The sequence below is a fragment of the Bradysia coprophila genome (assembly GCF_014529535.1).
Source record: "Bradysia coprophila strain Holo2 chromosome IV unlocalized genomic scaffold, BU_Bcop_v1 contig_106, whole genome shotgun sequence".
In the NCBI taxonomy this organism is placed as follows: Eukaryota; Metazoa; Arthropoda; class Insecta; order Diptera; family Sciaridae; genus Bradysia; species Bradysia coprophila.
In genome coordinates, this window is record NW_023503372.1 from 4,609,624 (window position 1) to 4,660,509 (window position 50,886).

The 50,886-nt window shown below is 35.9% G+C and overlaps 3 protein-coding genes and 1 long non-coding RNA gene across 5 annotated transcripts; 2 read left to right on the top strand and 2 right to left on the bottom strand.

The window, feature by feature from the left end:
- The first annotated feature begins 2,259 nt into the window (after positions 1-2,259).
- Positions 2,260-25,493, top strand: LOC119071101. The gene is made up of 3 exons (XR_005086593.1): positions 2,260-2,271; positions 4,121-4,129; positions 25,364-25,493. It is a non-coding gene; the product is annotated as an uncharacterized LOC119071101 (long non-coding RNA).
- A 5,146-nt stretch (positions 25,494-30,639) lies between these two features.
- Positions 30,640-32,247, top strand: LOC119071075 (POC1 centriolar protein homolog A). Its single transcript, XM_037175713.1, has 4 exons — positions 30,640-30,942; positions 31,000-31,290; positions 31,368-31,901; positions 31,974-32,247. Exons 1-4 carry the CDS (start codon positions 30,898-30,900, stop codon positions 32,157-32,159), a joined length of 1,056 nt encoding a protein of 351 aa, XP_037031608.1. The 5' UTR covers positions 30,640-30,897; the 3' UTR covers positions 32,160-32,247.
- Positions 32,248-34,094: 1,847 nt separating this feature from the next.
- On the bottom strand, positions 34,095-38,036 carry LOC119071098 (copper transport protein ATOX1). 2 transcript variants are annotated; one of them, XM_037175744.1, is made up of 4 exons: positions 37,920-38,036; positions 37,760-37,835; positions 34,453-34,649; positions 34,095-34,376 (listed from the first exon to the last, which is right to left on the bottom strand). In XM_037175744.1, exons 1-3 carry the CDS (start codon positions 37,926-37,928, stop codon positions 34,516-34,518), a joined length of 219 nt encoding a protein of 72 aa, XP_037031639.1. In that variant the 5' UTR covers positions 37,929-38,036; the 3' UTR covers positions 34,095-34,376; positions 34,453-34,515. The 2 variants fall into 2 exon arrangements, with proteins under 2 accessions (XP_037031639.1, XP_037031638.1); XM_037175743.1 differs by having other exon boundaries at positions 34,463-34,649; positions 37,920-38,035.
- A 2,699-nt stretch (positions 38,037-40,735) lies between these two features.
- Positions 40,736-48,763, bottom strand: LOC119071055 (cyclin-dependent kinase 12). Its single transcript, XM_037175675.1, has 6 exons — positions 48,373-48,763; positions 44,554-45,623; positions 43,174-44,489; positions 42,721-43,109; positions 42,171-42,644; positions 40,736-41,073 (listed from the first exon to the last, which is right to left on the bottom strand). Exons 2-6 carry the CDS (start codon positions 45,545-45,547, stop codon positions 40,941-40,943), a joined length of 3,306 nt encoding a protein of 1,101 aa, XP_037031570.1. The 5' UTR covers positions 45,548-45,623; positions 48,373-48,763; the 3' UTR covers positions 40,736-40,940.
- Between the last annotated feature and the right edge of the window lie 2,123 nt (positions 48,764-50,886).

Genomic DNA, 50,886 nt, shown 5'->3' on the forward strand with positions numbered 1-50,886 from the left:
AGTTGTTAGTCAACTATCAAATTTGATAGTCAACTATCAAGTTGTTAGTCAACTATCAAATTTGATAGTCAACTATCAAATTTGATAGTCAACTATCAAATTGTTACTCAACTATCAAGTTGTTAGTCAACTATCAAATTTGATAGTCAACATCAGATTTGTTAGCAGTTCACTAACAAGAGATGTTTACCGGTTAGAGGCTGGGCATGTACTGACGAAATTTTTCTTTTTACTTGTTTCATGCACATTATCGAAAACATACTTATACGATTTACACACACTACGCAACCAAATCAAATTTCATCAAAGTAATCTTTTTCGATAGAGGCTATAATCAACAGTGTAAAATCCTGTTTTTCCTGGATAGCTTCCAGATCCTTCGTCCCACATTGCCCATCTTCGAACTTAGCCTCGAGATTTTAATTCCACATATTTAAAAAAAAGATTCATCCAAATAGCTTGAGAATTACTCAAGTTATCGTGCCTTCAACGATTTTTTGTCACCCACATTTAACGTTTTTCATACCATTTCATACATTTTCAATCATAGTGAACTTTTTTGTCACCCACATATTTCGGTATTTTCTGGTGTAAGACCCTGACTTTCAGTCAAGGGAATAACGCCACTTCGCTTCTTCTTTAGATTGATGTTTACATCTTGGTGGTCCGTTTTTACTAGATAAATGGTTTTCAACCGAAGTTTTTTTGTGCAAGAAATTTAAAAATTTAACTTTTTTGATTGCTAGCTCTGCAACACGAGCGTCTGACGGTATCTATAACTAGTAATACTTGAAATAGAATTTGATGTTCCAAGAAAGGAATTTTTAAATCCAGGGAAGTGATTAAAAAAAGTGTTGTTTGTGCAGTCCGATATCCTTTCATTTTGTTTAAAGACTTTCCAGGAATGACTTAGCCTAATATATTCAGAGAGTTTTCAGACCGTTCCCTTTTAACAAGCGGAACTGACAACGGAATCATGATTGTAAAATTCAAGGCAAATGTGGGCATATTGGGATTTTGGAAGCATCTACTATGAAATCTAAGTGCTCAATGATGATTCCAAACCCCCATAATACTTTATTTGCCCCAAAGTACATGTAATTACCTTTCTTATGACAAACCACATAATCCTATACGATTCGTATATTTGGAGACATTTTTATAAGAAAAGTACATGTTTTCGGTCTTTGATCACCTCACAGTAGTTACACAAGCATCGAAGAATTTTTTGAGAGTAGTTTTGCTACTAGGGACTTATACCTTTCTAGGCACATATAAAAAATTCCACTGGAAAATACATACAATTTCGAGCTGTCTCTGAAAAGAATCTCTTCATAGCACTGAACCAAGCACAAGAACAGATTTTTTTAACTGATAGCCTCTCCAATATGATCTGCCACAACATAAACAACATTTTTTGAAACACCACAAGTATAAATTTAATCAGAGCCTCTAATGTGGCAAAAATTGTTAATTTTACTATTTTTTAAATGTAGACAAGAAGATCATTTCAAACAGATTTATAGAAATACGCATAAATAATTGTCAAATATTATTCGTTAATGAACATTTTCCAATAAACAATCAGATGAAACATTTAATTATTTATCGAAACCAAAATACTGTCAACCACTGGAGCATGTGTCTCAAAAATATAGTAAACCGGCACCTCCCATCTTTTATAATGACACTCTTGGAAAATATGTTCTATTGCTTGCTTGCAGATGCTATGATCTCTCTCTATCTCTATCTCAATATTCTCAACTAAGATTAATTGGACAACAGATGACAGTAAACATTTTTGTAAAGTAGTAGAATGATCAGTTTGAGATGAGTTTCGTACCAGATGCATAGGTTCATTATTCACAGTTTTGTTGGTTAGCTGCAGCAGATAATATTGTCAATTATCTACTGATGTTATGAGTAAGCTATCAGTGGTAACAAGCTTATCAGCTTCCAGTCAGTAGGCGATCGGTCAATATTATCCACGGCAGATATGCCCGGTACGACCATTATTATGATACAGGTAACCTACTATTATCGTCTCTTATGAGCAAAGATTCAGTTTATAATCGCAATAGGGTTTGAAACGTTTTGTACTGAATCACTCAGTGACAGCGCGCTAGACTTGTGACCTAAAGGTATTCAGCGAGCGCAACATGTTCTTAAAAATTAGACTCATTATCAGTCACCGATAATGTTACACATTACCTGTCACAGCTAATTTTCAAAAACGAACATTACCTGTGTCCGCTGTTTATTTTTCAGTCAGTGCTGTGTCGCTGTATTGTGTGACTGGAATATTGTACACACTGGTAATCATCTGTTAACGACTACCACGACAAAAATACGCGATTACCTATGGTTAATGTAGTCTTATATCGCAAATGTTAAAACTCACGAAGTAATAGATTTTGCTTCAATCAGTAGATGGTTCAATTATTGAGAAGTAACAGACTCAATGGACTTGTAGCTCGATACTTTTGACATTTTTATAAGCAGTTATTGCTCTATGTTTTCATTATTTGAGAAAAATTCTTTTCTCCACCACTTCGAATGGTAGAGGCTACTTCATCTTTTGTGTGATCCAAAATTCTGCAAAATATTTATTTTGTGTTCAATTTTCTGCCTTTGATATGGTTTCCAACGTCCAACATTTAAAAAAAGGCAAACAACAATAAATGTTAACATGATTTATGAACAAATCTCATCTCGTTTTATTAAAATACCACAAGGGCAATTATTAAGAGAGTTGGGGTTGTTTGCGCTGTACACTAATAAAAAATGACAAATGATGGGCGAATATTACAGAGGAAATCCCGAATAACGCGCCATTCGATATCAAATTTGGTCATGAAAATGTATTCGCCTAACAATGTGTGTAAAATAACACATGTATTAACGGGCTTATGGGTTCCATTCCCCGCATAATATTTTCGATGTTATTTCGTTTGTTATGTTGTGTTGTTTTTTCTTTTCATTTTTTTTAAAATGGTAAATAAATATTTCGTGTACGATACAATGGTTGGAATGCTGTAAACACGAACCGATTTCTTTTGGTGAAACGAACAGTAAAAACAGTTTTTATTTGACGAGAATATTTATTTTATTTTTGTTATAAATTAAAACGGGCTATCAAGCGCACCATCCATTACTATTTTATTGGAATTGCCGTACTGGAATTCTGTATATCTTTTCCTACAAAAGCGGCTGTGATTAATTAAACACTTTAGACTGTAACATAAAATTTGTTTGTCTAAAAATAAGCCGTTTCCCATATAGAAGATTTTCGTTGGACAGGTGGACGCACATTGTGTGTATATCTTATAAAACACTATTTTGCCTTTGTTACTCAATCGAATACTCGTTATAAGTGGCTGTTTCAAGGAAGTTAAATTGTAAACAATTGCTTTGTATATATACGTTCACATTGGTTTAGATAACTTTTTCAGTTTAAAGGAGATATTATAAACTGATGGTTAATTGTTGTGTGGTAGATATTATAGCGAAGTGTTTCTTTGTCATACTTACGATATGTAAACAACAAGTCAAATGAATAGTAAAAACAAACAGATTTTAATCTTCATATCCGATGAAAGTGCTGAACTTTGTGTGACCGTAAACATACGGTAAACATACTCACAAATAAAATTATCGAATCTACTACTTCTGTCCATCTAAATATTTTCAACATATTGACTTTTTAGTCTTTTACTTCATTTGTTTTAACGTACATTTTGCTATAAAACATTCCACATTAGTCAAAAATCATTTTGTTTGCTTTTTGTCGATATTGATAACAGATGTTTCCAAGAGTAAGCTGATATCACATATATTTGAGATCAACTGGACGTCCGCACTGACTACCCATGGCCAGCCATCGGTAAAATATGGTAAACTTTTAAATAGTGTTGAACGTGTGCAACATTATTGTTCTGGTTGGCAGACTGCAGGGTATGATAGCTGATCTCAACCACTATGACACACCAAAATTCCACAGCACTTTTATGTTTACGCAATTGCGGACCATTTGAAAAAAAAAATGTCATTTTCCGCTGGAGTAAATTTCAATTCAATTCATTTTTTTAACCAAAGAACAAGAAGGAAATGAAGGAATAAGGAATGAAGGGTGACCACACATTAACGACAATACACAGGAAGATAATTAGAAAATAAACACGATACTTGGCATAGTTAAAATTAAAATTATTCGTTACTATAGCGGTTCGGGAAAGACAAAACAAAAATGGCAAAAAGGGTAATGGTAATCATCAAAATAAGGACAAGTACACTTCTCGATTGATCAAACAGAGGGGCTCAAAGGACACAATCAAAACTTACGTGCATTTACGAACGAAAGGAATTACTAAAAAATATAGAAATACATTAAACTCTGTACTTGTAGGAATCTCTTCCCCTTGTAGGAATCTCGGTATTATCCGGAATATTACATTAGAAGTAACTCAGTAATTACAAAAGAGATAATTTAATGAAACTGCTTTTCGCCAATGCACAATTTAAACTAAACGTTTTCATTGTTAAACTACTGCGATCAATACATCAATTTGATTGCTACGATTATAAACCTTATAATCCAACACTCCTCCTCAATCAAATTGATTTGAATGCCTACGTTTACCAAATACAGATATCTCCTCCTCATTCAAATTATTTCAGGTTCCTTCAATTCCTTTGATTCTTCGTTGTTTTTATCTTTCTTTAGCTCTGCTCGATTTCTCACTTCCTGAGGTGCTCCAATTCTGCTACGGATCTTCAGTTCAAATTCTGTAACCAAACTGTTTCGTCTATCCTCCTGAATTTTACAACTTCTTTTTTTTTTAAACTCTCCTCCGTCTTTCTTTTAACTCTTCTTCGTCTTTATGTTAATTCACTTGTAGCTTTCTTTCCATTTGTGTAAATGCATCTATACTACTCCTCCTCATTTACACATATCGTAGTTCAGCTCATCTTATCCTTTTTTGTATTCTTCCTCCTTTTACATCATCTTCTCTTATTCACTTCTTCTCTTTTTCTTCTTGTGCCCAAATTCTGATGCCCTCCGCTCAAATTCTTATCTTATCTTACTGATCAAATTATCTTCTCAAATCTCATACACTGGTCAAATTCTGTTGCTCCTCGTCAGTATTCGAGCTCAAACTCTGTTCCAGAGACTTTCTTCATCATTCTTCCTGATATTCGTTCTTAATTTCCTTTCATCGCGAATCCAATCCTGAAAACCGACTTTGCTTAGTTTAGTCCAATACATTCAAAAAAGAAATTACTCGTGTCATTTTTCACAGCCATAACATTAGGTCTGGGATTCAAATCCAAAATCCATTTTCCTACTCGTAATTTCCATTTCAAAAAATAATATCCCGACGTTCCTGGGCCCATAACCTGTAGGAATCTCGGTATTCTCCGGGATATTACATTAGAAGTAACTCAGTAATTACAAAAGAGATAATAAGGGATGTGACACCCCTCTAACTAAAGGTGTTATCGTAAAGCTCCTCAATAGTGTATACTTTCGAACTAATTTATTTCACCGGAAACGTACACACATTTAAACTGAAGCGTTTCCGCTAAAACGTAATTTTTAAGATTACCGCCGACATTTTATTTCTACTGGGTCATCCCTTTTGAACCTCACATCACACCAAACGACAATATTGTTTTTTGTTTACATGATTGGTCACCATAAATTTTTCATAAATTCGTTTGCTTTGATGAATATTTAAAGTAAACCGTTGATTGTAATGTTAAAAAAACACAAAAAGCACATTTCCGCACAAAATCTGATTTAAATCACATCGAAATCACCGAAATTATTACATTTTTCACAACCGACACTAAATTTTTGCTTTGGTGATTTGACGTTTCAAAAACAGTACTCATGTTACGATTAACGACTTTAACGATGATTCTCTTCGTTAAACCATATTCGACTAAGTTCAAGGTGGATGTGATTTGGGTGTGAAATTGAGTGGGAAGTGCTATTTTCATCGATTTTCTTTTTGTAAAATCTTTTAAATATGACAATATTATGAGAATGCCCGATGTACGACTTTCTTATTTTTCGTATTTCTGCTGATATTTGACAAAAAATCGCGAAAAGAATCGATTAGTCCCTCCCTTATTTGATGAAACTGCTTTTCGCCAATGCACAATTTCAACTAAACGTTTTCATTGTTAAACTACTGCTATCAATACATCAATTTGATTGCTACGATTATAAACCTTATAATCCAACACCCCTCAGTCCGCAAGTCTACAAATGCATGCTAAGATAGTCGAGACAAGCTTTTCCAAATCCCGCAGCCGAGTTAATTCTCCTCACACTGACAAGCAACGAATTGTAATCAGAAACTGTTCTGACGAAAAACGAGCGATTATACTGTACGGTGTACCAAGGCACCTGGTACCAAAAAAAAAACATTACTACGCGACGAGCTTCCGCGAGTCAGCTTATCAAATAAATACGTCGGATTTTCTGATTTGACAATGCTATGTAACGCAGAGCAGCGCCGGTGTCTGTTGTAAGTCATCGGAGAGCAGCCAAAAATTTGAACCGAATTCTCTTCTAAAAATATTTTTTTCTTGATTATATAATCGTAAAGTGTATGTAGTCACATCACCGCTCCTAGCATGAACACTGAATTGACAAGTGCCAAATTTCGAACTTTAGTGATACGATCTACAGCCTAGCATTGTTTGTATTCTATATTTTAACTCATACGTCGAAAACAAGTCATCCATGTTTACAAAAGAAACACAGTGCCGCAGTGATTTCATCAGCCTCCGAATATTTTTCATGTTCATGCTAGAAGCTGTGCTGGAATACATTTCTGGTTCATAACCGATGGGATCTTCATGCATTTTTTTCTTAGTGTGGAAGCCATTTTGAGCTCATGGCTCCAGCGATTCAGCGGTGTTTTGTCGATTTTGCGATTTTTTTCGGCAAATCAATGCGGAAGGGTAATTAAAAGAAAAGGTCTGAAAACCTTATAAAGTTGAAGGAAATCCTGAAGGGTCGAGAAAGAAAATCCTCTAGCATTTACCGAAAAGTCAGGATTATGTCAGCGTGTTGTGAGGATTGTTACTTAACTTTTTTTTTGAAATACAGGTACGTAAAGCGAAAAATCACTTTCGCTGTGTTATTGTAGCCAAATAGTATTCAACTTTTAAACCAACAAAACATTTTTTACACAATCGACAAGTGTTCGTCAGACAAACACAAAAGACACAAGTTTCAATTTTATGAATAAATTGTCACTCTGCTGTCCATTTTCCAATTTAATCCATTCAATTCTCTATTCGAACATGGAGCAAAGTATTTGTAATATATATCGCAAAACGTTAGATAAATCACTGAATGATATTCGTCGATTCGTTCTCTTCAATTTACAACGATACATGTTACACTGATACACTGATATGCGTATGACGCATATAACGACACATATAATGATTGATTTTATCAATTTGACTGTATTTTCCATCAACCTCAATTTTTTAATTGATAAATTGAATCATTCAAATTGATACTCGAATATTTCTCTCCGCTGTGACACTATGTTTTCTCTTCTATATTCCGTTTTATCGCTGAGGGATCGGAGATGTATTTCAATCCGGAGTGGCAGAAAATATACCATTTTTTTCCCGAAGCAAATTCAATTCATATATTTACGACATTGTCATATTTTATGGGATTTATTTTTCTATGTGCATATTCAAATGTATATCCACCTTCAAATTAAATTTAGGGAAGCTCGGTTCGTTCACCCCCTTATACGTATATATTGTGATGTAAGTGTTTTTCCCTTGTAAATTCCTTTTTTTTCTATCATGTGATCCATGTGATTCAGGAAGAAACAAGGCCAAAAACAACAAATAAAAATGTTAAGGAGACAAGTATCAATTCACACTCGATTTACAAATGTTCCTGTTTTTCTTGGCGAAGATAATAAAACCGATCAATTTGTTTTTATTGTCGAGTTTTCTGTATTTTCGGTGACTGTTAAAACCCATTTTATAAATAGCAAACGATACACGACAATTTGTCTGTAATTTGAGGAAAAAAGTTTATTTTTTTCACCCATAATTTTTCGGGATACAAATTGCACGTTTCAAAAATTGTGTAGTTTGTAAGACGAGCAACATTAGTAAAAAAATATAATTTTCTCTGACGGAAATGTGAAAAAATTCGCTTCAACAACTTCAATCCATTTGCACTTGAGAGATGCATTTTAGATTCACATCAGACCAACAAAAAAAAACGTTTAAAAACTTCCACTGGCAAAATTTCATATTTACACCGAATCGTATTATATATACTATCGCACGTCGGCTCATTCCATCATATAAATGCAATTTTATTTTCTCAATCATATAAAACTCACGATAGTGTGAAATAACTTCTGAAATATTTGTGGCACTCGAAAAGAGGCTGCCTTGAGGGGATACAATGTTTGTACTTACATAACGTTTTCGTAATGTGATTGGTAATGATTTTGCTGGGTTTATGTGCTGCTATGAGCGTTGTGTGCTCACAATAAAGATTGGGAAAAAAATGAAAATTCCCGAAGAAATATGTTGGTGGAAATCTTTCAAGTGCTCTTCAAAAACTCTCACAGACAAATGAGTTCTACTTTGTTATACGAATTTTTTTTATTGCAATAACCGACATGTTTTGAGGTTATTCGGGTAATTTGGATTTTTTTTATCCGAATTTTATATTGAAAATTGCAATGGTTTTACACTTTGTGAAATTTTGTAATGATTTTCTTCGAGTTTGCCAACCATGTCGTCGTTGAACATTTTATTATTGGCCACAAAATATACTAAATATCCAAAGTATTTATAGGTGGGATTTATTTCATTACTAAAAAGGTCAATGGTATTACGGAATTCGTTTGAAAATGCAATCGAGTGTTAAAAAAGGTAAAATGAGTATGTGAACGATGCTGGGGTACGAAAACGCATTATTTATATGAAAGTTTTAAACGGTAAGATGCTTTCTAGTTACTTATGAAACAAGAATAGTATGAAAGTATTTTATCGCCGATAGATGTCGATTGTCAACAGAGGCGAAGCCGAAAATCTGTCTATTTCGGGTATGTTTTTGTGGGCCGTGTTAGATTCGAGAAAAACGAAAAAAAAAATGTTTCACTCTAGCTAATACGCTGATCTCTACGCATAGATTTCATATAGTGATATGACAGTCTTAGCACAATCATCAGATGAAATATTTGATGTGAGGCGCAGTGTGAGGCGCCTGACGTACTTTAGGTGTTATATTTTGAGAAATGTAGATGCCAGGTGTTGTTTTTGCTGGGTGATTTTGAGACAAAAAAACTCGAAAACAGAAATCTTCTGTAGGATGAAGCAGGAAAGAAATGGTGCTAGGAACGTCACATATCATTTTGGAAAAAATGTTGATCTCCCTACGAGTTACACACGGTTTTCAAAGTCTTATCGCTAGGCAGAGTCGATCTCTTAAACTTTTATTTTTTTAGACCCGTACGAAGTACTGGGGTCTTATAGGTTTACGTATACGTTTGTAACACGTCGAATTGGACTCCCTGAGTAAGGGGAAACCTATTGTGGTTGTCTAGAGATGCCAAATCCGCGAAAAAAAATGTCCGTCTGTCCGTCTGTCTGTCTGCACGATAACTTGAGTAAAACGCATCCGATTTTGAAAATTCTTTTTTTTCCCGTTTGGTAATGTCAAAAGACAGGCTAAGTTCGAAGATGAGTGATTTTGGATCGACCCCTCCCGAGCTGTGGCCCAATAAGTGCTTTACGGTTTTTCGAAGATATCTCCGGACATTTAAACGTTAAACTTGTAAGTGATACGTCAAATAAAAGGTATTTACAATACCGATCGACAAAAAAAAAGTTTATGGAAATCGGATGACCGACTCGTGAGTTAGACCCCTTGGTGTGGAACAGGCACAGGGCGGCAAGCAGTTTTTGCTTGTAGGTCGGCCACATTTGAACATATTTCGTTCGTTTTAGCTTTATTAGATAGGTATTGACCGTACCAATCAGGGAATTTTTTTTTGTTAAAATTATGTTCTCCGGAGCGTGAGCTAGGTCTCTTGGAGTGAGCTCTTATCTGGCTACTCGGAAGTACAGTGAACGTGGTGTATTTTGACAATATCTCGAGTAAATTTTGACCGAATTTCATGATTTTTTTTTGTTTGAAAGGTATTAACGAATGTAAAGCGTCGGTACTATTTCCGGTCTCCTAACAAAATGGCTGCCGGCGGCCATATTGGATTTTAGTAAAATAGAAAGATCTTGGGAAAAATGATACTTAGAGAGTTTCTGTTAACATGGAAATAATTTGTTATGTGTGTGGGGTTTCAGGGATTCCATATACGGACATCTATATATACCTATATACAGCTATATACAGGCATATAGAGCTATATAATAGCATATATTTATCTGTGAAATGTTTATTTATAGTGAAATATAGTTAAATATAGCGGTAAATAGCTGTTTAAATAGGAATTTATGAAATTTGTCTTCGTACGGGGCTGTCTATATTGCCTCCGGCAATTTAGTTGTATATGATAACAAGGCAAAGAGTGGATAATGTAAGTGATTTTAAAGGGAGAATAGTTTTTCAGCAGAGAAGAAAATGAAGTAAGAGAAATGAAGAGTTTCACATTAAAGGCTTTTGATACGAATAGGTGTTTCGTACGGGTCGGCGTTAGCTATGTTTTATATTTTAATCTTGAAATTAAGAAATTAACTTTGGTTGGAATAGGAATACTCTTGTTTTGAATTTCTATAGATCTAATTGGAAACTAATATTGGTTAGTTTTTTGTAACCGACCACATTTTTTAGGTCCAAAATTTTCTCAGATTAGTCCCTGGAAAAACATTGGTTAAAGAACGAAATAAAAGGCTCGCTCCGGTTTCGAAAAAATGGGTTAGATGAAGAAAACTTCTCATTCAGAACCCACTTCTCAACGTTGACTTTAAAGATTTTTCGCTCGCTCCGCTCACAAAATTTTGACTACTACATCAATTTGAACAGTTTCTAGTGGCCATACAAGCCAAGGTATATTTGGGCATTGATCAATAGGATTCATCGTACGGTAAAAACAATTTTTGATAGCCTGAAAACGAACGAGAGCATCTACAGAGCCAAAACATCAATGCTTTTTACGAACAATTTGTCAACAAATTTATGGATGACGCGTTGACAGCTCCAATAACCTTGGAACTGACTTATGCTATAACCATTTAATAAAGAATCTAACACTCATTACTTTGTGAATCACAGTGAAGATAGGAAAAGGAGTAGGAAAAGATAGTTCAATCTAATTAAGTTTGTGCCGTATTCTTCTAGTCGCGAAAAAAAAACAATTTCTTTCCATTTTTTTTAAAGTGATAATTGAAGAAATTTTGATACTTTGGCGCATTTTTCGAAGTGCCCGTGGCGCCCGAAAGGCAAAAAGCGGCACTGCAGATTATCGAATGCAACGTTTTTCACAAGGGTATCCGAATAGAGCTGTTTTCGTACATTATGCTTCCGAGATTTGACAAAGTTCAATTTGAACAATAAACCAACGCACTTCAAGCAAGAGTGCTTTTAATGACAGCTGCCAAATAAAGTACTATTTTGTATGAAAATTTGTTCCAAATTTTTTTACAGTGTCAAAAATTGTTCGATACACTGCACTGTGCACTGTCCAGTTTTAGTACTTTATTTGTAGTACCCCTCATGCGTTAAATAAATTTATTTTTAGTAATTAAAAATGGAAGCCTAAACTAACTAAATTAAAGGAAAATCTTGTAAAAATGAATTTTCAGATTGAATTGATGAAAAGCGTATAGGTTTCAATACATTTCCGTAACAGTCATGTTCATAACAAACAAAGAATTTAACCCCTCACCCTCGTATCTTATGTTCACACTGGAAAAAAATCTATAAAAAATTTGATTGCCACTTCAATTTTTATATACTACTAACATAAATATTCATTTCTTTTGTAAAAACTGTCACTTATTTGACATTTATGTCAAATACTTTCCCTATTTTATGTCGGATTTAGAATCCTGCGAATTATATGCCCATATTTTGAATATTTTTACTCATTTTTTCGTTCTGTTGTTACCATGTAAAGCATAATATTGCCGATATGAGTTTTACTGTCTGAATGAACGAACGTTGATATTATTATGCCTTGTTGTTGCAGTTTCAATTCCCTTTTTTTATGGTAAAACATTTATTTAAATATCAAATAATTTTTGCATAAAAAGTATATGGGATAACTGATTGACGAGCTTTCTCTTGTATCCAGGAAAATCTTTTATACAAAATTATGAAAGTCAACATTTCGCTGTAAATTCGTAAAGAATTATGAAGAATTCATATTGATGCACGGTGAGTTAATACATGTGGACAGGCCTAATAAAAGATTTCTCACAGTTCTTTGATATCAAATTGAAAAGGTTTGAGTGCTAGGCCTACCACAAAAAATTATTTCGTTTCATTCTCTTTAGTAAAAGTCTTTGAGCGAAAATATTGTGAAGAACTAAAAATCAGTTAATATGGAATGAAGACTAACATTTCAGAAAATCTCTGATAGAGATAACAATCGTATCAATAGCATATAAAAACGAATCTATTACTTAATTTGATCGAAGTATTTTCAACATGATCTATTACTTCGTATGTTGAAGCGTACACTTTTCTATATATTGCTACATACATTAGTCAGAAATTAAATTCTTTGAAATTTGACGTCTGTCATACCTAACTAATGCTAGGAGCAATGCTATGCACGGGTCCTTTTTTTGTGTTCCGAGTAGTAGTTGAGAGGATCGATTTTTACATCCAATGTCAGTAATATTGTCTTGGTCCAGTAAAACTTTCTTTGTGACCTTTTACTTTTACGTTTTGCAAGACAGCATAAAAATCACTAATTTTGTTTTTTAGCGAATGGAAGGCACGAACCTTAGGCTGAAGCTATTTTCTCTCTATCAAGAGTTGAAACGTATACGTTTGGGCGTTTTTTAAATACTTTATTTCAGATTATAGGGAAATACTGTTTGGAGACTAAAGAACAAATGTAATAGATTTTTGTATAATTTTTGTGTTTGGCCATAAAATGACTAATGTTTTTTTGGACCAACTTAAGATAATCTATCTCACTTGGAGCAACCTTTGCACATTATGTAAACTTATGTAATTTGCACAGGTTTCTCCAAGTGGGTTAAGTCAAGACTCACAAACCAATTTTTCCTTCCAAAGAAACTCATTTCTCCGTGCTTTAATGGTTTTAATTTTTCAAAAAAAAAAGATTTTGGTTCAGAGAAATCATTAAAAAACAAATATTTTTCATCCTAAATGTTGGCTACAAATTTGAAAAGAGTCTATTGCTCTTAACTGCATTTCATGGATATTTTATATAAAATTTAACAGTTTAGGCAAAAGCAAACTGTTGACTTTTCTCAGCGCTAGTTTTTCTTTTTTATTGACAGCAAACACACATTTGGGGTGGCTATTCCGGTTTTACATTTTTCGAAAATCGATCCATGCCTCTTAATGATCCCTAAGATTTATAGTTTTTATGTGAACCTTGGAGTAGCCTACTTCAGATACCTGACCCTCGACCTTACCTTACATGTTTATTGTTTAAAAACTTTTCGTCCGAAAGACTCATAACATATGTTCAGACTTTTTATATCGGTAGCAGGCGCAGTTATCCCCTGAAAGAAGGATTTCTAAAATATAAAGAAAATCTCATGCCAATATTTTCGTAATTTAGTCCTTGCACCACTTTGCTTTTATCTCCGATGATTTTTTTTTTCTTCTCGTATATGTGCAAAAAAAAACAAAACAAAATCGTCTTTATTACACTGCATATTATCGTGTTATTATTGCACTAGAACATAAACTTTTCGCACAAATCCCCCGAAAACAAAGTTAAAAAGAAAAGAAAAATATAAAAACAAAAAGTGTGTAGGGTGGTCATAACAATTTTAACATTCATAAAAGAAAAGTTCAGCACAAGATTAAAGGATTTCTTTATGATTGAACGGACATTGTAAGTCATAATGTGTGTACATATATATAGATGCTGGATATACATTGAGACATGTGTGTTATGCTTTGTTATCCCTATATGACTATCCTTTGGACAGTAAAAATGTTAAACACGTTTTTTTCCCGTAAGCAATGTTTTCGGTATGTTCGGTCGATTGTGCGGGATTTAGACGAGAGTATTGTGTGTATGGAATATCCGAATTTATATCGGATCATTGAGCATAAAACTGAAAACATTTGGCGTACTTCATTTTTCAATATTTTTTACGTCGTTGCTATTTTGAAAAGATCAAATAACTCATTGCTGTAAATTCTTTGAGAAAATATTTTCTCAAACTTTCTTAAGTTACTCCCCACGTTTTACCTAAAAGCTTTGAAATATTTTTGAAATCTCAAAAAATTACAGCAAATTCTCCATATTTTTGTAAAATGGTTTCGGCAACTTGAAGTAAGGTGAACGTGACAGGTATTTTATTTGTATGCTGTGCGCTCCTCTTTCATTAAAAAGAATAAGTACTACTCAAAGACTATTCTCAATTCGAAGCTATATTTGATTGTCCTACAGTGGCAGAATTTCAATTTTGTGCATTGTTTCGATACATCTGATCAACATAACCTCTTACAGACGGCAAGCATATGACCAGTATTATTATCGGATATATTAGATCAAAGTATTTTTAATCTGTTGATTTCAAATCTTGTACTTCAATTATTTAAACATGCATTTCACTACACTAGCTCCCACCTGTTGGGTGGGTCAGATCCCTTGACTGTCTGAACCTGAACTTCTTAATAGATTTTTTATTGGTAATAATGATTTATTGGTTGATTAAGAAGAACTGCTAGACGGGATAAATTTCTCATTAATAATTTAATTATGTTTAGTTTTACTGAAAATCTTCGTAATGTCTTGAAACGTTACAAAACGATATTAATTTTTGATTCACAACTTTATTTTCTGTTACTGGTCTGGTTTTATGCTCATATTAGACCATTATTGTCTATAAAGTGATGAATGTATCCAATAAAAATTAAACTCGTGTGAACTTCACACTCGTTAATTTTTTGTGGTTTAATCGCTTTTGTTAACAAGACAAAATAAAATAACAAGAAACAATTATTGAAAATTCGTTTAGCAACAGAAGCTCGAGCAGATAAGGCTTTTTCTGAGAACTCCTTCCAGATGGTTGAACCGATACCATCTATTTTCGAAGTTAACCTGAGGATTTCAATGCTTCATCGAATAAAAAAAAGTTTTTGAAAATCGGTTGAACTTTGCTCCAGTTATCGTGTTAAGAAAGAGCAGAAAAGGCGTCTTCTGAGATCTACTACCAGATGGTTGAACCGATACCCCCCATTTTCGAACTGGACCTGAGGATTTCAATGCTTTATCGAATAAAAAAAAGTTTTTGAAAATCGGTTGAACTTTGCTCCAGTTATCGTGTTAAGAAAGAGCAGAAAAGGCGTCTTCTGAGATCTACTACCAGATGGTTGAACCGATACCCTCCATTTTCGAACTGGACCTGAGGATTTCAATGCTTTATCGAATAAAAAAAAGTTTTTGAAAATCGGTTGAACTTTGCTCCAGTTATCGTGTTAAGAAAGAGCAGAAAAGGCGTCTTCTGAGATCTACTACCAGATGGTTGAACCGATACCCTCCATTTTCGAACTGGACCTGAGGATTTCAATGCTTTATCGAATAAAAAAAAGTTTTTGAAAATCGGTTGAACTTTGCTCCAGTTATCGTGTTAACAAAGAGCAGAAAGGCTTCTGTTGAGAACTACTGCTAGATGGTTGAACCGATACCACCCATTTTCGAACTTGACCTGAGAATACTTTGTCGAATAAAAAAAAAGTTTTTGAAAATCGGTTGAGATTTACTCAAGTTATCGTGTTAACAAAGGGCACAAAATTTTAACATTTATCGTTTTTTCATCACATTTCCATACATTTTTAATCATAGTGAACGTGTTACGTACGGTGTATTTTCTTTTGTATAACCCATGACGTCAAGGGATTAATCAGGAGTAGTCACGGTGTCACTTAACAAAAATAAAGTTTTTTGAAGGTGACTCAAAAAATTACTAATGATCCGAGTGAAGGATCTATACTTTCCCATAGTCGACTTGTCACAAAAGCGACATTTTCCATACATTTTCAAGATTCTTCAGAAAATGATGAAACAGAACTGTTGCCAACCGGCGTTTTTCTACGGCATGTCACATTGTTTGTTTAAGTGTTCAAACAGCTAATCGAAACATTGCATAAAATTGAAATTCGCCCAATGTATGTAGACTTTCAATAACTGAATTAAAACAATCTACGCACGTTCCCTTTTGCACTAAATGCGTCACGCTAGAACTAACTTTCAGATATTTTCGTGAGACTTACCTTAGCGGTGTAACTTTGTATTTAAAATTTCGTCATATCTTCGATGCAGCTTCGCTCCAAGCTCTACCCATTTCCACATTTCCTGACGAGGTATTTCCACAAAAATCTCAACAACACTTTTGGATGAGATTTTAGGATATTTAGGGTTGAAAATTTCCTTACAGTTTATCCTATTTCCTATAGCTCATCGAGACCTTTCAAAAAAAAACTATTTGCTGAAATGGAACCACTTTTAAATGGAAAACTTCCTATACTTCCCACCTATGTCAATGGTCTAAATTGTGGTTTTCTCGGCCAATGCCCGCAGTTCCCTGCCAGCACAATGCGAGCGGTAAAGATCCACTTATGGAATGAATTATATCCCATGTTAAAATCCGAAGACCATATACTAATTCAAGAAACCAAAAACCGTTTCTGCCGAGAAGCACCCATGACACGCTTAAATCTAACATGATATAATATCGCATTTTTGGAAACAAGTCGATTTTCTGTTTTCATAAAAAAGAATTACATTGCATTAAATTATCAACTTGTAATGCTCATAACGAAGTCACATATTGCAAAACACACAATCATTAGTATACTATAACCGACATCTAATCCGCAATAATCTCATAAATCTTGTAGTGAAAATAAAATCCTAAACATTTTCTGTATTGTGTATGCTTCGCATGGTGGAAACGGTGTGCTTACAGTGTATATATTCGCGTTCATATAGGTATACATAAACTTCCAGCATAAAATGTATATGTGACTGACAAGTAGCATAGGGAAATGTTGTTGGGAAAACTGTAATCTGATATGAAACTGTGAACATAATGTTAAGCCTCAAACACCTGAGTCTGTACTGAAGTAATACCGTAATCTATATGTGGGTCTTGGAGGGGAGGAGTTTCTCATTACGATGCAAATATATAAACATTTAATTCAATACGAAATTTATTAAAATATGAAAAAATTGTGCAGGAATTAGCTTTGATACGAAAATTGGGGTTTAATCACATAGGGGTCACACATAATGAAAAGCATCGCAAAGTGTATGTACTAGATTAATAGTCATAAACGTCTAATTTAAGGACAATTTGATAATTTTGGATGTGAAAAATTTTGTCGAATAGGTCACACATCACATCTAATCGAAAACTTCAGTATGTACAAGAAATCTGATTCAAATTAGTGTAACAGAATGCAATCCTACCGAGTAAAACCTAATTATACACTACTCATGTACGACAGGTTCCCTTTTGTGTCAACTATCTGTTATCGAAAACAAGTGGAGTAACAGATTTTACTGAACATAGATCTGAAGAAGTACTAGACTTCATAATTATACTGGTATACTAATAGGGAAATGCTGTTTGGAAACTAACTCAAACTCAAATGTAATAGATTTTCGTATAATTCTGGTAGATTTTGTCATAAATTTTCTGACGTCAGCTCTTTATTTTTTGTGCACCAACGTTACTGTTACGACATTTCATGGAAATTTTACCGGAGATATAGGAGAATGATGCTTAGAAACTAAGAATAAAATTAATAGAGTTTTCCCATATATTAGTACATTCTGTCATAAAATTACTGCTGTCACTGCGCTTATTTTCATGTGAACCAACTTCATATGGTGACATTTGTTCTGCAATGACAAATGTGAAGTTGGTTCACATGAAAATAAGCCGCAGAGAATAAAGTAGCATGAAAAAAGAGTGGCGCCTCTACAGGCCAACATACTTGTCCCATTATACCACCCGAAAATAGAGTGCAAAGAATGAAGTACTGAAAAAAGTTGTGGCGCCTTAACAAGCCAACCAAGGTTTCCTATAATGCATTGCAGTCTATCTATGCGGTGTGATGACTCTTGCAATTTTGATAGTAAGTTAGTCAATCGCTAACAACAGCGACAATAAGCGCTAGTCGTCCTTGATATAGGTTTGTTCTATGGCCACACAAAAATTACTGTCAAATTTCATCCATATAGAAAAACCTCATCCATATTTATATGATAACCGACCGCTATGAATAAAATCATGTTCGTTCGGGTTTCCCTAAAAAGTGTGTAGGCCTCCAAAAACAAAGATTTAGTCGAAAGAGTTGCCAAAATAGAAATTTTAACTGAAAAGTGAGAGGCGCAAACTTGTCTGCCAGATTTCCCCATATGATTTCACTTCTATTGTTAGCCGCAACTCCTACTGATACAAACTCTTTTACTTCAATAGTTTAAGTATATAAGAAAACAAGAATTCCACGCCTGAACAACAAAAAATTCATTTGAAGATAAACTTTTTTATGGTGAAAACAGGATATCGTTGGTGTCCTGTTGAGATTTGACCAGTGTGACAATGATATTGGCATGGGACTTCGTTTACTATCACACAAAGTCTTAGAGTGAGTGGTATACATTTTGGTACCATCTCCTACTTCAATGGTGGTATATTTATTGATCCAGTTATTTTCGGCATTTTAAACAAAATCCAAGACACATTTTCCTCAAATAATAGGATTATGATAACAATCCCATTCTAACTAAATCCTCACCAGCAAAAAAATCGAATCTCGCTCTTTATCGTCCCCAAAACTCAATAACTTACCATTTTAAATTTTAAAGAATATTGCAAATCTTAAATTACACATAATTCATCGCGTTCGCCCTTCGCTTTTTTCCGATTTTTAAGAGAAAAAAAAACCAACCTCTAATACTTACTTTGCACATAAACGACTGATAAACGATATGCAAAGTTAAAAGCAATATGTTTCCCGATTACAATTTTGTTTTATAACTTCAACACACATGATGATAGCCTTACACGAAGGGTTTTCTTTTCCAAACTACAAGACTTGGTGATTTGTACACAAATCGAGTGTATGTTACATACACAACCTTTTCGCAATATATATATTTAGCATGGTATGTTACACATGTGATGAGCCCAGCGTATGTTTCAACCACATTATAGAGAGGTTTTTTGTTCGTTTATTCTGATATATATACGTAATGCGATGAGTGTATGTCAGAAGAGCAGGAGAAGACGAAAAAAAAACCAGCAGAAGACTTCAATGCAAATTCTTTTGTATATGCAAATATGTGATAATGTCATATTGAGGATTTTTATGTAAACTTGCAATTTTCATTTGAAAAGTTTCTGCAGAAGAAAAAGGGGTTCGCTTCATTCTTTGATCCATCCATTGGAAACATTTTGATTTTAAATTTTTATTGCATTCACATACGCTGAGAGATTGCTTATCGGGTTTTCTTCTCTTTATTTTAACGTAAAAAAATCAGCATCATGTACATATCCATTCGCATAAAATATGATTGGATGCGTTAGCATCAAATTATGATTACGAAAATGAATTTATGAGTTCATGGAATTTATATATTGAATGAGCATTTAATTTCATATTTTGTGGATTTGCCCCAATAAAATCGGTAACTGCCAACGTTTATGCAATTTGATTTTATTTTAATGAAACAATTTTTCGACTTTTCGGGAGAACGATCCCCAAAAAAATACCAGAAATCCATTTGTATGCATTCCATATCAATGGTTCAACATCAAGTATACTACCACTCTGCATAATGAATTATTAAAGACTTGTTGGAAGTTTACTCGGTGCATCTCAGCCCTTCGAGCCACAAAAGTGTGCATTTTTATATACCTCATTTTCCTGATTTCCTGTGTTTGTGGTCCACACACGATTCGTAAAAGAATGATAATACCAGCAATAAAACAAAGCGTCACAAGGAATGTCACCTGTTATCAACAAAAATGAGTGATATTCTCTCACTAGCAATATCTTATATAGAAAACGTTTGTCAAAACTATTGAAGTAGAAGATTTTGTTAAAATTTCTTGAATTTTTTTAGATGAAATGAAGTAATAAATTCGATGATGATACTGTGTAGCTGTCATTTGGTAAATAGTTAAGGTTACCTCCTAAGTCTCTTCCGCCGGAAAGAGCGGTCAAATAACGTTTGAGAAATAGAAATTGACCTTGCCACTGGGTAGCCGAATAACATGCGATGACTGAACTTCTACAGTCGAGATTTACATAAGAAGTTATTATAAAGGGACTTAGAGTTTATGTGTATAAGAGGTCTTCGTCCTTCTAGAGTTTTTTTTTACGTTATTATAACGAGGAGTTGAATGGCAAAAGGAATATTTTGCTTGTTTATCATTAAGTAAAGCTCGATTTTCGAACTTGTACGAATTTTCCTCAGAGGTCAGGTCTGGTAATCTTAGAAAATAAACTTGAACTGATCCTGGTTTCCTCCAAATCTGTCAGGTTGGATTTCATGTAACATGAAATTTTCATACAAATTTCCTGGCGAATCTGTCAAGTCAGGGTCAGGTTAATTCTGAATCATTACATTCAGAGGTTTCAGGTAAATTCAGGTCAGGTCATAATTGATTAAATTAGGTTATGGTCAACACAGATTCAGTTCAGATCAGTTTCAGGTAAACCTGACCTTTTCCGAGCTTTAACATTCACAGTAAAAGGTTGATAGAGACACGTGGTCTGTCAGTTTCGAACAATGGGCAGGACATAAGTAATATTTATAAAACATTGGCGGAAACTAAATTTTGAATTCATCCTTTATCCTGAATACTAAAATGGACTCGGTTTTTAGTAGTTGTTGAACCAAGAATTTTGTATCTTAGCTGAGTGAAGGTGTTATGAATAATGTTCAACAACTGCTACAGCCAAAATTTTCGCCCGCCCTTTCGCCAACCTTGGCATAAAAAGGTACTCGGAGAAAGTGTTTTATTGGTATGCCCTGTTATCTCTGGACTTGGTTTCAAATTTAGTAAAATACAGAAGATTTATGAAATTCAATCAAGATCCACCTTGTTAGAGAAATGATAAACTTAGCTTCGCATTTTTAGCACTCCATCTGGATAACTAATTTCCTATGTAAATATTTTAAAGATCGAACGAAAAGCACAAATACAAAACGTGAATTATCGGTTTGAAGAAAAAAAGAAGAGAAGAGAAGCAGCAGAAGTTATTTCGTATTAGGTCGTCCAACCAACGATGATATGCCCATAAAAGGAACCGCATACCAATAGCTTATAAACTTAATGGTATAACCGAGCACATTCGTAACAAAAAAAAAGCCAACCAACCAAGCAAAATGAAATTGTTATCGTGAAATATATTTCATTCCATGTTTCCACTTTTCAAATGTTTTCGAATTTTTTGCGACAAATGAAGACATCAAGCCGAAGACTAATGAAATGACAAAATCAATTGACAAAAAATAAATGTTTTTAATAGTTTAAGAGTTGACTGAAATCGAGCGGGATATTTTGTGTTAAATTTATGCGTTTTGTACACACAATCGTTCGTGCTTTGTGTTATCAATTCGGTGTTTGAGTTATAATGTTGATTGCGAGAGTATAGCTATGGATATATGTCAGCAATATCGGTAGCGTTGGTGTTTTTTTGCTCGATTTACACATCGCGTCAACAGAATTGGAAAATTGTTAATTTAATTGGTAAATATTATGGAATGTGTTCGGACTCCATATTTAACTCAACACTTGAGGTGAAAATTATTTCGCGCTGTGAAATATTTTGAATTGCAAATCATGGAGAAACAGTCCAATCGTACGAATCCACACCAAACAATACTTGATTTTCACAACACTGTCCATATTTGTCAAACATATAACCAAACATTGCATATTTTTGCATATCCTCAGCCACTATTAAAACGCAAGTACCCAGTCCGGAGTTGTTGAAACGAAATCTGTTATGTGCATAATTCCACATTTTATTTTATTTTTTCGTAATTTTTTGTTTTTATTGCAATTTTGCACAGCTGCACTGTTTGTTCTATTCAATGCAAATTCGTAAATATATATTTTCGGAAAGGTTGCTTGTACACTCTACACCGTAATATGTGTATCCATCCGCGTAATATATTTCTTGTTTGCATTTTGATCCAACATTGAAATTAACGCGCGCAAGTAAGTAAAAGAGATTTGCGATGTCGCTAACTTTAAGTTCCTCGATATGTTTCCTTTCATATGCAAATCAGTGCGAAACATAAAACACAAATTTGCATTGCTTTTCGATAGTTACGTTGGCAATAAAACAAACATTTTTCGGTGGGAAGCAAAAAGCAATTTAATTCATATACTCATGTTAGGACAAATATTCAGGTGATATTGTGTGTACATTACTATACTTCTATATCGTGCAGTCAGGGCCTACTTTTTAGAAACTTTTAGAGAAAATCGAGAAAATCAAGAAACTTTGAGAAATTCAAGAAACTTCGAGAAATTCAAGAAATTTCGAGAAATATTTCTTGAATTTCTCAAAGTTTCTTGAATTTCTCGAATTCGAGAAATTTCAAGAAATTCCAGAAAATTCAAGAAATTCGGGAAACTTCGAGAAATTCAAGAAATTTCAAGAAACTAATTTCTCGAGTTTCTTGAAGTTTCTCGAATTTCTCGAATTCGAGAAATTTTAAGAAATTCGAGAAATTTCAAGAAATTCAAGAAATTAGTTTCCAAAAAAGTAGGCCCTGGTGCAGATTCATAGTGCAATTTTATTAAGTAAAGTAAAGGAAATGCACCAGTGCACTGTTTATCATCTAAATATTTATGAAATCTCTTACTTCTTTTGATCTAAGAATCTAAATACACAGCCAAACAAAATCTATGACTTCAAAAGTTTTAACTTTCATTTTCTTATACATACAACATTAGCCAGAGTCAACCGTTAATTTTTTCGTCGGTATCGATAACAGATGAGATGTAACTATAGTGTACTATAGTGTTACAAGTCTTTAGATTTAACTATATCCCTAATACAATTCAATGGAAATATTACATCGTTCCATCCGTGTCTTATGTATGCATTGGATTGGATTCAAAATAGAGAGAAATACAATCGCTAAACCGAACTAGTGTGCATACGTTATTTTGCACCAGCTGGTCACATACAATTCCAAATGGGACCAGCTGGTGCAAAATAACGTATGCACACCAGTTCGGTTTAGCGATTGTAGTTATTTACCTCCTATCGAGGGGTAAATCACTTTTTTTTAAGATGATTATATGGGATTATATGGGACTATATGTGATTATATGGGATTATTTGGAAGTGATTACCCCCTCGCCTCCTATGGGCTGCGAAAATTCTTTTTTCGCAGGGGGCCCGAAAAAGAAAAATTCACTTTCACCGCACTTAAGAGGTAAAATAAACTACATAATTGTGCGGAAATCGTTGTTTTGACTTGTGTGGTTGTATACTTCGCCTTCGGCTCAGCATACAACTACACACTCTTAAAAACAATGGTTTTCTGCACAAGTATGTAATCTTCTATTATATGCTGCCTCCTAGGGACGAAAGTTGAAAATTGTAAGTCCAAGGGCCGAAAGTGACAGAAAAATGTAAGCCAAAAGGGCAAAAGAGAAGCTTTCGCCGTGTGGGCTTACATATCTGCCACTTTCGGACCGTGGGTTTACATTTTTTTTCTTTCGTTCCGCAGTAGGAAGCATATAATAGTTATTTACGTATCGATTGAGTAGGCCGAAAGAGTTACGTATTAAGTTTTGTATGCTTGCTAAGAGGACCGAAAGTAAAGAAATGTCAATTCAAGGGGAGAAAGCGAAAGCTTTCGCCCTGCGAATTGACAGCTTTACTTTCGGTCCTCTTAGAAAGCATACAAATTAATTTGGTCTCCGAAAATTTGATGTAGCGAAAGTATTGTTAAGTGACTACCTGCACAATGTGTCAATAACCTGTTCCACGCTATTCGTATATTGTAATAACTTTTTAAATGACAGACCCTACTCCGCAAGGGAGCATCGGTAGATCGTTATTTCTACTAATTTCGCTAATTTTTTGATAGATGATGCTTTGATACCGAACGAAATTAGTAGGAGACGAATACCGGCGGCTCCCAACATTGTCTTGACCGGTAAGCCGTGTGACAGCTGTAACACATCTACAACAGATTTTTTGATCAAATTCAATCAGCTGTGTTTGGTATACACCTCTGACAATCGTTTTTTTTCTGTTACGGTTGACTTTTGATACCCCGCCCTGGCAATTCAATTCAATCGTGTAGTGGAAAGCAAAAGATTTAACCATTACGCTATTGAGTTGCAAAATCTTTTATAAGGGCACAGCACTGCTCCTAGCATGAACACTGAATTGACAAGTGTCGGAGGCTTTAGTGATAAGAGATACCGCTTACGATTGTTTGTATTGTATGTTTAAACTCACACATCGAAGTCATAAATCTATCTTTACAAAAGAAACGCAGTGCCTACTATTTCATCAGCCTATTTTTATGATCATGCTAATAGCAGGGCTGTGATAAGGCATAAAAACACACGGAAGTGAGACTTTCTATTTTGATCCCAAGTTATCCAAGGGATTTTTTACACGCAGGCGAGAAAATCGTCATTTTTTCACCGATGTTGAAACTTCGGAAAGTCTTTGTTGTGAAAAGCCTGTTTGATCTGCGAAATATTTGGTTAATAAAGAAACTTAACTGAAAGACGGAGCTACATCGACTTTTCTTATTAGAAAGTAACAGAAAACCGTTTCTGTTTTGAAAATATTAATTTTTTTGTCACCATTTCGGTCATGTCATGTCGTCGTTTGAGTTGTGCACTGTCATTTTGATGTGTAAAAATGTAATAAACTTTGAAACTTGTATTTTTTGTGATGTCTCTATTGCTTTTAAAAATTGGCTCGTCACGGCAACTCTATCACTAAAACTTTCTGTCAGGGCCGTAGCTAGACAAGATTTTCAGGGCGGGCTCAAGCCCTTAAAACGATTGTCGTAATTTATTATACTATTTTTGTTTGTGTTTACTAAAACTAGATTGTGTAAAGTACTAGTGAGTTGTAACTACGCGAGCGGAGCGAGCGAAACTTTATCAGTAATAATGATAGAGACAACTTCAATTTTTATTTGATTTATTTTGAACATAACATAGGTAGTCAGGATGGCCATTTGATGCCGACTTCACTATTGCAACAACGCCCTTTCATTTTTGAAAACTTAAAGAAATGGCCATTCCCTCAAGAAAGACTCAAAGAATTGACTACAAAAAAAATTAGATTTCGAAAACGTACTGCCATTTTAAAATCCATGCTTGTATGTTAAATATAGTTCAAAATTATAAATAAGAAGAGTGATGTCGTTTAGTATAACTTCTGAAGTCACTACTTCATAAAAAAAATTTACTTCCAGCCAAAAATTGTACTCTTCTTTGAACTTTGTTAAGGATTGAAGAAACTAAGGAAACACAAAATTCTCTCAATAGCTTCGATTTGTTCCAAACAAGAAACTACAGGCTGATCTAAAATTTTTACTTTTTGTCAGTGATCTTGAAGTCAGAAAGCTGAGGAAATATTTTAAATAAAAAACATGGAATTTTTGAGAAAAAACTTCTTAAAATTTTCTAGCGGTGCCACAGCCGTCTCAACTCGTCTATGAAAACCGCTGCCATGAACCGATATCTTTAGAAGCTTACTGTCAGGTTTTAGTAGTTCAAGAACGAATGCTTTTTTTGTGAGAAAGCAAATCGTACAGAAAAGCTGTTCAATGTCATTAACAATGTCATGTAGCTACACTAGAAGTTACTTGTTGACGACCACTTAAAATTCAAAATACGAAAAATGTAGCTACTGAGCCAAGTGAACGCTTAACATATTTTATAACCTTCAGCTTTCAGCGTAGATCCGACCTAAAGCATTCATTTTTTACCTGAATTTACCCGATTCCGAGCCCTCAAACCTTGATCAGGATTTAGATGAACATAAGTACTTGATGACTCAAAAAGGAAAAATTTCAAAAATTTCGTGTTTAAGCAACTAAACAAGTTTTTGTCTCAACACGTCCATCAAAGGTAATTCGGGATTAGGATAGCCAAAGGTTGAAGGAAAAAACGCTTTGAACATCTTGAATGTTTTTCATACAACGTCCTGCATTAAAACTCAAAATTGTTTTAAGTCTCTTTCATGTAAATAGCCGCGCAGCGAGACTTTTTTTATGAACTTAGAAGATATACAAAGCAAATGAACAAACAGAATTAGGTTGATAAATACATAAGGGATATGATAGACATCAACTTCAATCGATATGTCTTTAAGTTAACAGAATTTCCAGAATTTTCAGCCCGCCTAAGCCCATTAGTAGCTACGGCCCTGCTTTCTGTGTCATACTTGTCAAAATAAGGTGGTATTTTGACTGCGTCAAAACGGAGTTTGTTTGCTAGAGAGACTATTGGTGGAAGTAAAAAAAAACAGAAAATCACATGAACATCGATAAGTATTTTGAGGTGACTGTAGATGTTTTTCATTTCGACGACTTCACATATTTGACGGTCGACATCAATGTACGATGCGATGAAGCACATAAATTATTGAAAACAACTCAAAATCTGGAATAAGATTGTGTGAAACGATCCAGCTAATTCTAAATCTAAATTTTACTGACTCAACAATAAAAATTTGGAAAGCGGAAAACATGTATAGCAATCCGACAATCCAATTCTTCCATTCTAATTTCCATAAATAATGCAGTGGAAAAGTATATTTGAAACGGAAAACAAAGTTACTTTATTAGAACCAACAAAAACATTCAATTCTAACCGCAACAAATGCGGTCACACTGATCGACATCTAAGGGACCCATAAACGTTTTCAAACTTTTAACAGAGAACCAAAATAAAAGTTATGACATCCGCTTCCCATCCAGTTCGTATTCGTACTACAATGAATATACATCGTAAAACAAATGTTGCACTCAAATTTTCGAGTGTCTCACATTGAAAATTATTATATTCATTCATTCCATTCGATTCATTTTCGGTTCATTGCGTGCGCATGTTCAGTCAATGTTGTGGGCATGTATAATTTTTAATAAAAAAAAAGAATTTCGATTTTTACATATATGTAAGTTATATAACAACGCCCATCCGATATATTGGAAGTGTAGTATACATAACTACATTTTGGAGTGAGTTCTTTATTGTCAAACGAAGAAATAGATTATTAGCATAATTTTCATAAAGGTATACGAGTATATACAGCACTATTATGTACTTCGTACACCTATAGCACAAGAACTGTTCGGATATGCTTTGTTCTATCTATATATGAATCGCTGAATATTCGCCCGTTACAGTATATATTCGTTGATACAGAGAGCGAAGAATCTTTCTCAAAATGAAACGTTAAATACTGAAAGGCAATGGTTAAACTTGTGTCAAGGAGAGTTTTAATTAACATTGTTCGATACACTTGATAAGTCTGAAGAAACTATTGGACCAATTATTGACAACCGTTCATACACGACCAGTATAATTACGGAATCAGTTTCTTCTTTTTGTCAAAAATTACGTTGTGGTGATTCCACACACAATATACATTCATCAAAGCGTATTGTGTTGCAACCTTTCAAAATCTATTACTTCAGAAATCGTAAACCGTATCGGAATGAAATTAAATTTGAAAAGAAAAATATGGTTCATGGGTGGGGACCCACAATCTTCAACTTACCGGGCTGATGCTCTAACCATTGAGCTACCGTGGACATTTTCTTTTCAAACCTAATTTTGAACCGTTCTTGCAAAGTTGAACGGCAAGTTGGAGATTGTGGGTTCGGTCCCCACCCGTGAACCAAATTTTTCTTTTCAAATTTAATTTCATTCCGATATGGTTTATGATTTCTGATAAGTATTATATCAGTTCTAGTTACTTTTACTAACCATTAGTCAAAATCAATTACTTCATTGAATTCAACATAAATTTTGTTATAAGAAGCCTCATTAGCTGGAGTTCATTGTTTATTTCTGCCACTTTTGTCGATAACAGATGATACACAAAGATAGCATTAAATATAACTGAGAAGACGTTTTGACGCTCTATGAGCTCGTTGAGAAATTGGTAACAAATAATTACTTATACAGCTGTCGTTGTGGTCGTTCTAAAACAAACGAATTTTTGATTATAAGTTGTTCTCTTCATCCCAAAAATTATGGTCCAGGATAATAAATAGAACATTCGATATTTTTAACGTTGCGAATCGGCAACGGTCTATTAGAATATCATACGAGTAAGTGTTACATAGAAAGCGAATGGAGGAAAAATCATCTTGCCCAGCCGCGGATTTGAACACGGGACCTCTCGATTATGAGTCGAGAACTCTAGCGCCTTTGTACATGTCAATTTTGCTTAACCTGAGTCGAAAAGCTCAGTGACGCAAATTGCAAGATTCGAATTCCCGCTTACAGAAACCAAAACAGGACTCCTTTTCTCATTGATTGAACTTCAAAGAAACATCCTTCGGAACGACAAACAGATATATGGCTCTTCCCTTACCCGCAGATCCATTTACAATGCTCTGCACAACAACAAATTTCACAAAAATGATAATAATACCGTCCAGATATTTTCATCAAGGACAAAATTATCGTCCCAAAATCAATATTATTGTTTTTGAACGATAATATCGTCAATACAATTTAAAATTTTAGACTATATTATCGTACTGGGTGAAAAATATTCGAACGATAATATCGTTCCGAACGATATTGACCGTGCAGAAATGTCGTCTATCCTTTCATATTCTTAAAGAATGTTTCATCGAGAATACACGTATTCTGGGAGGTAGTCGCGGGCTGGACACTCTATGAATAGCAGCATTTAAAAAATGAAGAATAGCGTGAATAGTGTCAGGTCCGTGGAGGTAGTACACAGTGTGAGACGAACTAGCACCTTTATGACAGTTGGAAGAAGTGGATGTAGTTGTACGTTTGGGTTCTTTTATAATCGAAGAAGCACTCATCAGTCAGTTGGCAAAGTATTTTCTTACTGAATGTTTCCCGTTTCAAGGTATTTCATGCTAAGTTTATTCCATTTATTTCAAGCAAAAATAGATGTTACAGTTTCCTACCTCTAATTACATAAAGCACGATAAAAAAAAATTAACTAAAAATACTATACAGAAAAGGAAAAGTTAGTCTGCGTATCTTCAATACGCAATTTTAACGATTCAAAGAAGCTACGAAAAAGTTTAGAGACAGCTTGACAGACAACAGATTTCAAATTGAGGAAAATTGTGAGGTTGTGGAGCACAACCTATTTCTTGATGTTTAGGAATATTTTCCACTCAACAAAAAGTACTCCGTTATAGAACCGTGAAGAGAGAGAGAGATGGCTGTCAAGTAAACAAAATAAAAATTGAAAAAAATGAAATTTTGACTCTCATAGTACTTTTTTGGTAAGTGGAAATCAAGACTTAAAGAACAAGGACATGTCTTGAGCTAAGTAGAATTCACATTTAGTTGCTCTTAATCAAATCACTGGCTATATTTTTTTGTGATAACAGATCGGACATTCGAAAATTATCATTAATGCACTGACTAGCATCAACGCATCATGCACTAGCGTATCTAGATTTCATACATTGAGATTATACTTGTCATATCATTGTCAAGTACGTATTGAGGAGTCTGCGTTGCTAAAATTCTAGAACCAGCCACTGTATGAAATTTAATTTTTCAGTATTTTTAAGGTTTCCCAGTCTTTAAATAGTCATTTACGTATCTGTTGTGAACCGTAGATTTTAGGAAATTTCGCAAGCGAAGTGAGGTTTTAGAATGAAAGGTTAGGTTTAAGAATGTAGTTTTAGGTGACAACGAACTGTTGAGACATAAGAATCCATGTCCAAAATTAACCGCGTCAATACCTTGTAAGAAAATACTGGAGGGATTCCTTTGCCTGCCGAAATCGAACGTATTTTCTATTGGAAATTTTTATATAAGCCGAAACCAAAACTACTTTCTATTCATCTAAGTTTGTTTGTGTGGCTAGTGTGGGAGGTGACGAAAACCAGAAAAAATGTTCTTTTTCATGCTTTGGACTTAAATTTCAGATTTATTTTAGTAGTTTGGGCCCGAGGCATGTGGGCATGAAAAGTTGTAAACATATTATATATCTGTTGTGGACCGTCTACAACGTATACGTAAATAATTATTCTTGTGGACGTTGTGGTAGACTATAGTACAAAAGAATCCCACCACCAGTCGAACTTTTCCAATCTATAAATCCCACCAAATTTCAAAGTTTATACGAATCAGGAATGGAATAAAACGAATGAAACATTGGTGTGTCCGCAAGGTGCGCGCAATTATTGCGCAATTTAAGCAACAAATGAGTGCGTCCAATATTTCGTACATGACGGTTTTGAAATTGCTCAACGACGAAAAGGTTGATCTGCCTGTATTTTACGGAAATATTTAAATATTTTATTGATTATCGTGTCCAAAACGAATAAAAATTGTCAGAAAACTTGTGTGTGCCACAAACAAGTTGAATTTGTTTTCCAGTTTGTTTTGTTCCCACAACAACTGTTGCTAATATTTCTTCATGTACATTCTCTACACCTTGTTAACGAAACAGACAAAATGATCGAGCCTCAGCTAATTAATCATTGTAAAGGACACCGTGACGTGAGTACATTCCAAGTAATTTATTTGAAAAATCGTTTAACTATCCATCATTCACAGACCATCACGAACGTTGCTTTCCATCCAACCACAAACAAAATCGCTTCTTCGTCACTGGACAGTTCTGTGCACCTGTGGAACTTGGATGGTTCGGTTCGATGTTATAAATTCAGCGGCCATGGTGACGCTGTGAATTGTGTCAATTGGTCACCCAGTGGCGACTTGATGGCTACGGCCAGTTCTGATCGAACAGTACGAATATGGAGACCTACAGTGCTTGGATCGTCTTCACAATTCTACACTCATACATCAGCTGTTCGGTATGTGGATTTCAGTCCGAGTGGCAGTAAGGTAATTTTGTCAATTCAAACTGATGAGCCAACGGCGACAATTTCTGATGTAAAATTTAACGTTCGCTTCTGTAACAGCTGGTAACAGCCTCCAATGACAAACAAATAAAGCTGTGGTCTGTTGCCAATAAGAAGTTCATATCTAGTTTCACCGGCCACACCAACTGGGTGCGCTGTGCTCGATTCTCGCCGAACGGCAAAGTGATCGCTTCCTGTTCGGACGACCGAACGTTCAAGCTGTTTGATGTTAAAAGTGGAGATGTTATTGAGTCGTTTAGCGATTCGAAAGGTCATGCCTATCAACATTGTGCATGGCATCCCGATGGGACATTGATTGCAGTCGGAACGACCAATAACCGTGTGAGAATCTACGACATCCGAAACCGAAATCTAATTCAAATGTACGACGTACATGCTGCGGCTGTCAACCAAATCGATTTCCATCCGTCCGGGAATTTTATGCTGAGCGTCAGCGATGACGGTACGACGAAAATTCTGGATTTGTTGGAAGGACGACCGATATTTACGGTAAAGGGTCACGCCAAGCAGGTTTCTGCTGTTCAATTCTCTAAAGATGGGAAAATATTCGCTACTGGCGGCAAGGATAATGAGGTAGGAACGACCATTCTGGTTAGTATTGGTCGATGGAAGAATAATTTTTACAAAACTTTCTATTTTTCGCAGTTGATGATATGGAAGTGGGATATTGAAGCTAAGGTCGATAATGCGTCGGATAGTCTCACAAATATATCTGGAATTCAACCGTTGGAAGAAGTAGACGACACACCTCAACTGGACAACAGTATTATTGTAGAGAAAACGGGACGTAATTTTAGAGACTTTGATAGAGTTGACTTCGAGACGGCCTAATAATTTATTTATGAATGTGGTGGATGTGCTCGTACGGTTGTTGGGTCATGTAACTTTCTCTCGGTATTATATTTGCTCTTGTACAAAATTGAGTTTCAATCACAATTCACGACTATCCTCCGGTACGAGGGGATGCTGATTCAGAGCAGAAAGTTTGGATCATCATCAGTAGCAATTCGTTTCGAATTTTGCATGAATTTGCGCACATCTAAGTGAAGCAGTACTGGTAAACCACTTATATGAGCTGATATGCGGCCTGGTCCCTCGTCGATTTTTTTTAACGAATATGCTAGTCTCTTTACAGTACTGTGGCTAATGTCACTGGATGCGATCAGCATTAGTATAATAGCCTATTGGCACCTGGTGCCATTAGCCACGGTATAATAAAGAGACTATTGGCACCCGGTGCCATCAGCCACAGTATAATAAAGAGACTATTGGCACCCGGTGCCATCAGCCACAGTATTATAAAGAGACTATTGGCACCTCTTCCTTATCTTAAATTTTAACTGCTGTATTGGCTCATATTCTGTTCAAGCTGGCTTAGTTCAGGCTACCTGAATCTTGTATTGACCTGAATCCGAAATTTATCATTTCTTGTTTAGTATAAATAGGTCACGTTTAACAGGATTAAGGTTCGAAACGGATCGTGGACAATATGCATGCACTGCACATAATCTTTAGCTATTGTAATTTTTGTACAGAAAACCATTCTCAACAGCCACCAAGAAAACATTGAAATGAACGAATGAATAACGAGATTGCGGTTTTGAACCGACGACATCAGGTCCACTTTCAAAAAAATGTCACGTAAGTTTTCCGAACTTTTAGAAAATAAATTCAATTGCCCAGGAGTGGATTAACCTATGGGAAAGATACATGGAAAATAGATATTTCCGGAAAAAATGCAAAATTTCCTCGCTCCTGAAGATGTTAATCCATGAATTTCGATAGCCTAGGGCGCTAAAATCGATAATACGCCCTCCAATTGCCTTTTCAAAGCGCGCTACGGTGGATGTAATATGAGTGACGTGATTGCATCTGCAGCCGTAAAATGCTGATTTTTTTATGAGTTGTTATGAGTGTATGGGCAGTTCTGTAAGGCTAAAATTGTAAACAGGTAAACAAATTAAGTCTGTGCAGAGTAGATACACTTATTAAACCTAAAGCTTGTGCAGAATCAGCAACAGCTGAGCTTTACCAGCTGATCAACAAAAACACTCTACTTGTATAATATACAATCAAAACACATTCTAAACAACAAGTTTACTATAGTCATACGTGTTATATGCGCACATAGACGACCTTAAAGCATGTATGCACTGTATGTAGCTTGCCTTTAAATTGTTTTCGATACAAAGGTATTGAATTTGTCGACCAGCTGGAGATGTTCAGCTGTTGCTGATTCTGCACAAGCTTTAGGTTTAATGGATGTAGTCTTGACTATAGCAAGGCAATTCGTCGCGACGATCGGATCTGTTTCCTACTGTCAATGAAAACTTTGGGTTTATGTTCATTCATTTTGAAACTGCACCTGACTTAAGTCATCTCATATTGGATTTGACTAGCGAATGGTTGATCTTCAACTTCGAACCACGCGGAAATAATAGAGGGAGCAACAGCATCTCTGAGATTGCATTAAAAATTAAACGGCAGACGTGAGTATCGTCGATTTTCTGTAGAAAATGCGAGTTGCTGAAGAAATGACCGGTGCTCGACGTACTCACCGTTTCTTCAGAAAGTCGTCGTTTCTTAACATTTTATGAGAGGAATGTAAGAGGTGGAGAAACGGCATTAAGAAATGAAAGCTATCTTGAGCTTTCCTGAATGTCGAATGGGCTTCAGTTCTTCAGGAATGCGTAGATACTGATGTCGTCGAATTTCCAGAGCGGTGCGGTTATGTGACGAATGTTTAGTACGTAACAAAAACGAAAATTAGGAAATAAAAAATTATTTTAAAATTTATTTAACATGAAATTTTCTGCTCAGTAAACTATCTTGTCAATGACAAATTGTTATAAATTAACTGACTGGATTGTTATCTAAATATTTTTTTTTGTGTTTTACTTTCAATAATTGATTGTTATGTTGACTGCAAAGTTACCAGAAAATTTACTATTCATTTATGTTGGCATTCGTTTAAGAGTTTAATAATAAAAAAATCACATCGTTCCAACAGCAAGTGATCAATAAAAATGCTGCTCTAGTTCCCCCCACCTACACAATCGAAAAAACAAAACAAAATTCAAATTAATCAACATTTAGATCTACGATCGAATATATGTAAGTTTACCTGTTCAAACCTGTTCAAATATATATATAAAAAAAACATGCGAAGTCAATGACGAATTGCAAGTTAGTTCTTCACTCCCACATACGTTGTAGTTTTACCGGTTTTCTTAATCACTTCCAATAGTTCTTCAGCTGGCATAGATGATTTAACCGCAACGGTTCTGGCGTCCAAATCGATATTTACATCTTCGATTTTATCTGGAATGAAATTCGAATCATTTCGATCAAATAAAATGGAGAGAATTCAATTTAAAAATGCTGCTATTGAATAGGAGAAAGATAGATCCGGAAAGCAATAATTTAAAATTTCATAGTCTTCCGTTTCTGCTTTGAGGAATCCAGATTCAATGACAGCATGTCCTATTTTCAGGATTTTTCGAAAATTTTCGATTAATTTTTTAAGAATAATGTTTTACGAGAATGGACCCCGAATGACAGAGATACTTAACACATTCAGAGTGTTTTAACTCCTAATTCCAAGGACGAATATTTGGTAAGATGAAAATCAGAGATAAATGTTAATTTCAAGAAAAACTTGAAATCGAAATTTCTAGCTGCAGCTAAATGTAAGTTCAATTAAAGGCAAGCTTTCAATTAACAACTTTCGCAAAATTTAAACTAGTCTGTTTCTGATCTCATCAAGTTTAAATATAATTGACATACAACTCCAGCTGAAACAACAGCATGGAAATGATATTGTCTTCCGGTGACAGCTTCCCGGGAACCAAAGAATAAAAATTGATTTAACGCTCATACGTTTCTCACGGTGAGGCTTAAAATTTTTAAATAAACGTGTAAGTTAACATCCAGGTTTTTTTCATAATTGAGTTGGGGGAGGGAAGTGCTAGTCAAGTAAACAAGTTTTAGCAAAATCCCCCTAGCTGTTCCTGAGAACCAGCACCAGCGTCAGCCAGGGCTTGTGAAACAGTGAGGACTTAAGATTTACATTGGAATTGGTAGAGGGACAAATTCTAAGATTTACAGTGTAAAAATTATGGCTCTCGATAATTTCTTCATCGAGCAATAGTAGCTAAAAGTAAAAATTTCACCATTTTAAAAGACTGATATCTCCTTTACAAAGCAACCGGGAAAGCCTTTGAATGATGATCCCAGACAAGTTTTGCGAACCCTTTTGAATCGAAGTTTTCTGTTACATTTTCAGAAATTGCTCTTTTAGGCCACCCTCGGTGAACTTTGGACGCTTCAATACCTTACTGGTAAGAGTATTTTCCATCAATGTGGTTGCTTATATGGTAGCCTGGGGACTCAGTTACAACGATACCAAATATGCCATACTTTATGCTTTACAAGAATTATTGATGAAAAAGTTTTGCATTGAGGTCGCTCTACTCGCAAATCTAAAGCTATCTAGAGGAAATACCTATTTTCAAGACGACATTACAAATAAATGTCTTTCTTATATCTACCAAACATTTAAAGTGTTTGTTTTTCTTAAAAAGAGATAATTCCCCTAGATAACTCTAGATTTGCGAGTAGAGCGACCTCAATGCAAAACTTTTTCATCAATAATTCTTGTAAAGCATAAAGTATGGCATATTTGGTATCGTTGTAAAGCTGAGTCCCCAGGCTACCATATAAGCAACCACATTGATGGAAAATACTCTTACCAGTAAGGTATTGAAGCGTCCAAAGTTCACCGAGGGTGGCCTAAAAGAGCAATTTCTGAAAATGTAACAGAAAACTTCGATTCAAAAATATTTTTTTGCTGTTAAAAAGGGTTCGCAAAACTTGTCTGGGATCATCATTCAAAGGCTTCCCCGGTTGCTTTGTAAAGGAGATATCAGTCTTTTAAAATGGTGAAATTTTTACTTTTATAGCTACTATTGCTCGATGAAGAAATTATCGAGAGCCATAATTTTTACACTGTAAATCTTAGAATTTGTCCCTCTACCAATTCCAATGTAAATCTTAAGTCCTCACTGTTTCACAAGCCCTGGCTGACGCTGGTGCTGGTTCTCAGGAACAGCTAAGGGGATTTTGCTAAAACTTGTTTACTTGACTAGCACTTCCCTCCCCCAACTCACTTATGAAAAAAAACCTGGATGTTAACTTACACGTTTATTTAAAAATTTTAAGCCTCACCGTGTTCTATGTGGTTTTCTCTGTAGAGGCTACATTTCATGTAAACACATTTTTGTAAGGAAAGTTTTCCCAGAAACCTGTGATTTCCTTGTCTGACGACCGTTAAGGCTCATTCGCGTATTTTGGAAGACAAAAATTACTCTTTGGATGAACCAATTCTCCGCGGATGGAAAAAGTGCAGTAACACGGGAACTTCGTTCCAGTGAAATTTTTCCTCTTCCAAAAATTTTATAGTTTAAGCTTCCCGGGAAAAAAACCCTGTTTCCATCAGCACATTTCTCCATTCTGACTAAGACGCTCTGAGCAACGTTGACAGATTTTTCTTCATGACTCAAATCTGAGATTCATCTAGGTCTATAATCAACGTGAGATTTACATGAAATTCAATTCTGTATTGTGGAATCAGCAACCAATCAAACGTTTTAGGCAAAAAGTTAACAGCAAAAAGATAACGGCGACTGGTACAGAACGTATCTACTACTTATCAGTTACCCGAGTACTGACAAATCATTTGGTTTGCTTCACTGGTTTAAGTAAATAAACGTGCACTGCAATATGCACAATCATTGTGCAGTGCACTGCATGCATCGTAACGACGTAACATAATAATCAGTACATTCTTATCACCGTCGTATTCGTTGAGTCACTGATACTGATGATGTTCAATATGAACGATCCGGTCATTACTTCTGTTTATGACTTCCTATATAAGACAAGATCAAAAGTCTAAAAACCAACAAAATCAATAGATAGCTCGGTGTAAATTAAGAAATGAGGCATACGCATATATGACAAGCTGATGATGCTAACCTATCGGCATCGTTCAAAGGAACCTAATGGACGAATCAAAATGTACCAAAACAAATCTTGAACTTAAAACCCGTTCACGTGAAACAGTAATTCAAAATTGTCCGAGCAATTGTAGAGAAATTCCGATCATAAAACTAAATAAAACCCAGGCCATAAACTGGGGAAATAAAATTGGTAATGAAATTGATGGAAATTGATGGAAATGAAATGATTCAGGCTAATTATAGCCGTAAAATAATCTGAACTTCAAATTGAATATCACGCAGAGTGTGGTGTGCTCGCAGCAAAATATACACAATCAGATAAAATAGCTCAATTAGATAACAATAGAACACTCAAGATGCCCTGCAACGTAACTGTAAAGATGAATATGAAAAAAAAATCCAATACGTTACCACCTAGTTTTCCAAGGACTCTTTGAACAGCCGAGGAGCATCCGCCGCAGGTCATCTCAACTTTGAATTCGTGTACCTAATTTTACGATAATTTCCATTGTTTAATTGCAATTTTCCATTGGTAAATGTAAACAAATTTTCAGTTTATCAGCAAACTTACCACAGACATGATGAACACCGTGTCGATTTCTGAAGATGTGTATGTCAAAACTGATCTGTCAAACGACAGTTGCAGTGATGATTGGCGAAGGTTGTGTCGGATTGTTTTGTTGGATTATGTGGGTAGGGTTGCCACGTAATTTTGAAATGGTGAAGCTAACGTTGATAAAAAAAACGCCGGCTGTTCAGTGAACAGTGTTCACTCTCACTGAAAGTAAAGTGATGTTGGATATTCAAACCTGTGATGACTGTTTGAACTGGGAAACCATGTAAGGATTCAGAGTTGTAATTCAAAATAATTGCGGCTCGTCAACTTTTGGTACGCTGGATTTTACTTAAATAGTAGAGGAATACCTCCGAATAAATTTCTAAAAACAAAGAATTCAATTTTGAATTTTTCTAAATTTATTTGGAGGTATTCCTCTCCTATTTAAGTAAAATCCAGGGTGCCGAAAGTTGACGAGCCGCAATTATTTTCAATGTGATAATAAGCCACCTGATTAAATATTGATAGCCTATGTGGGGCTCAGAATACGTCAAGAGATTGAGCAAAATAGAATGGAAATGGAAGGCAACTGTAGATTGTCCTTAGATGGATTGTATTTTGTTTTGAATTTTTTGCTCGTAACTAATTTACTTGTTATCACTACGATAGCAGAGCAAGGAATGAAAATCGTCTGCCGAGCACTCTCAATATATGCAACTCATTCGACTTGCATATATTGAGAGCACTTTGACAGAGAGAGTGGTTGCGATGTTTTATATGTTCTGACACTTATTAGTAGTAGCCCCATCTATGGGTAACTACACTATCATTAACATGTGCAACGCATAGCAGGTGACGTACCGACTTCAAACCATCGTATTGAACTATTTCAGAATTGTGTCACAAGGTTTTGCTTGCATTACCGGAATTTGGCTTGTTCGACTCTGACCCTACAGATACTTTAAACAAAAGAAGTAACAGATTCATGACAATATATCTGTAAAATATTAGCAAAGGTCTCTGAAAGCAAGGTAAACCACTTTCCAGTCGGCTAAAATCATTTCAGTGTGCGACTTTGTAAGAAAGCTTTTACACACATTACACTTTTAAGCCTAGTGTTGCTGGACTGAGACAACAGGAACACATTTTTCTCGACGAAAATCGGAAATACTGAAACCTATGAATCTGTAAAGCATGGCATATTTCTAGGTACTCTTCAAAATTCCATAAAATTCTTTTTAAAAAATGCGTAAAAATTCCGTAATTAGTAAATTCAGAAATGTAGGAATTTTAGGGAATATGAAATTTTAAGAACTAGTTTGGGTGTGTCAGGTCACTTTACTGACTGACTTTCTCGATAGATTTTTGCAAATATAAAAAGAACACAATTAAACGGTCTTGTTTTATCGTAAATCAAAACAAATATCCGCAGAATAAACAAAACGAACTTATTCTTACATTTTTCAAAGGAGCGATGATCAGGTCTTATTTTCGTAAAAGGTGCCGAAAAAAGAGCGTATTTCTTCCTTGCCTATCGAATAAGAATGTAAATTACGTCACTCGCTTCGCTCTGGCCGCAAAGTTCACATTCGTTGAAAATTTCTATTTTCTATTTTTTACCGAGTTGATCTGCCGAAAATTTGTCTCATTTGTTCAGGAATAGAGTATGCAACTATGTAACTAACTCTTGTGACCTTTACAATTGTTAAAATGGTATTATCCATACCTAGGACCCGAAAAGTGCGACTTCGTCGAACTTTTTCTCTGTCGGATATGAAAAATGCTATTCGTACCACGGACTAAAAGTCTTTTTAGCGAACTCGATTCGAGACCTCGCCTTCGGCTCTGTCTGGAAACCTCTCATACGCTAAAAAAGACTTTTAGTCCTAGGTACGAAGTATACTACTTTTCTTTCAAGTTTCTGAAAAGCTCTTAAATTACTAGTCCGATATTTTTCATTAACGAACTTACCCAATTTCATTCCCCGACGAAAAAAAATTGTTTTGGAAATCCGTTGAGAATTGCTGGAATTTGGAAATACGGTGCTCAAATACAAGGTTCTAGACACAAACTGTTTCGGTAATAACTTCCAGATATAGCGCACCTTAAAACGTGATGTCAGAAATTTCATTCCCCATTGATTAAGAAAAAGTCGGAGAATCGGTACAGTTATCGTGCTTACAAGGAATTCATAAAATGTGACAAAGATTTTCATTCTTTTGAGGTTTGTGGACAAGGTCATACATTCATGCCTCTGCAATCATAGTGATCAAATTTCTTGACAAACATTTTTGAGTGATTTGTTGGGCTCATGACTTACAGTCAAGACATCATTTAGAAAGTATGTCACGCGTGACGGCTGTTTGTCTCTTTTTTTACCACATTTTCAACCATATCTTGCATCTATTTCGTTGCGTGACATAGTTCATGAACGATCCCCAAGAGAATAAATTTCTAGAAACAGGCCCTGCTTTTAAGAGATGTCACTTGGTTGAAAGAATATGTGGGTCAAAGTAAAATCTCCAGATCAAGTCTCAAATGAATTTTTATTCGTTCTGAGGGTATCTCCAGCAGTCGAGACATTACCTTATCTGACTCCTTATATTCCATCCTGTCATCTCCTTGCTTTACAAAATTTTAAAGATCCATTTGCTGTTCTTATAATCATTTTTTTATTTTAAATAAATTTCCTCCTCATCCTCCTCTACATTCATTCACAGAAAAAAACTAAATCAACGTTCGCAACAGCCTTTTTGTTACAATTTGTTTTTCATTGTATTTTAATAACTTTTTTGTGTTTATTGCAAAACGTTCACTTTTCAATAGTATAGTCTCCCAAACTAAATTAATTATTTTTTTTTTGTTTTTTTTACGTTAAACTAGTGTACTTATATACAGATTGAAATACACTTCAGTAAATTTATGTTTGTTATGCTGTTCTGGTGCATTCGCCATTCGCACCACACACACACATTGTGTGAGTGACCAACACTGTCTTCATTTATCGTAGTAATAAATTAGCTGTTGATTTGGATTTTAGTCACCTTGATCAGATTTCGTTGGTTTACCGGGTGGCATTGAATCTTGTTGCTCGCGCAATTGTCGCCTTCGTTTTTTGCTCCATAATTCGTGACAGTCTTGCCATGTTGGTAGGGTAGGTGCTGGCATTCTGTAATTGTTATTGGAATTTTATTGGTTTGCATTTCAGCAATTGATTTATGTGGCAAAAGTCAACAGAAACTTTCAGTCATATGGATCCCGTAGCTGCTATTGATGCATAAACTCTCTAAGCTCCTCTAAGTCTTTAATAGACGACGGGTAAAAAATGGGAATTATCATATCTCTAGTAGTACATATATCCGGTATACCCGTGTTCGTCTTTCAAAAGGTATAAAATCCGGTCCATCATCATCATGAGCATTAGGACTGAATTGACATATGTGGCGTTACCGCCTTCGAAAAGTATGTGAAAAGATGGATGAAAGAATCCAGCATAGCAGCGACAGTGACATTTAAAATTGCGTTTATAGTTCGCGTAGCGGTAGCACTCTTCCTATTCTATTCAACAATGTGGAAGTGTTTTTTCGGTCTCACGGCAAAAAAGCGTCATTGTGTTTTAAAGTCTACCTCGGTTTGTCGTGACACCGACGATTCAAGGCTCGGGACGGGTATTCAGGGCATGAAGAATTGCCTCAATTGCTAGGTAATGGATCGAATTTAGTATGGTATGTAGTCAACCGAACTATTCGCAGTGCCGGACTGGCTCAAAAAAGTCCTTCGGGCGTTGTATGGAGAAATTTTTCAAAAAGCCCTTCGTTGTCATTTATCCATACAAAAATCAAAAGGCCCTTCGGGAATCGCCCGAACGCCCATAGGGCCAGTCCGGCACTGATTCGTTAAACATATATCGATTCTACAGCTGTGAAAGTGTATTTAAGGTTTAAGGTCCACACAGGTTCAAACTGCTTGCAGCCATTGAAGCGAAGTCGTCTTACTAGCTACGAAAAGCAATGATCTTCCGATCAGATATGGTCGGAATTGTTTCTTACTCAATATGGGAGAGTAATAAGAACTGCTGAAAGGTCGTTCGACTTCAATTGAAACTCTTGCTTGCAAACTACATCTTGTTGTCATTCTTACGACAAATTGCCGGAATATTTTGACTTAACCTCTGGAAGATGGAGCATCATTCGCCAGCGTAAATTCCCGTAAATTCGTTCTCTCTCTTACATGGAAAACCAAGCCATTAAACAAACGTGTACTTACTGTTCCGGATTCACATTTCTCAACCATGTTGACTTCAGTGCATCTTCAGCGGTGATCCTCTTATCCGGATCCAATTCCAACATTTTATCCAACAAATCTAGTGCAGGCGTAGGCATAAACATAAAGTCATCGCGCAGTCTCCGTCGATGAACCTTTTTCACTTTGAGTGTATTGAATAGAGGCAGTTTGATGACGCTAGGCCAAACGGCTGGTATCGGCGAACCGCATACACGTGATATTGTATCCAATTGTGCCAATTCGGCGTTCGCTTGAAACAGTGGCTTCTTCAAAAACAGTTCGCCTAAGATGCAGCCACAGCTCCACACATCGATGGATGGACCGTAACGTTCTTCGCCGAGTAGCAGCTCGGGCGGACGATACCACAGCGTAATCACTTTGTTTGTGTACGGTCTTTGTCTGTCTTCAGCATTGTACAGCCTAGCTAATCCGAAATCTGCAAGTTTCACTTCACCTCTGGAAACGGAAGGAAAAGATTTTTTTTTGTTAAAATCGACCACGTCTCCTATTCGTCAATATCAATCATACGCACTTGTTGTTCATTAAAATATTTGAACATTTGATGTCACGATGTAAAAAGTTCTTCTTGTGGCAATAGTTAAGTCCGTCCAGTAGTTGCCGCATAATGCTGGCATTGTTCTCTTCATTGAAGTCCACCATTCCCGACTCTAACAATCCCATCAAATCATGGTCCATGTACTCGAACACCAAATAGAACGATCCCTTGTCTTTGCGAAATTCAAGCGCATCTTGCTTATCCGTCACGATTTCACGTAAATTGACGATATTCTTGTGGTTCAGTTGGCGAAGAATTTTAATTTCTCGAACAGCCGTAATGGGGAAACCTTCCTTTTCATGTTCTAAACGCACTTTCTTTAAAGCCACCAGTACCTTCGCCGAATTATCCCGAGCTTTGTATACCTGTTAAGGGGAAAAACTCGAATTAGAATTGAACTGCTCGTGTAAAATAGATCAATCAACATACCTGTCCATATGTTCCTTCACCGATTTGAGCAATTACCTCGAAGACGTCGACACACCGTTCACCCCAGTCTTTGATTGCTTGGCTACGCGAATTTCGTCGTTGCAATATTGTAGGTCGCTTTCGTCGCACTGTCGGCTCTTTTTTAATGGCCCCTTTCGAATTCGAATTCCTTGACGCTGGTCGTCCTGCTGTGGATGGTGGCGGAGAGCCAATAATCTCGTCATCGCCGCTCAAATCTTCGCTGCCCGGCACCATCGGAGGCATTGGTAAATTGAGCAATCCCTTTTTGGTGTTCGGCGTCTCCTTTGGCGGAACCGGTGCTGGTGCCACCTTATTTTTACTAATTGGGCTAATGCTATTCGGTGGACTTGGCGTGACAATGTCCTCCAACTCGTTCACATTCACACCCGGCGGCATTGGCAGATTTGTCAAGCTTTTCGGTTTGGTTTTTGGATTGGGTATCGTGTACGTCGCTTTGATTAGTGGAACTTGATTGACGGGTCGGATTATTGAGTTGGTTATCACAGGAGCTGAGTTTTGTGGCGTTGGTGCTTCATCGGCGATAATTGGCTGAACGGGTGGCAACGACTGTGGTGGCGGTGGTACTTGCGATCCGTCAGCCACATCGTTACCTATATTTCTTGGCATTGGAATGTCCACCACTTGACAGCCGTCTTTAATGCCATTCGATTGTGTTGAAACTTGTTGCACGGTTGACGAAACGGTTTCGGCATCGGATGGTTTGACACTCGTTTCGGCATTGTTCGTGTTGTTGGTGCTGTCGTTGCCAATAGCGCTGTTTGAGTTCTCTGATCCAGACGGAATGTTTTCATCTTTCTTGTCCATGATTTCTTTCAGTACTTTATTCCGTTTGTGCTTGTCCTTCACCAATTCGAAGAATAGGCTGGTATCGCTGATTTTGTTGTTGAAGTCGATTTTCCTTGTCGGATTTTTCAATGGAGACGCAGGCGAACGCGCTCGGCTATTTCTTGATGTGGAATAGTAGCGAGGACTACTCGGACTGCGGGAGTGCCGTTTAATGGAATGGGATCTAGAGTTCGATCGCGTGTCAGGACTGTGTGGATAACGTCGTTTACGACTACTCGAATTGCGAGGTGAAACGGATGACCTAGCTGTATGACGCCGAGAGCTATGTTTATCATAACCGCTGTCTCGTTCCCGATCCCGTTCTCCACGAAACACTTTGTGACTATCACGTTTTGATGAATGATAATCACGGTCTCGCTCATAAGACCGGTCAATCACTCGCTTTCGATGATTATGGTGACGCTGTGGACTAGTGTCGGTTCGACGATCTGCAAAGAAAATTGATTTTACTGATCGACTCCACAAACTGCACTGAGTGTCAGTGTCACATACCTGGTGATTTACTAACGCGTCGAGGTTCAGCTGGGGATCTGGGTTGGTGGTGATGGTGATGTGTGTGGTACGAGGAATGGTGACTATGGTGTGAGTGACCATGATCAACGTCAACAGGACTATGATATGATGGCTTTTTGGGCACGATTGGTGGTGTGTGGGGTGAGGCATTATATTTGTTGTTTAAGTGTGGTGGCAGAGGTGACACTTTCATTCGATCCGAATACAAGCTAACGTTACTGCTTGGTCTCAATGGCGGTGTGGCTGGAGATCTTGGGCTATTTTTTACTGGTGTATAAGTCTTTTCCCAAGGTGAGGCCGGCCGGGCTGGCGATGCATCAGCAATCGGATCATCCAGTATCGATTCATTGTCTGATATGCTCTCCACACTTGATATTGACTTTCGTCTTTTCTTCTTTCGTTTTTTGCTCTTTTTCTTTTTTGATTTTTTCGCCTTTCTGCGTCGACGATCCTCAGTGTCGTCGTCGTCATCATCAACTTCTAGTGCATCTAAATCATCGTCTTCTGGTATTGGTGACGTTGGTGTCGATATCGGTAATTTGGCCGTTAACTGGGTTCGTAGGTCGGGTTTCGGCGATACAGAAGCGCCAAGCTTCGACCGGGACGCTGAATTCGAAGAACTAATGGGCGAACCAATTATCACCTTCCGCACTTCACTTGGACTCATTATGAAATCCAAACGTTCTGGGCCGGAATTTTTCCGATTCACCAATCTAGATTCATTGCTGACGACCACACGACCCAACGATCCATTATTACCGAAACTTTCTTTGTCGCTTGGATAGGTTTCATCGTCGATTTCGCCAGCTTCGGGTGATGATAGATCTTCCGAGCTAACGTCTGAATATTCGACTATTTTTTGCGTTGTCGCTGCACGTGAATCATCACGAGAATGTTTCTCTTTTTTCGATTTTTTGGCTTTCTTTGGGCGCTTTTTAGCATATTTGCTACTGCTGCGCCCTTTTTCCATCATTAATTAAGGCAAAGTATCAATTTGTGCATTTCAGTTTGACGGTTGATGGTTTGTTTAGGCGCTTTGGATCGGCAATCTGGAACACAAAGAAAGCGGGATATTAGTTAGGGAGTTACGTGTGGTTGAAATTGTGTTCGTTCCAAACAGACACTACGAAATTCTGGCATGGAAATAATGTTTTCATCTTGGTGACCAAAAAATTAAATTACCATTCCGGTGCACACATTTCCTGTTGCTCAATTTCTCGGAATAATTTCTTTTGTTGTAAAAATTAGGCTACCAGGATAACCCATTACTCCATGCCAGACGAAATTAAGAGGAAAAGAATTATGAAACCTATGAAAAGTTCGATGTTTGAGAATTAGATATTGGCCTCAAATTGTCCAGAGCAGTCGGTTGATTGGAGACTCGTTCCGTGTATGGTAAGTAAAAAAAGAATTCGATAACATCAAAACAGGAGCTAAGTGGAACAGTTAACCAGAAGTGGGTGATCACACCTCGAGCCATCTTGATAGTCAACGAGATAAATCGTTGTACGCCGTCAGGCTGAATCTGGTTTACCTATCTAGGTTGCCTGCATTACGTTTTTAAATTTCAGAAAATGTAGGCAGCCTAGATAGCCAGAGGCGCCAAAGGAGACTGCGTCCACCGATTCATTTCGTTGGCTGTCCATTCTCCATCTAGTTTCAGTCTACAAAACTTCTTGGCAAATCGAATAATTTTTAGAGTACAAAAAGGAACAGAAACTCGACGTCTTTTTAAGCCGGTTTGAACCGGTTTCAGTAGTCGATTAAATCTTTTACGTTTTCCGTTAGTTCAATTATATAATGGCATCCTGCATTATCAGTTCTCTTAAGTGTCCACTCCACTCAACAAAAAGTACTCCGTGAGAGAGCCGTGAGAGAGCAAGCTGTCAAATAAACAAAGAAAAAATTGAAAAAATTCAATTTTGTGTCTCACACGGAGTACTTTTTTGGTAAGAGGAATCTAAGCATTAGCGGTGTTTGAATGGTGAATGATAGCTTTATCAGATATTTAAAGAGAGAAGAAAGAGTGAGAGAGACAACGACATTCTTTAGTTCATTGATAGATTCATATCTTTGCGACAAAGTAATGTAGTTCACAGTACATTGTATTCAAATGAGACTTTTCGGTACGATGTCGGGAACAATTTCGGGAACAAACACAGACCAATCAAAATTCTAACAACAACTTTCAATCAACGTTAATAATCGGGGGATATTATCGTCTCACTCGTTTATTGCATTTTCAGTTGCAGTGTTCAGTCACACATCTATCAATCAAACTTAAATCTGACTACAAAAGTTACATTCGGTGGGCATAATTTGTTGATAAGAGTTAACTATGATACAAATCGACAATGTAATTAGCTGTGAAGTGTTTATTTTGCCTTTGTTTCGATTACGATTAACGGGTCGGAATGCAATCGTACACCATGCACCATATACAAATCGGCAAATATTTTATGCTGATGTCGGCAATGGTCGAGAGGAAAAAATGATTTTTTATGTGCATCTAAATGATCGAAAAATAGAATTGGAATTCCTTTTCTTACGTAATTTGTTGAAACACGTCAACATTTTACTGAATTAATAGAACGGTTCTACAGTTAACCCATGGATTATCAAAAAAAAATCGACCGTTTTGTGCCGTTCATTCTGTCTGAGGAAAAATTCTACAATGAGCTAACACCAGGGGATTTTTTGACGATTTATCCGCGCAACAATCCCTTCTCTTACTCTGCTTATTTCATGAATTTTCGAACCAGTGACTGATGACAATAATGAAAAAGAAAGAGGTCAGTTGATGGGTTTAATGATCTTCCCCATTCATTATTTGGCAGAAAGATTCTTTTACAATCAATGTAACCAGTGAGTCTTTTACATTGTTTAAAGGATTGAATTTACGCAACAAAAGAACTACTCGGTTTTCGATACTCGTAAACGTCTTTTTTTTGATCGACAGTCGTCACCGTTACACACACAAAAATTGTATCAACTGCTGAGAAGCATAAAACCGGCGCCTTTGGAAATTATCAGAATCGTAAAATATCAACGGGTGACACTCGAACAAAAAAAAAATTCGATTCACGAAAAACTGCTGCACATTTTTTCCTTTTGTATTAATTATCAATTTAAAATGAATCCAACCATCTGTACGGTATATTTCATCATACAGCAGAAAATTTGGTGCTTTGCACACACAAAAAAATATTGTCGAAAACAAACACCATTTCCAGATTGTATCAAATTGTCCAAACATCATTATATTATTGATAAGACCATCGTCATCCCAAACACATAATCGCATAACGTCTAAATTTTACGGCGATTTAACAGAATGGATTTCAATTGACTAATTTTACTGTTGGATTAGATTGAGAGTCACCATTAAAACTGACGAATTGACAAGAACAATTGGCTCATTGGAACAACATATTTGTTTGATATTTTTTTGGGGCCTAATAAACGTTTCGTATGCCAACCAGATAGTTCTCACTCGAACTCACAATTGGAATGTATCACACAGTGTTGGAGATTTCATAACACAATACAATAACTTCTGATAACGAACATTAATAGAGTTTTTGCTGCATTTTTTCCTTCGATTTAAACACAAAACGAAATTCGGTAAAAAGAATCATTAGAACGTCACAGTGACTGCTGGTCGTTAACACAAAAAAAAATTCTTCGTAACATCTCACTTAATAAAAAAAAAACACTGAAAATGGCCCCGAACACCAGAAGACACAGAATCGATCAAACAAATTGGTGAAAATGTCAACAAATTTTTTTGGAACTTACCGATCACGTATCCAGATGTTGATGAATTCTTGTTGCTCGCCACTCATTAATGTTTCACAATTACATATTCAAATCACTTCAAAACGTTTTTATTTGCCACACAAAATTTCCACAAATGTTGAAAAGGTTGAGGAAAAAAAAAAATTCACTTGAAAAATGGCGAACGATGAAATGTCAGTTTTTTTCTCCCGAACTAAAAAACCCTTTGTAGACGGTTTACGGTCTAAAATATGATTAAATTGCAATTAATAACGATTCTTCTATTCTTTATTGTTCTTTCGGTGATTGCGATGACAAAAAATATCATTTAAATCAACTCGATTTCTTGCGATTTATCATCATCTACAAGCAAAGCATTTAAAGAGTTCTGACCATCTAATTGAAAATTTTCGAATGTCATTAGTGAGTTGCTCAGTTCGCCCAATATGATCACCAGAAAATGACATTCCTTGACATTTCTATTCGTGCGGTTGGTACGCTAGGTAGCACATATAACGACATTCCTTTTGAATGTAAATAAAATTCAAATTCGATTTTTATTAGATTCTTGATTAATAGGATTTTACGTGTTGTCTTAACCTTTCAGAAACGGCTATTCATCTGCTATCGACGACAAATGTAAATGATAAGCACTGGCTGTGGTTAGTGCCTTCTTATATAGTATGACCAAAGCTGTATACTTTGGGGAGGTCATGCAGATCGCCATTTCATAAGATACGCGGGAACGCACCTTTTCCATAACTCTCGTATCTGAATCTGCGTGACCTCCCCAAAGTATACAGCACTTTTGAAGTGATAGATTTTGTCTCAAATATTAGCAGTGTACTTCACACAAATGAAGTAATCGATTTTGTTGTGATAAGCTTGCTTAAGTACTTAGCAAATCTTTGGGAGTAGATCCCGGTTTTGAACAAAATCCTTGTTGAATCCAAGGCTGTAAATGCTGTAAACTTTGGGGTTCCAAAATTTACAGACTTACGTATCACGATATAATCCAAAGTTATTATATTAGAAGAAGATTATTTAATCCAGAAAATGAAAGATCAACACCAAGACTGTAAACTTAACTCCTCAAACAGATCGCCATTTCAATAGGATACGCAGGAGTTATACCACTTCTGATGATTTTAAATTTAAAAAAAAATAATGTCATCATCAAAGCGCGACGAGAATGATAACAGAAGGAGAATTTTTCAATCTGTATCTGCTTGACCTTCCCAAAGCTTTGGTGTTACCCTTGACCTTTTACATTCTGAGAAATTCACCAAAATCAAATTCGTATGGTGTGTGGTGGATATAAATATTTATGGAAAGTCAATGTATGTATGAACCTATCCCACCTGTATATAGTTTCATTGTGGAAAGTGTCAACCGTGCATCATAATTTGTGCGACCTCCCTAAAGTTTACAGCTCCATTTCGATCAGCATAGCGATTCTTAACAGTCAACGAGATAAATCACGCAGTCTACTTCGTCTAGAAAATCTATTACTTCATTCGCTTTCACGTACGTATATCATTCGTTACAGGTTTATTCAAAGTACATATACCAAACAAGACTTTTCACTGGCCGAACCGCCGAACGAACACGATTTCATCCACAGAGATCGGCTTTCATATAAATATTGATAATTTCCCCTATGGATGAAATTTGACAGTAATATGACAATTTGTATGGCCTTGGAACGGATATATATATATAAGATCACAATAACGGAAGGCCATCTTGTTGCCACGGTGCTATTTCCTGCAATGAAAGTATAAACCAGGTGTGGTCTGTTCATACAAACCGGATGACATATCGATTTCATATAAACAAACTCACCTCCCATGAGAGGTGAGTTTGTTTATATGAAATCGATATGTCATCCGGTTTGTCCTCCGCTACATACAAAGTTGACGTTCATTGATTTCTTGTATGGGTTATTGTCATTTATTGAGTATAAACAACGATGCACCTAAGTGCAATGAAACATTAATAAGACATTGTAAGGGTGACAGCACGACAGAGTAAAATAGACCAGGCAGTAGAGGTTTATTTTTGAAACGTCAAATAGGGGACCTAATACATACACCGTATGAAAATGAACTCAAATGAACACTACAATAAAATGAATTAATCGAGGGGTCACCGACTAGTTTTCGAAGTAGCAAATTTTAGCGATTTTTTGGGATTTATGGTTTAGTTGAAGCCTAAAATGGCGGACACTGTTCCCTAGGGAATCAATTTATTCGCAAAATATAAAGCTACTGGATCATTCCCTAGTCAAATCAAGCGCTCCTACCTGGTTTATTTTATTCTGCCATGGTTACAGTAGGCGTGGGGTAATATGGCACATGGTGCTAAAACAACACATTTTTCAACTACGTAAAAGATGAACTCGTACACGATTTTTTGATACTAAAATTTTGTAAAAGTAGTAATTAAGTCGATTACAGTGAGAGTTCATTTTTTACATTGTTGAAAAGGGAGTTCTTTAGACACCGTGTGCCAGATTCCCCTATACCCGTTTAT

Bases quoted from the DNA above. Each gene is read 5' to 3' on its own strand.
- LOC119071075 (XM_037175713.1), top strand. From the start codon at position 30,898: ATGATCGAGCCTCAGCTAATTAATCATTGTAAAGGACACCGTGAC. The intron at 30,943-30,999 runs GTGAGTACATTC...CATCATTCACAG, and splicing joins ATTGTAAAGGACACCGTGAC to ACCATCACGAACGTTGCTTT. The intron at 31,291-31,367 runs GTAATTTTGTCA...CTTCTGTAACAG, and splicing joins TCAGTCCGAGTGGCAGTAAG to CTGGTAACAGCCTCCAATGA.
- LOC119071098 (XM_037175744.1), bottom strand. The intron at 34,650-37,759 runs GTAACGTATTGG...ATTTCATTCCAG, and splicing joins AGTCCTTGGAAAACTAGGTG to ATAAAATCGAAGATGTAAAT.
- LOC119071055 (XM_037175675.1), bottom strand. From the start codon at position 45,547: ATGATGGAAAAAGGGCGCAGCAGTAGCAAATATGCTAAAAAGCGCCCA. The intron at 43,110-43,173 runs GTATGTTGATTG...TCCCCTTAACAG, and splicing joins GTGAAGGAACATATGGACAG to GTATACAAAGCTCGGGATAA. The intron at 42,645-42,720 runs GTGCGTATGATT...TTCCGTTTCCAG, and splicing joins AATATTTTAATGAACAACAA to AGGTGAAGTGAAACTTGCAG.